This window comes from Eptesicus fuscus, chromosome 7 (assembly GCF_027574615.1).
Source record: "Eptesicus fuscus isolate TK198812 chromosome 7, DD_ASM_mEF_20220401, whole genome shotgun sequence".
Classification (NCBI taxonomy): Eukaryota; Metazoa; Chordata; class Mammalia; order Chiroptera; family Vespertilionidae; genus Eptesicus; species Eptesicus fuscus.
The window spans coordinates 77648936-77715788 of NC_072479.1; the positions used below are offsets into that span (position 1 = coordinate 77648936).

The 66853-nt window shown below is 36.6% G+C and overlaps 1 protein-coding gene across 1 annotated transcript; it reads right to left on the bottom strand.

Annotated features, from left to right (window-relative positions):
- Window positions 1–4602: 4602 nt before the first annotated feature.
- Window positions 4603–52550, bottom strand: LOC103285456 (solute carrier organic anion transporter family member 1B3-like). Its single transcript, XM_008140865.3, has 14 exons — window positions 52467–52550; window positions 46015–46156; window positions 42974–43106; window positions 39529–39647; window positions 38845–38991; window positions 38338–38436; window positions 35652–35894; window positions 22615–22779; window positions 21119–21314; window positions 17523–17688; window positions 13427–13611; window positions 9708–9772; window positions 7843–7960; window positions 4603–4816 (listed from the first exon to the last, which is right to left on the bottom strand). The coding sequence occupies exons 1-14, from the start codon at window positions 52548–52550 to the stop codon at window positions 4603–4605; spliced, it is 2076 nt and encodes a 691-aa protein (XP_008139087.2).
- Between the last annotated feature and the right edge of the window lie 14303 nt (window positions 52551–66853).

A 66853-nucleotide genomic window follows, 5' to 3' on the forward strand; every position in this document is an offset into this window, starting at 1 on the left:
TTCAGTATCAGAGTATCTTGAGTACCTTAACTTCTATTGATAAAGTGATAGACAGCTTTCTCTAAAGCTGAGTCATTACAGTTTGCCTAGTTGAACACCCTCAGGGGAGAATAGTAGGTCCAGAGAGACATTATTTTAGAATCCGGTACCACATGCTCACTCTTATCCCCTGTTAGGAAAGATGGCATTTTACTCTGTGAGCCCAGGGTTCTCTCTTAACCATTCTTGGTGGAAGAAATAAGATCAGCAAAAGTGAGTGTTGGAGTGCTTTGTAATCCCCCATGACCTCTGTTAGAATTCATGATGCCTTGGTAGGCCAGTTCTTATTTTGATCACTTGCACTACCACATACAAGGCAGAGGTAATGGAATGGCCGACAGAGTAGAAAAGAGAAACAGGAGAAAAACAGGTAATGGGAAATCTAGGGTCACCAATTTTCTTGTCTAATATTGTGAGAAATCTTGTTTAATGGAATTAGAAATAGTTTAATATATCATCTATAATTATAAATGTAACCAATATTTACAGAATCTTAAAAATTAATAACTTCAAAAACCCACATAAATTGGGAAAAGAAATATAAAGGAAAGGAGAGAGAGGTAATATGCATTCTTCATATGTTATAGCATAAAGTTAAAATATATTTTAAATTTGATAAATTAATATAAAATTGGTATACACATATATATTTTTAAATTGCTTAAAAGTGGTTGCCTCAAACATTTCTCTTAGCAATATTTTTTTATGACATATCTTTTTGGACAAGGAAAACAAAATAAAAAAATAAAAAAATGGGACTACATCAAACGAAAAAGTTTTTGCACAGCAAAGAAATTACCAACAAAATGAAAGACAGTCTATTGAATGGGAAAACATTTGCCAATGATACATCGGATAAGGGGTTGTATGAAATTTATGAAGAATTCATACAATTCAACACCAAAATAAACCAAACAATACTATTTAAAATGGGCAGAGGACTTGAATAGACACTTCTTCAAAGAGGACATATTGATGGCCAATAGACATATGAAAAGATGGTTAATGCCACTAATCATCAGAGAAATGCAAATTAAAACCACAAGGAGATGTTACCTTACAGCTGTCAGGCTATCATTGATAAGTCAATATGCAACAAGTGTTGTGAGGATGTGGTGAAAAGGGAAACCTTGTGCACTGTTGGTGGGAATGCAGATTGGTGTAGCCACTATGGAAAACAGTGTGGAACGTTCCTCAAAAAACTAAAAATGGAACTGCCTTATGACACAGCAATTCTGTTTCTGGGATTATATCCAAAGAAACCCAAAACACTATTTCAAAAGAATATATGCACCTACATGTTCATTACAACCTTATTTACAATAGTGAAGATGTGGAAGCAACCCAAGTGCCCATCAATAGACAAGTAGATAAAAAATATTGTGATACATTTACGCAATGGAATATTATTTGGCCATTAAAAACAACAATAAAATCTTACCATTTGTAATGGCATGGATGAACCTAGAGTATATTATGCTCAGTGAAATAAGTCAGACAGAGAAAGGTAAATACCATATGATTTCACTTACATGTGGAATCTAAAGAACAAATTAAACAAAAAATAAAATTGAAACAGACTTATAGATACAGAAAACAAACTATTGGTTACCATAGGGGAGGAGGATTTGCAGATTGAGTAAAAAAGGTGAAAAGATTGAGAAGTACAGATTGGTAGTCACAAAATAGTCATGGGGGTGTAAAGTACAGTACAGAAAATATAGTAAACTAGTAGCCCTGCACACGAATCTGTGCGCCAGTAGCTCGCCAGTAGCTCGCTGCCACTCTCCAGTAGCTCTCCGCCCACTGCCTGGTCCTCCTGTAGCTCCCCCCGACCCCCCTCCCCCTACCACCCCTTCATAGTTTGCTGCCCTGGCCCCTCCTGTAGCTCTTCACTGCCCACTTGTAGTTCTCTGTCCAACCCTCCTGCCGATCCGTGATCTGGTCGTTACATGGTCGGTTGTTACACTTCAGGGCGTAACAACCATTTGCATATTACATTTTTATTATATTGGATAATATTGTAATTACTATTTATGGTGCCAGTTGGGTATTGGAAATATCAGAGAGAACACTTTGTAAAGTATACGATTGCCTAACCACTATGCTGTACATCTAAAACTAATACAAAATAGTATTAAATGTAAACAGTAATTGAAGAAAAAGTACAATAGCAGGAAAAAAAGTGGTTGCTTCTGTGACATGATTATCATGAGAAGCAAAGAAAGGTACATTTATCTTTCATTTCAGTTTTTTGTACTCTTATTTTTTCCTGTCTATATAAAACATGATTTAAAATATTTCATTAATAATAACACATCAGCAAAAATAAGAAGAAGAAATAAGATAATGCATTTTACAGAAAGGGATGAAACCGAGTCCTCCAATTATAAGAGTTGTTGACGGTCTCCAACAGTGTTTGTTGAACAATTGTTTTCTCAATTCTGGACCTGGTTCTATAGGATATGTGTGTTGGTGTGTACTAGTATGTGTGAGGTAGGTGGTAACTAAGCTGTAGGCTGTAGAATTCAAGTAGAATTCAAGTTGGTGTCATTTTTATTAGGGTGAATAAATATACACCCTAATAGCCTCCTATCCTGCAGTTTGGTTTTCAGTTATCAAGAACTCTATATGGAGTTTTTGTTGTGTTTTGTTTTTAAAGAAGTCCAGGCTGTATCACAAAAAGGTGTGATATTTGAATAAGAATCTCTAGGGTGGGTGTAAGATAGGGTTATTTTTTTTTTTTAAGTTTCACAGGTGATTCTGGTAGCAAAAAATATTTCTTTTAACCTATTGGCATAAACACTATAATTTCTAGCATTCACTGTAATAATGCTGATGTCACAAGCAAATGCAATATTTAAATATTTGTTCTCTTTCAGTCTACTTCTTGTCCTATTTGTAGGGAGGTGAAAGAAGTCTCTTTGTGCACCAAAAACAAACAAATAAAGACACACACACAAAACTATGCAATTGATTATCTGGGGCAGCCTGGCTGATGTGGCTCAGTGGTTGAGCATCAACCCATGAACCAAGAAATCCCTGGTTCGATTCCCAGTCAGGGCACATGCCTGGGTTGCAAGCTTGATTTCCAGGGGGTGTGCAAGAGGGAGCCAATCGATGATATTTCTCTCTCATTGATTTTTTTATCTTTCTATTCCTCTCCTTTCCTCTCTTTCTAAAAATCAATAAGAATATATTTTTTTTTTTAATTTTTAAAAAATTATCTGGTGCAGACTCCACTTCTTCCAGAGAGCAGACAGGTGAAGAAGACACATCTGTTAAATGGGATCTACTTTTTCAACTTAACATCAGTTTTTCTTACCGTATTTTCTGGGGTATAAGACGACTGGGCGTATAGAAGATTTTCCTGGGTTAAAAAGTCATCTTATACGCCGGAAAATACGGTACTTCATTTCCCGGAGCTCAAAAGAAACAACACATTCTGTAATAAGTTGTCTGACAACCATAGCTTACAAATTTTTGTTTATTTCTTCAGCAGTATTTTAATGGGAGGTTGGAAGAAGATGTATTAGGGGTTGCTAGACAAATCCAATTAAGGTCTGTGAAAGATATGACTTAATACATGAGTGACAGATGGCATGATGGCCTAAATCCTCCATTATACTAGACTTTGGGCTTGAGTAACGTGATCCATTATCGCAGTCTTGGTCTTTCTCTGCTGCTGTTAGGATTCAAAATATCTGGAGAAGGGGCTGCTGTTAATTAATCAAGAGACTAGAAATATAACATAAATTTGTAATCCATGGAGTAGCCAGAGGATCTTGGCTGTAGGAACCAAGTTCTGTCTGTCTCAGGACCCCTTGCTCTTTATTAACGCAAATTGTCCTAAGGCAAAGCAGATATACACAACAAAGGCAAGGTTTAGTATATGGTAGGCATTGTTTTTGGGGGAACTGTCTTTGGCTGTTCAGGTGTTTGGCCAGCAGGAGGCAATAACATGTAGATTAAAATGCCCTCAGCTGCCTGGCAGCAAGCAATCATTTTCACATCCTTTTAGGTTTGGGGAAATGCCCTCAGCCATTCCAGATGATTCAGCCCTGCTGAATAAGCCCTAAGGTTCCATCAACCTTTTGTTGAAACTTCTTGCATTTATGACATGCTGGAATTAGCTTCTGGCAATCCACACTGCTTTGTTTTTTAAAAAAGGTTTAAGGCTTTTCTCCTTATTTAGGCTATGAATTTCTCTCCTCATTTTTTATTTTTTTACCTCCACCTATTTTCTAGTCACTTGCTTTATTGAGTTACACAAATACTTTTTCTTCTCTTACATACTACTCTCACTTTAAATTTGTATGGTTCATATATTATAATCTTAACCACAAATGCACAGTCATATAACAATGAGTACTCACATTCATTTTTATTTATAGTTTGTTTAATTATTATAAATTCATAGGTAATTCACGGTCTCATCATATGTAAAGAGTATGGGAATAGTTAGTAAAAGGACCAGAAAATACACAAAAAATAACATCCTATTAAATTAATACAATGTTGGTTGGAAACCCAGAAAAAAAATACTTTTTTTTTTTTCAACCCTTACTTATCCGTTTCACAGTTGGCTTTGGCAGAAGGTTCAAAATAAACATCATTATTTAAGAATTCTACATTTGCTTCATTCACAGATTTTCTTCTATATGCTGATGCCTTGGTATCTTTTCCTTGATATACTTTTTTCATAGCATAAATAAATACAATAAACAAAATAACTGTTGTGAATTTTAAACTCTCAATCAAGCCCAAGAAGGTCTTTCTGCGAAAAGAGAAAGAAAGTCAATTTTTATTTTAAAATGTGTGAAACACATTACAATGCTTCTCTCCAGTATTCAGAAGACCTTAAAGGAAGAAAACAAACAAATGATGTTTGAAATTATACATGAAAATATTAAGGCAGCAATTCTAGTTATTCTTTTTATTGGAGCACAAGGAATTTTTAATTATTTTAAATGGAATATTTAGCCACAGAATCTAAGGCTGATTAATGATCTACCCAGTACTTTCTATAAAATGAGGACTGGATAAAGAAGATGTTGTACATATACACAATGGAATACTACTCAGCTATAAGAAAGGATGAAATAGCGCCATTTGAAACAACATGAATGGATCTTGAGAACATTATGCTAGTGAAATAAGTCAGACAGAAAAAGCTAAGAACCATATGATTTTGCTCATATGTGGGATATAAAACTTTAAGTTACAAACACAAACAGCAGAGTAGTGGTTGCCAGAGGGAAGGGGTGGGGAAAGAAGGGGGTTCTAATATGAGGTGACAGGAAAAGATTTGACTTGGGTGGTGGGCACATGGTGCAACATACAGATCTTATAACATAGAAATCCACACACGAAACCAATATGTTCATGTTGACCAATGTCACCCCAATCAATTTAATAAAAAAAAAATTAAAGTGAGGTATATTTGGAATGCTTTAACTTTCTCAAAGACAGATTGGTTTTTGTGGAATGTAATAGATTATAAAGGAAATGAATTGACTGAGACAATAAAATTGAATCAATTTCAATTGAACCAGGAGCCACTGTTTAGTTTATAGGCTAAATACAGTCCAAAATGCCCTGCAGTGTGGCCTCCTGGAAGTATTTAACAGAACCACAGAGAATGATGTAGCACATATAGTTTATTCCTGGGATTCTCAACTGTGATTGCACATTAAAATAACCTGAAGAGATTTCAGAACTCCCATGTCTAGGCCACATTCCTTGACCAATTAAATAAAATATCTCTGAAGGTGTGACACAGAAATTCGTATATTTTTGAAGCTTCTCAGGTGATTGTAATGAGCAGGAAGGACTGATGACCACTGACCTAGTAGGTTAGGAAGCACTCACTGGCCTCATGACAGTGTTAATTAAATGTTGACAAGTTTTATGCAAAAAAAAATTTTTTTTGAACAATTATTAGTTTTGTTTGAAGATGAATGGCATTAATCATATAATTTTGACCCGTTTAAACTTAAGTTTATTAAAATTACTGTAAGGTCTTGTGGTGTACCAAATATGATGAAAGAAATATTTAAAATCTACAAAAATATTTGCTTCGTGCTGGGGTATGTCAAGTGGTAATATACTAGTGTTAAGCTTTTCAAAACTTCCACTGCCACCAAGAAAAATTAATATGGGTTTCTTATTATGTGATTGTTATTGAGAAAATTTGAATAAGTTGTGTTTAAATTTAGGATCGATATCAAAGTAGATTTTTATTCTTTGAATTAGCAATTGTTGATATTCTTTGTCTATGCTAGATAAAATCAATGAACAATTATATGGTTACCTCAAAATAATCCAAAAAATCACTAGGTGACAATTTAACTTTTTGTAGAGTATTCATTGATGAGCACACTGCTGTTTTAAAAAGTTGCACATTAAGCCATCTTTATGCAATTACTTTGCAATGTAGTATTGTAGGCAATGAACACAATTGACCAAAGAAAAAGTGATAAGGCCTGTGAGTGAGCTCCAAAGTGCATAGAATTATAAAGAGGGATACCTATTTCCAGCTGGCTGAAGAGGTGCAAATTTTGGGAAAGATCATGTAGTTTGAATCATAAAGTATGTAGCTTTTTCAGACTGCCTTCTTTCACTTAGCAATGTGCATTTAAGTTACTGCCTTTTCTTTTCCTTTAGCGTGATAGCTCACTTCTTTTTATTATTGAATAAAATTTTGTTGTATAAATGTACCACAGTTTGTTTACCTACTTACCTACTGAGGGACATATTGGTTGCTTCCATATTTTGGCAATTATGAATAAAGCTGCTATAAATATAAAAGTGTAGGCTTTTATGTGGATATATATTTCCAGCTCATTTGAGTAAGTAATTAGGAGCACAGTTACTTGATTATACAATAAACCTGTTTAGCTTTGTAAGAAACTGTCAGACTTTTTAAACTTTTTAAACCATTTTGCCTTCCCACCAGCAATAAGAGTTCCTGTTGTTCCACATCATTGCCAGCATATGGCATTGTTTATTCTCAATTTTTGTATGTTTAGGACATTTTTCTTATGTCTATGTTATGAGTTACAAATTCTTTTTCCAGTTTATCTATTGTCTTTGAACTTTGCTTAAGATAAGTTTTGTGATATAGTGTTTTAAAAATATTTTATCATTTTTTTCTACTATGGTTTTTAGGATTTGGATCACACTTAGAAACACATTCCTGCTTCCTAGATAATGAAAAGAACTTCTACCATAATTTCTTCTAATACTTGTATTTTTAAATTTATATGTTTGATTAATATGCAATTAATTTTTATTTGCATTTAATGTATTATTTCCACTATTTTTCTAGATGTCTACCTAGTTGTTTCCTTATGAATAGAATAGTATAGAAAGGATTCTTTCCTCTTTGTTTCCCATTGGCCTATGACTAGAGCCCCAGATGATTATTTTGTATCTTCAAAGAGAAGTCAGAGACCATTGAATATAGCTGTTGTTTATTATGAGGGGAATTTTTGGAAACAAAAGAGATTTGAGTAGAAATCCCAGATCTTTTTGTCATTAGTTGTGTGATATTTGAACATTATTTATTCCCTTTAAAATTTAGTTTCTTCACATTTAAAGAAAAGGAGAAAAATAATCATATTCTACAGTCTCTATGAGAATTAAAATGAGATATCAGATTGATGATACAACACTGGATATAGTTCATTAAATGATGGCTATAATTATTAATACTATTATTATACTGTCAATAATATATCATTCTTTAATTAATATAATCAAAGAAAAACAAATTAATAAAATATGTTAATGACAACTTACCCATAAAATGTGGAATTATAGATCCTACAAGAACCTTGCTTCCCAGAGCTACTGATGGACCACTTCATACATGATCTATCAATCAGAGCCCCAAAATATATAGGAGCTAGAATTCCTCCTGCAACATGAGGTGAAATGTCAATCCAAGGAACACCGTTCAAATGTAATGGTGTGATCCACATGGATACATTTGGGATTAAATAAAAAGTTAAAAACTTTGCAGAAATCTTCCATTGTTTTAGCCTAACTCTACTCAAGAATCAAGATTACTGGGAATCTCAAAGGGTAAAAGGGGTCAAATATATGGTTGACAGAATGATTTGACTTTGGGTGGTGGACACACAATGCAATATAGAGATCATATATCATAAATATGTATCCTTGAAACATATAATCTTATTAACCAATATCACCACAATAAATTAAATAAGAAAAAAATTTTAAAAATTTTCAAAAACTGGAACCATATATAATAGCACAGACATCTTTTATCACCCTCACCCCACCACCACACATAAGAACATTATATGCCCGTATACTCTGTTCTTTTTATAGTGCCAATTAGTTTAAGCCTGATTGGTGAAAAGAAGAACGTTGTTTGTAAAATATGAATGTTATATTGGTTCATATCCCCCCTTTTAAAAATTTTTTAAAAATTTTATTGATTTCAGAGAGAAGAGGGAGAGAGATAGAAACATCAATGATGAGAGAGAATCATTGATCGGCTGCCTCACCTGGGACTGGGGATTGAGTCCACAACCCAGGCATGTGCCCTTGATGGGAATCGAACCCGAGACCCATCAGTCTGCAGGCCAATGCTCTATCCACTGAGCCCAGTTGGCTAGTCCCTCCCCCACTTTTTTTGGCAAAGAGAGCCGGAAGAGTGGAAATAGACATAGCTTCACAGAGAAGTGAAAAAGCTCTCAGCTTAACTGCTGCCAAAGCAGGAGATTTTCAACTCTATTTTTTTAAAAATTAAAAGGTAAGAGCCAACACCAAGACTTCCTCCCCAATTGCTTTTGAATTGGTAGTCAGTAGGTATTTTTCCCATAGAAGCAGGTAGGTTCCATTGTGTCATATTTTGGACATATCGGAATAGGATGCTCACAAACTAGGATGACAAAATTCCTTTTTTTGTTCTATTTTATGTCACTAGAGGAACTTCATTTATTCTCAGTCTCATTTCAGCATATCTGGCTCCCCAAATTCTATGTTCATCTGCTAGCTTCTGTGCTCTAGATTATGGAGTAAGGCCTCTCCATTGGATCTGGAGACAGGAAACAACAAATCCTGAAATTTCCCTAGCTTTCATTCAAAACACTCCCTTATTCTAACATGCTCATTTCTTTTAGTTCTCATTTCCTCTTGCACTTTAAACTTTTGATAAAAACTTAGCTGCCCCAGCCTAGAGAACGAGGCAGTGGGAAGTGAAGTTCACTTCTGTTGTTTTGTAGTCTCAGTCTGACTGGATTCCCAGGCCCATCCTGAGCTGTTTGGGGTACTAACCCGCTTAGTGTAAAAGGAAGGCCCTCTACTCTGCCTATGGGAAGAAATATTATTAAGTCAGAAAGTAAAACAAAATAAAACAAACTTTGCAGACCCTCTGTTTTTGTGCTGGAAAAAGTGTAAAACAAATATGATTCCTTTTTCTATTTAAATATGGACTTGAACTAGAATTAACAATTTCTCTTTTAATTCACCCAGTTTTCCTCTGTTGCATATTATTTGTCACTTATCACAAAAATAGAAATAAAATTTATTCATACTTTGTTTTATACTTTCTTAAAATTTGAAACTAATTATACTCTGTCTTTGAGCTTTGATGTGAAAATTTATATCTTAAATTTATAATCTATTTATCATACCTAATGCTCGGATAGTGAGTGTATGGAAACCCATTGCAAGTGATTTCAGTTCAGGTTGAACATTTCTGAAATAAAATAAAGGCAAAAACTTCATTAAACATCTTTAAAATGCCAATCTGAGTTCAATATTAAAGCATTTCTGTGCCATTGTTCTTCATGGTTGAATAAAAACCCTTAAGTAAATAGCTGACTTTATTTAAAATGATATTTTCAGTTGTTTTAAAAGGAAAATGTCTGAATGATAGTAATAATTATTTTCCCTTATTTATTTAATGCAGTATGATTTCAGGACAACTTAACAAACATTTTCACATTGGCTCCTTATGAAATCCTATGAGATAGTGCTCAGAACAGACTTTATTATGTCTATGAAGAATTTATTGAGTCTGTGTGGTCTATTTAGTTGACACCGGCCATGAGCACTCACTTTAGGTCTAGGTCACAGCACAGCTCTTTCTATCATCTTATTTCCATCATTGCTGTTAACAGAAAAGTTGACTAATATGATTCAGGAACTACATAATACAACCATGGGGGTAGGGGTCAAAAATATCTGTAGTTTAGTGTCTAATTTTAATAATTTTTTATTTTAGAGTCTGCTTCCCAAAAGTTTTCTTTTGATAAAATCAAAGTCTGGTGAGAGATCAATGCCTATTTTTGAAAAATGGTAATGTTAATCTTAATCACTTGCTCAATATGATAAAACTAGAGGCCCGGTGCATGAAATTAATGCATGGGAGGAGGTGGTCACTCAGCCCAGCCTGCAACCTCTTGCAGTCTGGACTGCTGGCTCCTAACCACTCACCTACATGCCTGCCTCATTGTCCCTAACCCCTCTGCCTGCCTGCCTGATTGCCCCTAACCACCTCTGCTTCGGCCCCCGCCGTGACGATTTCATCCAGAAGGACACCCGGAAGGTCGTTCAGATGTCCAGTCTAATTAGCATATTACGATTCTATCAGCTACACTAATAAAAGAGAAACATGCAAATTGACCATACCTCTGCTATGCCCATAAGCCACGCCCACCAACCAATCAGGAGCGATTATGCAAATTAACCCAACCAAGATGGCTGTGGCCACAGAGTGAGCAGGAGGCTTGGGTTTCTCTGGCAATGGAGGAAGCCAAGCTTCCTTCCTGCTCTGGCCAGCCCTGGCCTCCGCTCAAGGCTACAAAGTTTCAATTATAGAATATAAATAAATCCCAACAAAAATGGCGGCAGCCGCAGAGCTGGAGAGAACAGGAGGCTTGGGTTGCCCCTGGTGATGGAGGAAGCCAAGCTTCCTGCAGCTCTGGCCTGCCTTGGCCTCCGCTCAAGGCTACAAAGTTTCAGTTATAGAAGATAAATATATCCCAGATATCAGGGCCTCCGCTTGGGTTGCCAGGGGGCGTGGCCAGCCTGCAAGCCACCACAGGCCCCTCACAAAGGCCGCCCCACACCCCAAGGGAACCCCCATCCTGACCCAGGACATCCTTCAGGGCAAACCAGCCAGGCCCCACCTGTGGACCAGGCCTCTATCCTATCTAATAAAAGAATAATATGCAAATTGAATGTCACTCCAATGCACAAGATGGCTGCCCCCATGTGCTCAAAGATGGCTGCCCCCTTGTGGACACAAGATGGCCACCACAAGATGGCCAGCAGGGGAGGGCAGTTGGGAGGGACCAGGCCTGCAAGGTAGGGCAGTTGGGGGTGATCAAACCTGCAGGGGAGGGCAGTTAGGGGTGACCAGATCAGCAGAGGAGGGAAGTTGGGGGCAACCGCGCCTGCAGGGAAGGGCAGTAGGGGGAGACCCAGGCCTACAGGGGAGGGCAGTTAGGGGTGACCAGGCTGGCAGGGGAGCAGTTAGGCATCAATCAGGGTGGCAGGGGAGTGGTTAGGGGGTGATTAGGCTAGCAGGCAGAAGCGATTAGGGGCAATCAGGAAGGCAGGCAGGTGAGCAATTGGGAGCCAACAGTCCTGGATTGTGAGAGGGATGTCCGACTGCCCGTTTGGAATTGGGCCTAAAAGGGCAGTCAGACATCCCTCGAGGGGTCCCAGATTGGAGAGGGTGCAGGGTGGGCTGAGGGACATACACTCCCATGCACGAATTTCATGCACCAGGCCTCTAGTTATAGATATAAATGTCATCAATGATGGAACAAAAATCTCTCAAACCCCAGTTTTTTTCATGAGAGATTTTAAATTAAGAAGCTAAGAATGCTTGAGATGCAAACTAATATGAAGTTCTGAGATGGTTTTCTGTAAGTTAAAATCTGTAATTTGGCAAATATGAAACACTTCTTCTTTTGAGTAGACAACATTTTATATTAAGGTGGAGTAGTATCTGTGAAATAAATTAGTATAAAAATTTCACAATAATTGGGGTCAGAGTAGAATTTAAACAAACGATGACTCAGTTTACAAGTCTATATTCATTTTACAAAAGTCAATACATTTGTTTGTTTGTTTTTCCCCTTCCATGTCACGCTGTTGGCTGACAGTTACTTGTGGTCAACTACCTAGGTCTTATAAGTATAATTAGATGCTTACCCAGGTCACCATATTTATACATATATGTTCTTAAGACCTACGTTCAAGTCTTTATGTTTTCAATTTTAGGCGATTGAAAAATTACTTTCTCCAATAGGGCTTGTCTTATCTGATACCTTCGCAACCCTGCAGTTTTATCTTGTGCCATTTCTCTCTCATTAACTATGTTTCAACCAACAGGCTTCTTTGAATTCCTCAAACACACCAGTTCTTTCCTGCCTTGAGCATTGGCACCTAGACCTGTGAAGTTTTTCATTTGGCTAACTTTAACTTATTCTCTCGACTTTTAGATTAAATGTCATTTTTTTTTAAAAAAGTGCTCTTTGAGTCTTCTTCCTTATAGCTCCTCACCTCAATCCTAAATTAGGTTTCCCTTTTAATTCTCTCAATAGAACTCTTTCTTTTTGAGTATTAATAATAATTTGTAATTATGTGTTTATTTTTAAGCTTATTTATCTTATGTCAATCTTCCCTGTCAGACTCTAAACTGTATAGGAATAGGTACTTTATCTGTTTTATTCACCATGGTGTGTGTGTGTGTGTGTGTATATATATATATATATATATATATATATATATATATATATACATATATATATATATATATGTATATATATATATATTTTTTATCAAGCACGGTTCTAAATATTGGTTTAATGAATGAAGAAAGGAATGAATTCTGTTCATATATTTTTCTTTTGTCTGTGAAGGTATTTGAGAGACTAGGTCAAAAACCATTCTATGAGTGGATTAAAAGCTTTGGAATATTATAGACCTTATATTATACAGTCTGGTTCCCAAATGTTTTCTTCAAATAAAATCAATAGGTAATTCATACTGACAGGTTCATTAGGATATAAGGTGTTTCAAAATTAAAACTTCATTTAGAATCGTAACAGGAATTTTTTAAGGATTGAAGCAATTATCAATCAGTCTGTATTTTAATATTCTTAGCAAGAGGAGCAAATATTGAATCTATATTTTTATAATGTAAGAATCAGAGCTAAATTATGATTAATTATGACATTGAAGTATCACAATAACCCTAAGAAAATGCATTATTAGAACATTAAAGTGTAACAAAATATGAATTTGGGTTCCAAATATATTATGGAAAAATATGTATATTATTATGTGTGTTTATATTCTAATATACATAAAAACGTTTTAGAAAAGTTATACTCACTTAAAAACCAGCATGATAGTTGAGACCGTTCCCAATGAAGAGGTAAAAGAATTCAGGATTTGCACTACTATATACATATAAAATTTTTTTATACACTGATCATCTCTTGGGCATGCACCCAAAATCACTGAGTTACTTTTGTTCTGGAAACCAGTTGCTTCTACACAACTACAGTTATGAAACACCTAAAAAATAGTTTTTGAAATATTACAGAATATATCTGCACAATATGATTGGTCTATAAATACAGTCCATTATAGTTAAGGAAGTCTCATTTATTCAAGCTAAAATAATTACAGATTTTAAATAAAATAGTCTAAAAATACAGTTGTTTCATAGTTGAAATGTAAAATAGTTTCCTGGATTCCCTTCTAGAAAATAAAAAAGTAAATCATCATTAACATTTAATTCATCTCTGATTTAAAAATTAGGAAAGAATAGAAGAAATTAATGTCTGAAACTCTGTATGTAATATTCTCATTAATATAAATTCTTTTACTATTTCTCTTCTACTAATGATTGCTTTGTATAACACACCTAATTACTCTCTTTAACAATTTCTACTAAGTATCTAGGACATTCCTTGAGGAGGGATTTCCCAAGGAATTTAGAAAATTTAGTAGTTTAGAAGGGGCCAAACCTGGAACTAGAGCTACCCATTGGAATAAGGCAGAGTCCAGGGGAAAAGTGGCCAGTCACGGGTGCTGGAATTCTACCTTGGCAGTAAACACTACATTCAAGAACATAATGACAGATTATAGAATAGATGATCTTGTTACCAGAGAGGTTAAATCCAACAGAATACCCTAATAGAATACAGAAGGAGAAAACTTAGGAACAAATGATTTTTGAGATTTAATTTGGCTTCTGTTCAGGAGCCAGAAGGGTGAGTGCTGGGCTGTGTGGCTACATTGTGGGGAGGCAAATCTAATCACTCTTGTGAGTTCAGCTAGCACTACCCCAGGAAGAGGAAGTGCTTACTCCCCTCCTACAAGCTAGTGGGCACCATTCCCAATGGGAGGCTATTCGGATTAGCCCTGCCAAGTCCCAGGTACCTTCACTGGGTGTAGTTCTGGGGAGTTGGGGGTTGGGGGTGGGGGGAGAAGAAAGAGTGGTTCAGAGCAGAAATATTCAAAGTGTGAGGCTATTGTCTGGGCCTGGGACCAAGTGCTTAGCTCCCCTCCCTCCTCCACCTCTTGTGGGCTGGACTGGCATTATCCCCAAATGAGAGACTTTTGATCTATCCTCCTGAGCCCAGGGTGGCTGAGTCTCTCGTTCAGGCTGACTGTACCAAACCTGAACCTGCAGTGAGCCCTCCTAGAGGGAACAAGAGTTGGAGACTATGGCAGAGACTGAGGGGTTTGGCTTTGAAGTAGGGGCCACTTTCCTCTCATTGAGTGCCTGACTGCATGATCCCCAAGTAGGGGTCTCACTAGCTCTATCCTCCTGACCCCAGTTGCCCCACCCTACTGAGCTTACAACCAGGAGAAGAGGCTAGCCTGGGCTCACACTATAGTCTTTCTTTGGAGGGCTCTGGAGGAAGATGAAGTAATCTTAGGGGAGGCAGCATAGCCAGCAGATGGAGGCAGACCTCAGGGAGCCTCAGTCTTTTTACAGATCTGTGCCCTCCTCCCCAGCTCTAACCTGGAGGAAGCCGACACTTTTACACAGATTTGCCCCTCCCATGCACACCGAGGTCCAGCAGACACAGACACAAATGTGAACAGCATGGTAGCTATAGATAGGCAGCCCAAGGTTGGTTACTCACAATATTGATAGTGACCTGTACCTGAAACTCACTGAAGTAGACTCAGAACCAACACAACCTGTGGTGAGCTTCACACCACACCAGAGACTGATCCAACTAGCCACCCAAGTGACACACCCAGAGTGGGATTCCAGCAGGCAACAGACCCTGCTGGGAACAACTCCACCTCATGGAGCAGGGGGAGAGTGTAGCTCCTACACAGCATCTCATACATGGTGAATGAAGTTTACCATTATAGTCACCAAGCCTGAAGGGTCAACTCCACACACAAAAGGGCAAACAGCTTTCAACATTCAAGACTCAACTACAGCAGAGTGTGCACATAACCCATACACACACAAAACAACAACAACAACATTTCTGGAGCACAGAGCTCAGGTGATTTGGAAGATTGTGCCACTGAGCCCAACAAGACATCTCCATCATAAAGCCATTATAACAATTTAGGAATCATAGCAAATCTACCTAATACACAGAGAAAAAATGGGGAGACAAAGACAAATTCCCCAAACAAAAGAATAAGAGAAATACCCAGAAAAAGAATTAAATAAAATGGATGAAATGGAAGCAACCAAAATACCAGATGCAGAGTTTAAAATAATGGTTATAAGGATGCTCAAAGACCTTAGGGGAAGAATGAATAATCTCAGTGAGAACTTAAGCAAAGAGATTAAGCATTAAAAAGAACACAGAGACCATAAAAAGAAACCAGTCAGAAGTGAAGAATACTATATCTGAAATGAAGAAAACATTAGAAGGAATCAACAGCAGGTTAGATGAAGCAGAGGATTGAAGCTGTGAACCAGAGGACAAGATAACAGTAAGCACCCAAGCAGAGCAACAGAAAGAAAAGGGAATTAAAAGAAGTGAAGAAAGTCTAGAAAACCTCTGGGACTACAGCAAATGTAACAACATCCACATAATAAGGGTACCAGAAGAAGAAGAGGAGAGAGCAAGGGATAGAGAACCTGTTTAAAGAAATAATGGCAGAAAATGTCCCTAACCTGGTGAAGGGAAAAGGCACACAGATTCAGGAAGCACAGAGAATTCCAATCAGGATGAACCCAAAAAGACCTATACCAAGACACATCATAATTAAAATGGCAAAGATTAAAGATAAAGAGAGAATCTTAAAGGTAGCAAGAGAAGAGAGACAGTTACTTACCTACAAGGGAGTTATCATAAGGTTGTCAGCTAGTTTCTCAATAGAAACACTTCAGGCCAGAGGGACTGGAATGAAGTATTCAAAGTGATGAAAACAAGGATCTGCAAACAAGACTGCTTGATCCAGCAAGGTATCATTTAAAATTAAAGGGGAAAAAGAGCTTCCCAGACAAAAAAAAAAAAAAAAAAAAAAAGCTAAAGGAGTTTATTACCACCAAACAAGTATTGGAATAAATGTTAAAGGGGCTATTTTAATAAGAAATAGAGAGGAACATAGATATAGAGAAAAATGACAACATCACTAATCACCAGAGAGATGCAAATTAAAACCATAATAAGATATCAGCTTACACCTGTCAGAATGGCTATCATCAATAAATCAACAAATGAAAAGTGCTGGCGAGGATGTGGAGAAAGGGAATCCTAGTGCACTGTTGGTGGAAATACAGACTGGTGCAGCCACTGTGGGAAACAGTATGGAGGATCATAAGAAAATTAAAAGTACAACTGCCTTTTGACCCAGTGATCCTTTTTCTGGAAGATTCCTGAAACACCAACTATAAAAAAATATATGCACTCCTATGTTCATAGCAGTGTTATTTATAATAGCCAAGATCAGGAAATATCCCAAGTGCCCATCAGTAAATGAATAGACAAAATACTATGGTACATTTACACCATGACATACTGCATAGCCATAAAAAAAAAAAAATTCTTACCTTTTGCGACAGCATGAATGGACCTGGATATTATTATGCTAAGTGAAATAAGCCAGTCAAGAAAGACAAAATACCATATGATCTCACTTATCTGTGGAATCTAATGAATAAAATAGACTGATGAACAAAATAGAAACAGAGGCAGGGATACATGAAATAGATTGACAGTTGTCAGTGGGGAGGGGGAACTGGATGAAAGAAGTTGAAATGATTAGCCAAAGACAATACTTGCAAAACCTGTAGACACAGACAACAGTGTGGTGGTGGCCAGATGAAGGGTGGTTGGCTGCTGGGTGGAGGGTGGCAAAGGGAGGGAAAATGGGACATATGTAATAGTGTTAACAATCAAAGTAAAGTAGAAAAAGAAATCTGACAAATAATTTTTAAATAAAATCTGTGATTCTGATTAGGGGAGAAGAGAAAAAAAAAAAACCCTAATACTCACCATAGATTTTTTATTGCCACTTGAAGATTTACATCCTGCTAGACAAGGTGATATATAAGTTATTCCATTGTCCCCACAGACTGGTTCCCATTCACTTTCATCACAGTTGCAGTCTGAGTTGCAATAAGAAAGTGGTACATTTATGTGAGATGACACTGGATTATTTCTGGAAAGATATGATAGACATATATCAAAAACAGACAAGGAGGAGAAAAAGGAGAAGAAGAGGAGAAAGAGGAGGAGCCGAAGGAGGAGGAGGAGAAGGAGGAGGAGGAGGAGGAGGAGGAGAGTAGGGAGAAAAAGGAAGTAAAAAGAAGAAAAAGGAAGGGAAAGGAAGGAGAGAGGAGGAGAATAGAAAGGGGAGAGGAGAGAGGAGAAAGGAAGAAAGCGGAAATAAGGGAAAGCATTGTCCTTTAATTCAATAGAGAAATTTGATGAGCAATGAAGCCAAAATAGCAAAGTTTTATAGGACTTATTAACTTTTACCCTCCATCTTTACATAGACATAATTTATGATAAAGATAAGGTAAAACAATAAAAAGAAAGCAAAGAGTTTAGGTGAGACATAGACAAGAGATTTTGTGACTCTATCAAGAAATTACTCATTAAATGAATCACTTCATTTTTCTGTTACTCAGTTTCTCTTCAGCAAGGTAATGGCATTAGATGAAGGTTCCTCCCAGCTCATTGTAAAGTCCCCAAAATCTGTGAATGTTATTTAACTAATTTGAATTTTAAATGTTATATTTTCACTACATAGGAAAATAATTTAACATGGTTAAAGCAGAATCCCTAAGGATCAATTTTTTAAAAATCAAGAAAAAAACAATCTGTTGAGAAAGACTAGAAACACTCCATATAATTTTTAAATGAAACTACAACATACTTTATATTGACTAACTGTAAAACATGGTTATATTTATAAAATATAATCTTAAAACATTGCTGAAATGACAAAATAGAACTCTGTATAATTATTTTTCTACTTACAGATTTTTAAAACTAAATTTTGACTTTTGGTAAAAATCTTGATAATAATTGAGGATTGATAAACTATCTTTGAATGAAAATATAATTTATTTAAAAAAGAAAAAAGTAGATTCTGAAATTCCAAAATTCTATTATCAATAATTTTACTGAAAAGCATCTTATATCCAATTCTGCTTGGGGATATAAAACTGGAAGTGGTTAAATTTAATGATTAATGACCTAGTCCAGACATTGCAATCAGAAACTCCTGTGTTCACATTAGTTCTGCCATGTTAGAAATGTAACTATTCTTTCTAAAATCAATTTTGTCATTTGTAAGTCATATATAATAGCATCAATCCCAGGGATTATTTTTTTTGGAAAAATATTAATTTGGCAGTTCGCAAACATTTTGTTCTTAGTAGCTCTTCACACTAAAAGGTTTTGGGGCTCTCAAAGTTTTTTGTTCAAGTGGGTATATCTGTTGATATATATACTCTATTAGAAATCAATGCTAAGAAAACTTTAATGTATGAGAATACACAAGCACACATATCATTAGCCATCAGACTGGTGTTATCATTGCATGTCTTGTGGGCTTAGAAAATATCACTATACATTCATGAGAACATGAAAATGAAAAAGACAAATACTGTCTTGGTATCATTTAAAAAATACTTTAAAATTTGTTGGCACTCTAATAAGCTTTTAGAGACCCCTATAGATCCTCAGACCACATTCTGAGAACCTCTGCACTAATTCATACATTTAAAACTTTCCCCAGTGACTAGCATTTCATAAATGCTGAATACATTGATTCGGTTGTTTAATATCATTAGACTATGAATTCCATGAGGGTATCTTCTTGACCTTTAAGGAAGCACTCAGCAAAATTTATTGACTGAAAAAAATCCCAGAGGACTGTAGCTGCCTTCTTTTGAATTATGGCAGTTACTGTACTTGTTTTCAGGGAACTGGCTAAAAGCAAAAGCCTACCCTGGCAACCAGGGAGCCCTTGAAACAATGATGTGATGTGGTGCCGGTCTGGAGGCCTTGTAGGGCTGCAGACAAGTTGTAGTTTATCCGAGTCTCAACTAATAAAAAAAAAAAAGAGGTTATAAGAGGCTGCATGATCACTATGACTCTTTTACTGCTAAAGTTCAATGTTCTAGCTGCTCTGTAGTTTGACTTACTAGAGTGGGTGATGCTGTATAGCAATAATCAACAGTCAGGATTAGGAGGAAGCGAGGAGATAATGCAAGGCTAGGTTGTCAAGCCTCCAAAAATAGGATGATGCTTAGGTAAGGAAATGTGGGAATATTTGACAAGTTAAAATTGATGCTTCATAGGATCCAGAGTGTAAAAGCTTTGAGCCAACAATAAGGGTCACTAAGGAGCATGGTTACTAAACTATGATCCAGGGATCCTTGCTTGTTGCTTGAATGTGAACCTTCCTAAGCTTGAATGTAAACTTTCTTAAACTCAAGTTGTCATCTGTATTTAGGAGATGATAAGAAATCTGCACAGGAATCTTGCCCTTGATTTGAGGTAGAGACCATAGTACTAGGAATACTTAACAATATCCTATATAATAAAAGCCTAATATGTTAAGTGTCCGGTCATCCAGTTGGCTATTCAACCAATCAAAGCATAATATGCTAATGATATGCTAAGGCAGCTCAACAGCTAGCTATGACATGCACTGATCACCAGGGGGTAGACGCTCCGACTGGTAGGTTAGCTTGCTGCTGGGGTCCGGCCGATCAGGACTGAGCAAGATGGGCCAAACATGCCCTGGAGCCCTCCCATGGTCCCTCCCCCACTGGTCAACCTCCTGTGTCCCTCCCTGGCCCCATCCTGCACCAGTGGGGTCCCTTAGCCTGGTCTGTGCCCTCTTGCAATCAGGGACCCCTTAGGGGATGTCAGAGAACCAGTTTCAGCCTGATCCTGCACCTAGGCCGAGTGACCCCGCTGGTGCAAGAATTTGTGCACGGGCCTCTAGTTTGATAATAATAATAAAAATGAAAAGTTTTCTAGGATGTTATATGCAATTATATATAGGATGCTTATCAATTCTGTCAAAGTAGACATTACAAGAAGAAGCAATATTAGTTTGCAGAAATGGAGAACTCAATAGTACAATGTTTTCTTATAAAAGTAGTTGTTAAACATAAAAATTAACTGCAGATACAGATAGTTCAGTTGCTTTTAGAAAATGTCATTTGTATTCATCTCATGATCCATCCAAGATTATAATGGTTAAGATTAAGAATTTTGGAGTAAAAAACCCTAAATTTAAGACAAATCTTAACATTGCTAGTCATATTATCTGTGTATCCTCTAAACCTTGCTTTTCCTCACTATAAAATGGAAATAAAAGTGTCCATCACTCATTGTAAGCACCCCATACATAGTAACTATTGTTACAAACTATGTCACTTTTTTAAAGCAAAGAATAAAAAAGATTTTTTAATCTTAAAAAAAAATGTACTTTTTAGGAATTTGTAAGTCAGAAATTTCTCTCAAAAGAAAGTTTAGTTAAAATTGTCATCTACCCTTGTTTCTTTAAAGTCTTTTACATTGAGTAGTTTATACATTGTACAAATGATATATTGATATATACAAACCCATCATAGGTCAAGGTTAGGCCGGCAACCGATTTGTTTTCACAGATCAGTGCAAAATTTAATAGGTATAGTAGGAGGGTCAATATGTTGATACAAAGTAAATATTTGGCAATTCCAAGCAAGGTAAATTTGAATTTTTTAATGATATATCCTCCTGTAAACATTCCAGAGGCAATAGTTGGTATGGTTATGAATCCTAAAGATAAAAGAAAAAATAGTAATTATATACATACAGTTATTCTGGAATGTCTTTACATATGAAACACCATGTATATCAACCAAGTTCATTATAATCTTATTATTTCTTAAGATTGGCAGGCCTGGATGGAGGTAGGGTACCAGTATACCATATGGGAGGGATAAAAATGATTTCTTCTTGACAATGCTGAGGGTTTTGTTTCCCCAATAGCACAAGTCAGTGACTGAGAATATTTGTATGTTTCAACAGATAGTTTCTATGAGATGCTTTCCCCCTGGAAAACAACAAAACATCATTTTCCTGCCTATGAGACTTTCATCCTACCATCTAAAATCCTTCACATCTCCTCAAGTTGAAGAGTTCCAGTTCTTAAAAATGCATTCCAAATTTGCTCAGTACTTTAGAATTGAATACTTGAATTACTATCTCTTTTTTATTCATTCAAACACACATATACTCTGAAATGATAAAAAGGCCTGTTTTCAGTATTAAACATGGTTGGTCCCTCTTATAAGTTTTCCCTTTCATTGTCCTGCAAGAGTTATTAAATATGAAGACCACTCTAACAAAAAAATTCAGGCTGGGAACATTACTGGGAATAAAATTAACTCTTACAGTTCAGACTCTTAAGTTCAATTTGAGCATCATACATAATTAATATTTTATTATTTATTTATGACCTGCTCACATGCCACTTGATAAGTTCAATTTAATTTATCAAATATTTATTAAGTTTCTACTCTACCAGGTATAAATGAAGAATGATCTAAGAAAGCCATTCCTTCACAAGCAAGTTTCACTATGTCATAAGATATAGATATTGTAGCAAAAGACCCTCTCTGCTATATGGTATTTGTTTTGAATTATGTAGACATCAATGGTTTGTTTAAATTGTTTTTCTTTGGGAAACATCAATGCTATATTTTTTGTAAGTAGCTGGATCCTGATTCAAAGTTCATGAATTATGAAAATATAATGATTACATTACAAAAGGATTTGTCTCTGAATTTCAGCACTACATTTTAAAATCCAGTTATGCAGATACCATGTCTAAATGTTCCATTTACATGAATTTTTTCTTCAGGAATTTATCTATTCAAAAATAATATGAGATGTCACTTCAAATACAGAACAAAGATGACATCACAAAATGGAAAAATTTGATAATATTTGCAAAAGAATAAATTGAAATTATATTTACTAAAATATGAAGTTGCCATCACAACAAAATGTCACTTAGAACTCAATTACTCTGTAGTATATTGCTTATCAAGCAAACAGAAACAATGTGTCTTACCAAGCACTATGTTGGTTGCAGATGCTGACTGACCATATTGCTGTTCTATGTATTTGAAGATAAAAGTAATAATACCAATATAGGCACTGGATTGTATCAATGTCAAAACCAAAAATAAAACATATAAGGGATTGGTAAGGATGCTTTTTAAGGACTGGAAAAAACCTGTAAAAACAGAAGTATAAAGAAAATACAATAATTAACTTAAATATATATCAATATCTTAATTTTATAAATATGTTATATAACATTTAATTATCATAAAAAAAGGCTAATATGCAAATGGTCATCACACAGTGATGCCATAACAACTGATCAGCAGGGACCTGAAACTGTGTGGTGCTGGGCTGGGGCAGGGGACCTGCGGTCGAACTCTCCACCTGGCGGGGCTTGATGGGGGTAGGGCTGGCCAGGTCTGGGTCTCACCCAATGGGGGTGGGGCTGGCCAGGTCTTGGTCTGGCATGATTTCGAGGTGTGCATGGGTGGGTGGGGACTTGACTCTGGGTCCCATGGCATGCCCCAGACTCTGACAGAAGGGAGATTTTCATATACAGTTTACTAATTTTCTTTCATCTCTGACACTTCTATTATAGAGAAAAGGCAAATAGCAAAATTAAAATATTTCCTCTAATTAATTTTCTTTTAATGTGCACGAATTTTGTGCACTGGGCCACTAGTATTATATAATTAGATAACACAGAAAGACAGAATACCTGCTAATCCTATCAACAGTTTATTATAGAGACAAACCAAGATGGCCGCATAAGGTAAACACCTAATTGTTGCCTACCACAACAATTTTAAAACTATAACTGGAAAACAGAGCAGACATCACCCAGTACCACCAGAAAGCTGGCTGAGTGGAAGTTCTACAACTAGAAAAAAAGAGAAAAGGACGCTGAGCCTCAGGAGCTGTGGAGGTGTGGAGATCCGTGCACACAGAAAGGGCGGGCGGCTGTATATGTGGCTGGCTTACTCACAGTGCGCAGAGAGGGTGGATAGCAAATGCACGGCTAGCTTTCTCATTCAGGAGGAAAACAAAGCCTCCCGACTACACTGATATCCAGCTCCAGTCGGGGAGAAACTGGACTGTCTGGCAGCAGGCGAAGCTCGAGAGCAGCCTTCTCTCAGAGGTGCACAGCCATTGTTGTGGGACACGGAGAACAGGGCCCTCTTAGGGCGGGGCTGACGGGAAATCAAAGCTTGTCTGCTTCACCCTGAGACTCCACCCTGAGACTCTGCCCCATCCAAGCTGAGCACAAAAGCGCTCCCAGCGAGACACTGCTGATTCTCACAGCCAATTGGCTTGGAGATCACTTCCCCCCAGTGATACCAACACCAATCAAGGCTTAACTACAACAAGACTGTGCACACAGCCCTCAAAGGGGTGCACCAAGAGGGTCCACCACAGGGAACTGGGGAGGCTGAGCTACTGGGCCCTGCTAGGACACCTAACACACAAAGCAACCCCATCAACTCAGGGAAGCAGCTAAAATGCAGAGACAAAGAGGCAGGCCACAATTGAAGGAAATGGAGGAAAGCAAAAGACTGGATATAGAGTTCAAAACCACAGTTATAAGGTTTTTCAAGAATTTCCTAGAAAAGGCCGATAAATTAAATGAGACCCTCGAAGATATGAAAAGGGGTCAACTAGAAATTAAGCATACACTGACTGAAATAAAAAATATTATACAGAGACCTAAAAGCAGACTAGAGGATCGCAAAAATCAAGTCAAAGATTTGGAATACCAAGAAGCAAAAAACACTCCTCTGGAAAAGCAAAAAGCAAAAAGAATACAAAAAGTTGAAGATTGTGTAAGAAGCCTCTAGGACAACTTCAAGCATACCAACATAAGAATTATGGGGGTCCCAGAAGAAGAGAGAGAGCAAGATACTGAAAACCTATTTGAAGAAATAGTGACAGAAAACTTCCCTCACCTGGTGAAAGAAATAGACTTATAAGTCCAGGAAACACACAAAACCCCAAACAAAAGGAATCCAAAGAGGACCACACCAAGACACATCATAATTAAAATTCCAAGAGCAAAAGACAAAGAGAGAATATTAAAAGCAGCAAGAGAAAAACAGTTAGTTACCTATAAGGGAGCACCCATATGATTGTCAGCTGATTTCTCAACAGAAACTATGCAGGCCAGACAGGAATGGCAAGAAATATTCAAAGTGATGAATAGCAAGAACCTACAACCAAGATTACTCTACCCAGCAAAACTATCATTCAGAATTGAAGGCCAGATAAAAAGCTTCACAGACAAGAAAAAGCTAAAGGAGTTTATCACTGCCAAACCAGAATTATATGAAATGCTGAAAGGTATTCTTTAAGAAGAGGAAGAAGAAGATAAAGATAAAAATTATGAACAACAAATACGTAACTATCAACAAGTGAATCTAAAAACCAAGGGAATAAAAAAATCTGATGAACAGTATTAACTGGTGAATATAATAGAATCAGGGGCATAGAAAGGGCGTGGACTGACAATTCTCAGGGGAAAAGGGGAGTGGGGGGTGCAGGAAGAGACTGAACAAAAATTGTACACCTATGGATGAGGACAGAGGGGAGAAGGGGGAAGGGCAGAGGGTGGGGTAGGAACCTGGTGGAGAAGAGCTATGGGGGGAAAAAGAGGGACAATTGTAATAATCTGAAAAATAAAGATTTATTAAATTAAAAAAAACCAGTTTATTATATATTCTTTCCATTTTTTCCATATATGCATTTATATTTATTTAGTTCATTTTACCTAGATGGGATCATATATGCATGTTGTTGGCAACTTGCTTTGTTCACTTTGCATTTGGTTAGTTTTGTCACTCGACCATACAACTACATACATGATTAATTAATTTATTCATTCATTCAACAAATATTTGGCTTTTAACTGGGTCAGGCAATGTGCTAGGTGCTCAAGAAACAAAAGTGAAGAAGACTTGCAATGTCTCTTATTTATTAGCACTTAATAATATAATTACTTTCTATATAATAAAAGCCTAAGCGACCATTATGGCGGAATGACCAGAATGATGGGTTGCTTTGATGCAAACTGACCACCAGGGGGCAGATGCTCAATGTAGGAACTGCCCCCTGGTCAGTGCGCTCCCACAGAGTGAGTGATGTTCAGCCAGAAGCTGGGCTCAAGGCTGGCAAGCGCAGTGGAGGTGGTAGGAGCCTCTCCTGCCTCTGTGGCAATACTAAGGAGTAGTGAGCCGAGTGGTAAGGAGCCTGCTGCTAAGGAGCAGTGAGCTGAGCAGTAAGGAGCAAGCAGACGAACAGTAAGGAGTGAGAGACCCCAGATTGCGAGAGGGATGTCCGCCTGCTGGGCCTAATCTGGGGGGGACCGAGACTAAGTTGGCAGGTGGACATACCCCGAGGGGTCCCAGACTGCAAGAGGGTGCAGGCCAGGCTGAGGGACCCACCCATCCCAGTGCACAGATTTTTTGCACCAAGCCTCTAGTATTAACAATATAATTGTTAAGTAGAAATTTACCTTAAAAATAGTATAATCACAGAAATAAGAAGACTAAGGTTCAAAAATAATAAAGATCAATTTAGTACCAGGACACAGGTCTCTTGTTTCCTGGTATAAAGTTTTTCCATGATAAAATACTGCTTCAGTAAAGCTGGCATTATTATAATTATTATGTATTACCTTTATGAAGGTGCAAGGAAAGGCAAAGAGTAATGATGTGTCTCAGGTGACATTTATGACAATAACAGTACAGCCACCTGTGCCTACAAATAGATGCATAACAAATTCATAACTTCTCTCCATGGCAAGAATTATGTGACCTGGATCTGTGATTAATAAGCCAATCAGCTATATTGGGAGTTAAAGTAAAAGGAGCTACTTAGAAAAATAGAAAAAGGTATCAGAGTCTAAAAAGTCAGAACCAGATATGGCCATTGAGAGATTGACGACATGGGCTTTGAAAGGTCTGTAGATCACTAAAGGTTTTCATTAGATATGGTCTAAAAAATAGTTTCATCTGTTTATAAGAAGAAGAAAGGAGGGTTAGGGCAAAAGGTGTAGAAGAGGAAAAAAGAAAAGATAAGGAGATTTATAGCAGGAATAAATTATATTTAAAATTGTTAGGCCAAACTTTTCTCCATGTGACTCCAAAATGACGTGGGCGCCTGACCTGTGAGGCATTCTAAATGAGTTGTGACATTGATAGGACTTCCAAAGATGGCAGCCAAATGGACGGCCTCCACTTGGGTCACCGGGAGGCATGGCCAGCCTGCAAACCACCACAGGCCCCTTGCCTAGGCCACCCCACGCCCCAAGGGAAACCCCACCCTGATCTGGGACACCCTTCAGGGCAAACCAGCTGGCCCCCACCCATGCACCAGGCCTCTATCCTATCTAATAAAAGAGTAATATACAAATTGACCATCACTCCAACACAAAGATGGCTGCCCCCATGTGTTCAAAGATGGCTGCCCCCATGTGGACACAAGATGGCCACCACAAGATAGCCAGCAGAGGAGGGAAGTTGGGGGTGACCGGGCCTGCAGGGAAGGGCAGTTGGAGGGGACCCAGGCCTGCAGGGGAGAGCAGTTGGGGCAACCAGGCCTGCAGAGGAGGGCAGTTAAGGGGTAACCAGGCCTGCAGGGGAGGGCAGTTAGGGGCAAACAGGCTGGCAGGGGAGCAGTTAGGCATCATTCAGGCTGGCAGGGAAGTGGTTAGCGGGTGATCAGGCTGGCAGGCAGAAGCAGTTAGGGGCAATCAGGAAGGCAGGCAGGTGAGCAGTTGGGAGCCAGCAGTCCTGGATTGTTGGGGACTGGCGGACCAAGCTCCATTGGCCAAGCAGCCTCTACTACTGCTGAAATCTGTCCTGGAGCAGCTGGCTCTGCCACTGAGACTGTGCCATCTTGAAGGGGAGAGCGGCTGTGATCAGAGGCCCAGCCTTAACTTCAACTGGGGAGACCTCAGATACCTCCTGAGACACTACAAACACAATGCTCAGAGACTGGCTGCCTCAGCTGCGAACCCATGAGTGTGAGATTCCAGTTTCCTGGGCTGCGGGTGCCTAAGAGGTTTGTCCAGGGGGAGACAAAGAAGCACTGAGTATGCGGATAGGTCCTGTGCCTTCTCACAGAGCAATTAGAAGGAACAGCTGAATCGAATAAAACCCACACAAAATTGGTGAATTAAACACAGCTGGTGAGGCAATCCTTGGACAGAAATGTCAGAGATCTCCTGGAGAGAGCTCTGCCTCCTCAGATTTAGCTGGATGTTTGTTGTTTGGGTGTTTGTTGTTTGCATTTTTTGGATTAGTTGTTTGTTGTTTGCATTCATCTCAGGATGTTTGTTGTTGCATTTTTTGGATTAGTTGTGAGTGTTTTGGAGTTTTCTCCCCATATACATATATTTTTCCCCCTTCTTTTTTCTTCTCTTTCTTTTCTCTCTTACATTTTTTCCTTTTCTCAATATCATTTTTGAATTTTTTTCTCTCACCTAATTCTCTTTTCTCTGGTGGTCTCCTTTGTTTGGGGTTATTGGTATTGTGAATACATTTGTGTTTGGTTCCCTGTGCATTGCATCTTGTCGTGTTGTATTTTGTGCCTTTAAGTTAAGCAAACATGGGGAGACAAAGAAAAAACCCACATACGAAAGAAATGAAGGAATCACCGGAAAAGGAAGTAAATGAAATGGAGGTAAGCAATATGTCACAGAAAGAATTCAGAGCAATGGTCATAAGGACACTGAAAAGGATGGAAGACAAATTCAACAATATGTGTAAGAACAAGGAAGAAATTAAGAAGAACCAAGAAGAAATGAAAAATGACATTGCTGCAATAAAGAACACAATAGAAAGCATCAACAGTAGACTAGAAGAAATGGAGGACCACATCAGGGAGCTAGAAGACAAGGTAAAAAAAAATACCCAACCAGAGCAACAACTGGAAAAAAAACCTTAAAAAACAGGAGGAGAGCCTAAGGGAACTTTGGGACAACACAAAATGAAACAACATCCACATAATAGGGGTCCAAGAAGGAGAGGAAACTGAGCAAGGAATAGAAAACCTGTTTGAAGAAATAATGACAGAAAACTTCCCTGATATTGAGAAGAAGAAAAAACTCACACAAGTCCAAGAAGTACACAGAGTCCCAAACAAAATGAACCCAGAAAGACTGACACCAAGACACATTATAATTAAATTGGCAAACACCAATGACAAAGTAAGAACCTTAAAGGCTGCCAGAGAGAGACAGAAAGTTACCTACAAGGGATGTCCCATCAGACTATCGACTGATTTCTCAATAGAAACACATCAGGCCAGAAGTGAATGGAATGAAATATATAAAGTCATGCAAAACAAGGGTCTGAATCTAAGAATACTAAACCCAGCAAGGCTATCAATCAAAGTTGAGGGTGAAATCAGGAGTTTCACAGACAAAAAAGGACTAAGGGAGTTTATTACCATCAAACCAGCAATGCAAGAAATGCTAATGGGACTGCTATAAAAAGAAGAAATAGGAAGCTAAGAAAGAACACAGGCATAAAGAATAAAAATGGCAACAAACAACTACCTATCAATAATAACTTAAATGTAAATGGATTAAATGCCCCAATCAAAAGACATAGGGTAGCTGAGTGGATAAGAAAACATGACCCATATATCTGCTGTCTACAGGAGACCCACCTGAGAACAAAGGACTCACACAGACTAATGGTGAAGGGATGGAAAAAGGTTTTTCAAGTGAATGGAAATTAAACAAAAAAAATCTGGGGAAGCAATTCTTATATCTGACAAATTAGACCTCAAAGTGAAGGCCATAACAAGAGATAAGAAGGCCACTTCATAATACTAAAGGGAGCAATTCAACAAGAAGACATAACTCTGGTAAACATGTACACACCCAATACAGGAGCACCCAAATACATAAAAAAACTTCTGGATGATACCAAGGGAGAGATTGACAGCAATACAGTCATAGTAGGGGTCTTTTATACCCCACTAACACCACTGGATAAATCCTCTAAACAAAAAACAGCAATCCTAAATGACTCACTAGATGAGATGGAATTAATTGACATCTTCAGAACATTTTACCCCAAAGCCATAGAATATACATTCTTCTCAAGTGCACATGGGTCATTTACAAAGATAGACCACATATTGGGACACAGGCAAGGTCTCTTCAAATTTAAGAAGATAGAACTCATATCAATTATCTTCTCAGGTCACAATGGCATACAATTAGAAATCAACTACAATAAAAACAATGAAAAAAATCAAACACCTGGAAGCTAAATAGCATGCTATTAAACAATGATTGTGTTACCAAAGAGATCAAAGAAGAAATAAAAAGCATAATGGCAACAAATGACAATGAAAACACAACAATCCAAAATCTATGGGATACAGCGAAAGCAGTCTTGAGAGGGAAGTTCATACTCTACAGACCTACCTCAAAAAAAAAAATGGTAATAAATTACCTAACCTTGCAACTCAAAGAGTTAGAAAGAGAGCAATAAGAGGAGCTCAGTGTAAGCAGAAGGAAGGAAATAATGAAGATCAGAGGAGAAATAAACAACATAGAGACAAAAACAAAACAAAACAAAAAAACCAATACAAAAGATCAACAAAACCAAGAGCTGATTCTTTAAAGGATAAACAAGATTGATGAACCTCTATCCAGGCTCACCAAAAGCAAAGAAAGAGGACCCAAATAAACAAAATCAGAAGTGAAAGAGGTGAAGTAACAACTGATCCCACAGAAATACAAAGGATTGTTAAAAAATACTATGAACAACTCTATTCCAACAAAATGAACAACCTCAATGAAATGGACATATTCTTAGAAAAATACAGGCTTCCAAAACGCAATCAGGAAGAATCAAGAAACCTGAATAGGCTGATAACTACCAAAGAAATTGAAACAGTGACCAAAAATCTTCCAGCAAATAAAAGTCCTGGTCTGGACAGCTTTATAGGGGGAGGTCTACCAAGCACTCGAAGAAGAACTAAAACCTATCCTCCTAAGACTATACCAAAACATTCAAGAGGAAGGCACACTTCTATGCTCTTTCTATGAAGACAGCTTTACCCTAATGTGAAAATCAGATAAAGACACCACACACACACACACACACACACACACACACACACACACACACACAAAATGAGAGAGCTAAAGGCCAATATCCTTGATGAACATAGATGCTAAAATCCTCAACAAAATTCTAGCAAATCGGATTCAGCATTACATTAGAAAGATCATACACCATGACCAAGTGGGATTTATTCCAGATATGCAAGGATAGTACAGTATTTGCAAATCAATAAATGTGATACATCACATAAACAAATTGAGAGACAAAAATCACATAATCATATCAATCAATGCAGAAAAAGCATTTGACAAAATCCAACATGTTTTCTTGATAAAAACTCTCAGCAAAGTGGGAATAGAGGGATCATACCTCAACATAATAAAAGCCTTATATGACAAACCTACAGCCAACATCATACTCAATGGGCAAAAACTAAACTCATTTCCTCTGAGAATGGGAATAAGACAGGGATGCCCACTTTCACCACTCCTATTCGACATATTACTGGAAGTGCTAGCCAGAGCGATCAGACAAGAAGAAGAAATAAAAGGCATCCAAATTGGAAAAGTAAAAGTAAAACTGTCCTTATTCGCAGATGACATGATACTACACAAAGAAAACCCCAAAGACTCCATCAAAAACTACTAGACCTAATAAATGAATTTGGCAATGTAGCAGGATACAAAATTAACACCCAGAAATCTATGGTCTTTGTATACACCAATAATGAACTCACAGAAAGAGAAACGAAAAAAAACAATCCCATTTACCATTGCACCAAAATAAAATTAAGATACCTAGGAATAAACTTAACTAAGGAGGTAAAAGACCTGTACTTGGAAATCTACAGGACATTGAAAAAAGAGATAGAGGAAAACATAAACAAATGGAAGAACATACCATGTTCATGGATTGGTAGAATCAACATCATTAAAATGTCCATACTACCCAAAGCAATCTACAGATTCAATGCAATCCCCATTAAAATACCAAAAGCATACTTCAAAGATCTAGAACAAACTCTCCAAAAATTCATCTGGAATAAAAAAGGACCCCGAATAGCCACAGCTATCCTGAGAAAGAAGAACAAAGTTGAAGGGATCACAATACCAGATATCAAGCTAACGTACCAAGCCACAATACTCAAAACAGCCTGGTACTGGCACAAGAACAGACATATAGACCGATGGAACAGTATAGAGGACCCAGAAATTGACCCAAGCCATTATACTCTATTAATATTTGACAAAGGAGGCAAGAGCATACAATGGAGTCAAAACAGTTTCTTTAATAAATGGTGCTGGGAAATTTGGTCAGATACATGCCAAAAAAAAAAAAAAGAAGAAGGAAAGAAACTAGGTCACCAACTTACACCATACACAAAAGCAAACTCAAAATGGCTAAAGGACTTAAATGTAAGACAGGAAACCATAAAAATCCTACAAGACTCCATAGGCAGCAAAAATAGCAGACATATGTCGTAGCAATATCTTTTCAGACACAGCTCCTAGGGCAATGGAAACTAAAGAGAAAATAAACAAATGGGACTACATAAAATAAAAAGCTTCTGCACAGCAAAAGAAACCATCAACAAAACAAGAAAGCCCAATACATGGGAGAACATATTTGCCAACAATATTTACAACTTAACAAAAGGAAGATAAATGATCCAATCAAAAAATGGGCAAAGGACCTAAATAGATACTTTTCGAAAGAGGACTTACTAGTACAGAAGGCTGAGAGACATATGAAAACATGCTCAAACTCACTAATCATCTGAGAGATGCACATCAAAACAACAATGAGGTACCATAACACACCTGACAGAATGGCTATCATCAACAAATCAACAAAGGACAAGTACTGGTGAGGATGTGGAGAAAAAGGAACCCTCCTTCACTGCTGGTGGGAATGCAGACTGGTGCAGCCACTGTAGAAGACAGTATGGAGTTTCCTCAAAAAGTTAAAAATGGAACTCCCATTTAACCCAGTAATTCCACTTCTAGGACTATATATATCCCAAGAAACCAGAAACACCAACCAGAAAGGATATATGCACCCCTATGTTCATAGTAACAAAATTTATAATAGCCAAGATTTGGAAACAACCTAAATGCACATCAGCAGATGAGTGGATTAAAAAACTGTGATACATCTATACAATGGAATACTATGCTGCTATAAAAAAGAACTTTTACCATTTGCAACAGCATGGATGGAATTGGAGAGCATTATGCTAAGTGAAATAAGCCAGTCGGAGAAAGAGAAATATCATATGATCTTATTCATATATATAGGATATAATGATCAACATAATTTGATGAACAAGAATAGATCCAGAAACAAATGAAAGGGGATGGGGGTTTGGGGAGGTTAGAGATCAACCAAAGGACTTGTATGCATGCATATTAGCGTAAACCAATGGACACAGACACCTGGGCAGTGGGGGCTTGCAGGTGGGGGAGGGGCGGGTCTAGCGGGGGGGGGGGGGGAAGGAGACATATGTAAAACTTTAGACAAATAAATAAATTAAATGAGTTGTGACATTGGGTCAAAATAATTGAAGCAGATGAGTTCACCAAATCATTGAATTTTTGAGGTGGGTAGGAACTTGGGTGTTGTCTAATCTGAACTTCCACACAATCATGATTCACTATATATCTTCAATAGTTAGATCAATACAAGTGACATTAAGCTAACAACCTTAGAAAGAAATTTGCTCCATTTTTGGCTAATTCTTATTGTTTATGATTATTTTTGTTACAATTGTTTTTGTAATTAACTGAAATATTTCTTTCTAAATAACTAATCTTTCTTAACAACATATTTAACAAAGCCTATATTGTTTTTTCTAAGTGTTCTTAGTTATTTCATCTATTCCTAGCAGCACATAATTAAGGACCTCTTTACTTTTCTGATCACTATCTTATAAACACAATTGATAATATAGACTATAATATAATATAGAATATAATATAGAATAGATGTTTACAACTATTATAATATAGAATAGATGTTTACAACTATAATATAATATAGAATATAATATAGATGATGTTTACAACCATTCTATTTTTGCATATCCATCATCCTCTCCATTTTGTTTTGGCTCACAGTCAACCAAGTTCCTTATAGGTTTAGCCAATCCACTTCTTTTCATGGCTTTGATTTGATACAGTGGAAACAGCCTAGACCAAGTGAAGTTTTCTTGGTATTCTATTTTTAGTGTGTATGTTACATTTCAGAAACTTCTAACTCAGTGATGTGCTGGTAAATGTTTAGCAACTGAGACTTGGGAAAACAAGGCCTGATTTGCAGTATTTCCAAATTTCCAAAGTAATAAATGGTAAATTCTCCCACAATATCCAATTTCAAGCTTCCAGTGTAGCTGAAAAATGAACAGTCCTCTCTCACAAGCCAGTTCAAACTGGCTCCATCATACCATTGCTGTTGGGTTAGAATGATGGCGAGGATAAAATAACAATCAAGTGAGTGAGTGTAAGAACTGGTGAGAGGGAGTGCTTGGGTACACCTGAGAATATTTAATTCACTTCAACTTTAACTTGAAAAGGTTGCCAAGGGTTTAGGCATTGCCCTTGCTTTGGTTTTTATGTTCCACCATTTCTGTGCAATGTGAAAACTGCACTAGCACCTCCTGGTGTCAACCACCTTGCTCTGAATGCTGTTGGTCATTGTCCAGACTATTGCTCCCAACTTGTTTTCCATTAGCCCTCAGGGCTTACGTTTGAAAGGACCAGCACTATCACATGGTGGAGGATCATTATTCACTCGACTGACTTGGATAATCTTAACTACTACTATTGCTTCTGCTCCATTTTAAAATATATATATTTTATTGATTTTTTTTAGAGAGAGGAAGAGAGAGGGCCAGAGAGTCAGAAACATCCATGAGAGAGAAACATCGATCAGCTGCCTCCTGCACACCTCCTACTGGGGATGTGCCTGCAACCAAGGTACATGCCCTTGACCTGGAATCGAACCTGGGACCTTTCAGTCCATAGGCTAACACTCTATCCACTGAGCCAAACCGGTTAGGGCTCTGCTCCATTTTTTAAATATTTACATAAGCAAACTTCTTCTATATGATCACCAAGAAAAAAAGTCTTACTCTAATTATCTAGAGGGAAACCTCTGTCTTCCTTCTCCTTACTCCATCTCTCCATGTAACAATAGTAAACTTGCACAATTTATAGGCACTCATAATTTCTTTTTAAAAATAATATATTTTTATTTATTTCAGAGAAGAAGAGAGAGGGAGAGAGATAGAAACATTAATGAAGAAAGAGAATCATTGATCAGCCACCTCTTGCACACTCCCTACTGCGGATTGAGCCTGAAACCTGGGCATGTGTCCTGACTGAGAATCAAACCATGACCTCCTGGTTAAAAGGCTGATGCTCAACCACTGAGCCACACTGGCCGGGTTTATAATTTCTCACATTATCTTTACCATAGTACTTAAAGATTGTATTGCAAGTGTCTATATGCTTCTTGGTACAATCCACTAGATTGTAAATTCTTGGAAAACCTAGGCAATATTCTACCTTCAAGGCATAGTTCGGTGCCTGGTACCATTTGTGAATAAGTGAATGAATGAATGACATATAACATTCCTTTTAACACTCATAGTTTACAGCATATTATTTTGAAATGAATATATACTCTCTAGTTTTAGAAGCAACAGATACTTTTAGTCTTTGGTTGGTTTCTCCCTGCTAAACACCACAAACCTAATTCTTTTCTCTTCAGAGAGTAGTATATCAGTATTCAGAAAACATTTACTAACCTTAGTAGGGTCTTAGAACAATAATTCAGTTCAATTTAGTGCAGAACAAAGCCAACTCTAGATGATTTGAGTATGATCTACTATTTTGGAATACTCACTCCTCATTTCACTGGGATTAACAATTCCCAATGACAATGCATATGAAATACTTACCAGTTATGTTTTCAGTCACCTTTTGTCCAGGGTCTATTGGAATAGTCATTTGACTCCTTTCCTCATTTGTTTTGGACACATGCAAAGATACTGAAACTTTCCTTTCTTTCTGTGGTTTTTCCAGATTTTTGGGCAGGAAAAAAAATGGTATGGAAGACATAATGGATAACATTCCAGCAAAAAGGAAACTAAGCCACCAAGCACCAACCCAACGAGAGTCCTTAGGAGTGATTCTGATATTTCCTATAATAAAGAATTAGAATAGGACAATAAAATTATTTATAAATACAGTAAATTCTGGGCAATCGTGGTAATGATTGCTCTCCTCCTTTGATAAACAAATAAACTACATTTTATCAGTTCTGAGACTCTATATTATTTTTTCATACTTTGTCATCCCTTAAATTAGGATAAGCCCCCAGTTTAATGGCATCATATGATTGCTGTTGTCTAGGAATCAGTCATGTCATTGCCTGAGCTGGTGTGAACTTGGTAGCTTTTCTGGTGACATGACTGGACAATTGCCATCATTGAACTTTTAAGCCTGCAAACCGTTGAAGTATCAGTTATGAAAGGCATATAAATCCTTGTTATTGTCTGAAAACCATTGGCACCATCTGCTGAGGTTAAGAAAGCACCAGCAATGATATTTACAGAACTTTGCAAGAATTTCTCAGAGCCAATCATGGCGTTTCCTCCCTCCTCTCTCCTCCTCCAGAAACCTGCATTTCCAACTCTTTGACAGCACAGCATTCATGAATAATATGTACCACTATATCTAAACAAATATAAATGAGCTATTTCAGCAAGCATAAAGTAAACATTCTAAGTAGTAAGAAAGCACAACACATACCCAGACACATGCACACACACAACATAGAAGTTTGAAGCACAATAATATTAGCACTACACTTGGATCTATTAGAAAACTTAGTGACATGAGAAAATATTGACTTGATTTAAAACTGTATAGAAATAAATTATCCATTCTATTTCATGAAGTACCTTTCAAATGTGCACAGATCTGGGTTTAGAATTTATTTTCATGATAATATTGTTTCATAATCAGCAACTCAGACAGATTTTAGGGAAAAATTGGTAAAAGCAGTGACTCCATCTATATGCTAATTATTCATCTGACAAAAATGTCATTTTGATAGCATTTTTTTTTGTTCTATCACTGGTCTACATACAGGAACAAGAAGTCATAATATAACTAAACATGGCCTAATAAAGTATTTTCCTTAGCTCACACACTGTCTTAAAAATTAAAAAATTCTACAGAAAAATCTGGATTTTTTAAAAACTAATCAGAATATCTTGTTAAGGCTGGAGCCAAATTTCTGCATGCAAAGAATAGCTTGAGGCTGACTATCTACTTTATCATATATTTACATCATAGTCATAGCTGAATAAGAGAAGATGTAATAAGATCTAAGCATTCATCGGTAGAAATGGAATCACCAGGAATTCTAAAATATTGTGAGTAGTGATTCCTGATTATAGAAAAGAGGTTACAAAATGATTATCCTAAAGACTTTAACAATTTATTTCTGTATTCCTAGTGATAAAAACAATGATGTACGTGGAGGTATATGAGTAGAAATCTACAGAATGTGAACCTAAACTCTAATTACATTTCCAAAATAAATGTACAACATTTCAACAGATACTAGCTTTAGCTTTATATTATAAAACACTTTCAAGTTTGTGGTTATTGTTGGCCTACTGTGATGTCTACTGCATTATGGAAATAAATCCTTTGATCACCTTGGAGATCTGTTCAAGTCCTGGTGAGATAGAAAATAAGATTTGTTTATTCACACACACTAATTACCTATTATATGTGAAGTCAGAGACCATCCTGATATGTTCTAAAAGAGATGACAGGTAAAGTGCACTAATGTTTGTGGCTAATTGTATAAAGGCTACAATCAAGGCATGCTCTTGGTGACTACTAGGGGCACTGAACTTGGGGCCATATGGTTTCTCTGAAGAGGGTGTAGTAAGTTTTCTCTGAACAGGAGCCACATTTTGGAAAAGATTTTAAGAACTATGCAAACAGACAATGGAGAGAAGGTTTTCCAAGGATAAATGCAGGGAAGTGATATTTAAGGGCATATTTGAGAAATCTGCAAATGCAATGATTTTGGATGAACTAATCTTAAGCAAGTGTGTTAAAAACAATTTTTATTATATACTTAATGGTAAAAGCCGGGTGTAGACAGGAGATGAATTTTATTTTTATTCTGGTTATTTTTTTTTTTTAAGGAATGGGTATTTTATTTTTATTTTTGTTTATCCTCACCCAAGGATATTTTTCCATTGATTTTTAGAGAGAATGGAAGAGAGAGGAAAAGGCAGAGAGAAATAGGGATGTGAGAGAAACACATTGATTGGTTGCCCCCTGAATGAGCTCTAACCAGGGCCTAGGCCGGGGAGGAGCCTGCAACTGAGGTATGTGCCTTTGACTGGAATCGAACCCGGGACCCTTTGGTCTGCAGGCCAGCGTTCTATCCACTGAGCCAAACCAGCTAGGGCTATTCTGGTTATTAGTACATTTATTTCCTATCTGTAACTTTTGATTGTCAGCAAAGGACTATTGAAAGAATTAATTAAATTATTTGGGAATGATATCCTGTACTTGGAAAGCATTATCATGTTACCTTGCTCTGATTATACTTACTCAGATCTACATATCCGATATCCACATACATTTTAGAAAACAGAGATCCCACTGTAAAGCCAAGGATTGGACCAATCATTGCTATTGCAAGCAAAATACCTGAAAATATTACAAAACTATTTTATCAGATGCCAGAAATACATGGTTCTGATTCAATATGTTTTTAAAAGTAATATTATACAATACATTTTTCTAAATAAAACTTTTAATAAATAAAAGAATGGTTGATGGTGATTGCCAGGGGATGGGGGTTAGGAGAGGTGGAGGAGAGTTTGAGGGGATAAATGGTGATAGAAGGAGACTTGACTTGGGGTGATGAGCACACAATACAACATACAGACGATGCATTATATAATTGTGCACCTGAAACCTGTATAATTTTGTTAAGCACTGTCACCCCAATAAATTTAATAAAAAGTGAAAAAAGAATAAATTAAGAAACCCTATTATTTCAATGGCAGACCCAGGGAAAGTAATCATAAAATTTAATATTGTTCTGTACATTACCCATATAAAAAGAAGTATCTCCTTCTTTAGCAAAATCATCCAGGTAAGAAATCCCCAAGGGTTGTATGGGGCTTTCCCCAATTCCACGAAGCAAATTACCCATTAGGACATATACCCATGTATATGAGTCAGATTCCTTTTCCCAACCTATGTAGGCAAGAGAGTGTTCTATTTTAATCAGGTATTCATATTTTTGTTCTTTACTATATTGAAAATTAACCTCCAAAGAGTTATACATTCCCAGTAAAACATAAATGTATCTTTTCCTCTACCTCATTTATTTTTATTTTTAATCTTTTCATATTAGGTAGAAAAACCTTTAATGGGTGTTATAATTTGTAATTATATATTATGATTTGTGTTTTAATAGGTAAAAAAATCTTGGTGTAATAATTTCCCATTTGTTTCACAAAAAGTAAAGTTACATTTTAATATATGTATTCACTTCCCTCTTTATTTTAAATGCACATATTTTTTCCTATTTCCTACCAAAATATTACTCTTTTTTATTTTTCTAAAAGCTCTTTATATATTATATATTAAGACTATTGTAAAATGCAAGTGTTTTTTCCTATTTGTTTTAAATCAATTTTGCTAATCATTTTTACAGATATAATTAAGTTGATAAATTTTAGAATATTTATTAGTGATGCTAATATTCACTAGTGTCAATTAAATTCTTACCTTTTCCCTCTTTCTCAGGTGATGTTTTGAGTAACACATTTTGATTAATTGAACAGGTTGCTAAGCTTGATGTTGAGTTCTCTTGTGGATTAATATAGGCTTCTTTAGAATACCTGTAACTGTTAGAACATCACTAGATTTAACTTTTAAAAATGTTTATTGATTTTAGAGAGAGAGGAAGGCACACACACAGAGAGACAGAGAGAGAGAGAGAGAGAGAGAGAGAGAGAGAGAGAGAGAGAGAGAGAGAGAGAGATAGAGAGAGAGAGAGAGAGAGAGAGAGAGAGAGAGAGAGAGAAACATCAATTCACTATTGCAGCCACCTATGCATCTATGCATTTATTGATTGACTCTTATATATGCCCTGACTAGGGATTGAAACTGAAACATTGACATATCAGGACAAAGCTCCAACGAATTGAGCTACCAAGGCAGGGCCTAGATTAAAATTTTGTTTAGCTACTGAATATTTTTACTTTCCCCAGAAATACAGAGAAAATTTCCTCTTACATCCCATTTGAATCATCTTCAAAGAGAGTAACAATTTAAACTATCTGATAAACTTTATAACATTTAATAAACTTTGGAACAGTTCTTTTCCAAATTTATCTGTAACACATACTAACTCACCTACATTTTCTATCAATAATTTGTTATATTTTCTTTCATGAACACACACACACACACACACACACACACACACACACACACACACAATCATAATCCTGACTCTTCAATCTTAGTTTAAAAAGTTCGAATTGATTTTCATTTGACGTGGAAGAACTTAAGAATAACAGTTGATAGAGCTAGAATGGGGACACATGCTGATATCCAAAAACAGTGAGGCACCTCATGAGCTCCAAGGACAGCCTACTATATGCCAGGTATTAATACTCAGCTCCAAAAAGCAAAGAAACAAACAAACAAAAAACCTAGAGATAAATCATAGTTTTTATACTTAGGGAATTTGACACTCTCTAATATGAGCATATATGATACAAATGATAAATTTAATACACTAGATCCTGAGCTGTCACAAGATAAAAGGGATGATACACTTTACTTGAGGTCAAGGGGATTGGATTAGAGAAGATTTCTCAGTGAGGATGACATGTGAGATGAATCTTGAAGATAGATAGGAGTTTCATAGCTAGATAAAGTATTCACGATAGTAAGAAACACCAGGTGCAGAGGTATGACTTATTAGGGCTTATTCGGGAAACTGCAGGCCTGGGGTGTGATACTGGATCATGGAGAACAGTGTAAAATGAAGTTAGGAAGATAGATAAGGACTAAATCAATGAACAACCTGTATATGTAAATGAGTATAGATATTAATCCACAGGGAAGCAGTATTCAATATTTTTGACTGTGACCAACAGTAAGAAATGCATTTTGTATCACGATCACAATACGTACATATGCACACACATTACACACTAACAACCAAAAGTTTCAATCAACAATATTTGTTTCTATTCACATTGTATATTCTTCTATTTTATTCAATTCGATCCTATCCCATTGTTGGTTTCAATAATTAATCGGATCAATTTTTTGGTCCACTAGTAGTTCAGAATCTGAAGTTTAAAAAACACTTCTGTAGAAATTGGGAGTTTTAAGCAGGGATAAAATAATTAAATTTACATTTTAAAATAAATACTCTAATATAGAATATGAGTTAGAATGGAGGATAGACTGGCAGCAAAAAGTCCAGGCCAGAAAGGAGGGAAGCCTCAAGCAGGTTTGGGACAATGGGATGAAAGGATAGTACAACTTTGACAGATAGACAGAATAAGCAAGATTTCGTGACCACTGGTCATTTGTGTTGAAATAAAGAAAAAGTCTAGGATGAATGAAGCCCTTGACTTTGGTTTGAGTTTCTTTGTGGGTAAATATGAATCATGGAAAGAGTGAATGTGAAAAATCCGAGCTGATTTTGGTACAGGGATGAATTCAGTTTTTAATATATGGATGGGAAATGCTTGTAGGATGTTAAATTGGAGATGCTCATGAGGTGGTTGATTATTTAGATCTTGAGTGTAAGGAAAAGTCACCATGCATAGGTGATAGCTGCATTTAATGCGCACAATCCATATGAATCATCTAGAATGAAAAGTGAAGGAGATTGAAGAGGGAATTTAGGGGATAACTGATAGTTTGGTGTCAGCAGCTGAAGAAAAGGGTGAGCATGATGAAGAAACCACAAAGATAGGAAATAAATCAAGAGAAAATAATACAGTGAAAATCAGAAGGAGAAGTACCAGGAAGAAGAAGGTGCTTATGAAAGTCAAATATGGGGGTGGTGGAGGAATTAATATGGAACCAGAGGCATGATTGTTGGCTTTGGCAATGAGTAGGTAATTAATGTTTTTAGCAGAAACTGCTCGTTGTCTCTCAATATCCATTCTTCTCTCTTTCCATTGTAATAGAGGGTGGGATTTTTAGCTAGTAGTATGCCAACTTGGAATAAAGTCTATTTTTTCTAATGTCTTCATATCTGGATGTGAAACGTAAATAAGTTTTGGCCAATGTGAAGTCAGTGGAAGTGCTGTGCTTCCGAAAATATTCCCTAACCCCCAGGCTGTGTACACTCTGTTTCTTCTCCTTGTTCTTCCCCTTCCCCTGTGCTGTTGCCTGGCCACAATTTGGACCATTGCAGAGCAATCTGATAAAAAGAGGCATGGAGTTACCATCCCTGAAACAGCTACATTAACTTTGTGTGTGAAAAATAAACTTCTATCTTATTTAAACCACCCCTGTTTTAGGTTTGCTGCCATTAGTATCTGACTCTAGGTTTTTATTGTTTGTTTATTTATTTATTTATTTATTTATTTGTTTATTTATTTATTTCAGAGAGGGAGAGAGAGATAAAAACATCAATGATGAAAGAGAATCATTGGCCAGCTGCTTCTGCATGCCCCCTATTGAGGATTGAGCCCACAACCCAGGCATGTGCCCTGACTGTGAATTGAACCGTGACCTCCTGGTTCATAGGTTGATGCTCAACCACTGAGCCACGCTGGCCAGGCCTGACTCTAATCTTAACTACACAGTCATCTTAGGAAGAACATTCTCAATGGCTATGGTACTGGAGAAACCCATATTGCAGTAGGTTGAGTGGTGAAATTTATTGAATATATAAAATCTTGTAGGCAAAGGCGTGAACATACATATATGTTATACTAAAAAGTCATAGAGTTCTTACTTATTTCTGATAAAACTGTATACTTTATTCAATGCTATTTACATTTCAAATTCAGTGAAAGCCAGGGTATCTAATGCAATGAGTTAACTATTACATACAAAATAAACTCCATTTCTACACATATTTACTGGGTATTGCTCTCAAAAGGTGACTGCTTATCTAAAAGGAAAATAATTAATTCTACCATTAATTTACAAGTAAATGGTACTTAATGACACAGAGCTGTTTAACACTTACTATCCCATGAAGAAATGTGGTAAAGCAGTCAAAATACTTCCAATGCCCATAATGAAGCAACCAATTCCAATTATTTTTGGTCTGTGTAGTTTCGATCCAAAGTAACTCACAAATACAATCACAAACAAATTTCCTAGAAAGAGGACAACATTATTTTTATATGTTCACTATAGCAAAAACCGAGTCTAATTTTGTGCTCAGTAGAATGGAAGGCTCCAGAATGAACACACATAGAGCATAGAACATGGTATCATCCCTCAAAGACCATGCAATTGAATTGAGAAGATGAAATGCACTTATAATAAACCACTCACTGTAAAGTTTTATGGTATCAATTATAAGTAGAATAGGTTTCAGATACAAAAAAAAGCTCTTGACTTACTTGCAATATTAGTGAAGCAATATTTTATTGCAGAATTTGGAGTTAACTGGATTGCACTGGAATGGAGAAAATGGAGAAAAACTTTCTGACCTGAGGGAAAGGTATTCATTCATGCATTTATTTGTTCACTCTAGCATTCTTTAAAATCCAATTAAATACTTGCCATGGTTGGGATCCAGAAATACATAAAAATGAACCATGATATCTGTCTGTCCTCAAGATGCTTACATACCAGTGTTGAAAACATACAAATAGACAGATGTGCTGTTAGATCACAGAAAGGGGAAGCTTAAATTAATTAAGCGTTTCAGAAAAGTTTCCTGGAGGAGGGGTCAGGAGATTGAATACTGAGTATAAATTATTTACATTAAAAAGGGGAAAAAGAGCATTCCAAGTGGAGGGAGTCACAACCAATTCTGATCCATCTGAGCTACAAGTATAATAACAAACAGACAACAACCAAGAATTATTGAACATTTGATGAAAAAAAAAAATAGCAGGAAATAAGAGCCACCAAAATGAACTGGCAGATAAAGTAACCTGTGAGGAAATAGTTAAATAAAAAAACTAAAAAGAGGAGAAACTGAAAGAAATATATTTAGTATTTTAGAGTTACGTGGATATCCATAAAAGAACTGAAAGGCTAAAATTAATAAGAGAATAATAAAGTATTATAAATGTAAAATATCATTAAAATGCACTTGTTGAGGCCTGATAGGATAAGATGAGAGACAGCATCAAATAATATTGTTGGAACATAAAAATAAAAAGGTAGAATTTTAGAAAGAAAAACGTAAAGAAAAACTAGCCAGAAAATTTAATATTCATCATATATATGCTTCAGAAGAAAATGGAGGGGAAGAAATGTAAAATTGTAAAACAAATTCAGTGAAGTAAACAAAGTCTCAAGGCTTCAGATGAAAATTTCTCCACCATAAGTAATGTAAAAGCCATAATCCTGGGTGTATGCTGGTAAAATTTCTGAAATTCAGGAATAAAGAGGAGGTACCTGTCGGTGCATGACAACGATACTGGTAATGATTTATCATACAACATTAGGTACATAAAACAGTAGATAAATGTTTTTAAATGTTCTGAGGAAAAATAGATTTTGAACTTTTATTTATATACTCAGACAAATTATCGCTTGACTATGATAGTAAAATAAATACATTTTACAACAAGCAAGGGGTCAGAAAACGTCATGTTTTCAAGTATTTCTGGAAAAAATAACTGCATTAAAATAATCTTCAGAAAAAAAATAAACATGAGATTTGAAGTCATAAGAGTCAAGAAACAGTGGTAAGCAAAGAAACCAGTAAAACTCATATCCAAGTCAAAATAAGTGCTGTTAAACAGCTATAAGGTTTAACAAAAATATTAAGAATCAGTTTTGCAATAAAAAGAGACATACAGTAAATTAGAATTTAAAGAGACATATAATAAATTAGATTATTTAATTAAATAGATTAACAGACTAATACTAACATCCTAGATGGTATCACTAAACCAGGGAGGTAAAAGAGTGAAGGATATTTATTTAGGGTGTAATATCCTTTGGATCATGAAAAGTCAGAATTCATAAAAAAATAGATGTGTCTTTCTTCATACAATTATTTTTTACTCAGTATCTAAATACTAGGGGCCCGATGCATGAAATTTGTTCAAGGGGCTCGGCCCTCGCCACCGCAGTGGCTGTCTCGGCCCCCACCTGCTGCCACGGTGGCCGCCTCTACCTCAGCCCTTGTCCGCAGCAGCGGCTGGTGTGTGTGTGTGTGTGTGTGTGTGTGTGTGTGTGTGTGGTGGGCTCTGCCTCAGTCCCCGCCACTGAGGCAGCCACCATGGCCCTTGCAGCTCTGGCTTCATCCTGAAGGTCGTCCGGAAAGATGTCCAGAAGGACATCCGGTCTAATTAGCATATTATGCTTTTATTATTATTATAGACATTTTAAAGTTAAAAGATAAACAACAAATTGTAGAAAATATTTGTAATCTATACAACAGACATAATTTTAAAGTCCTTTTAAGTTATTAAACAGTGAGAAAAAAAGGAAAAAGGGGCAGAGGCAATGAGCTCTAATTTATAAAATAAGATAAAATAATGTTCAATAATCATATAAAACCCTCATTACTATGAGAAAAATCTAAATCAAAATGAAAACAACAAAGCAAGGGACTAAAAAAAAGACTTTTAACCCCAAATTTACACCCAGTTAAACAGTAGAAACTTAACAGAGGTTCTTCTAAAGCTATTCTTCCCTCCTCAAATAATCAAAATAATAATTCTCTCTCCAATTAGAAAAAAACTTTTTTTTTTTTTTCATTAGGGAATCTTGAGAGAAGGAAGGTAAAGCCTGAAGAGTATTTGTTTGTAAGTAATGAGATTGTATAAATCAGGGTTTTTCAACCTCTGTACTATTGACATTCTGGGATGGATGTCAATGTTGGGGCTGCTCTGTGCTCTGTAGGATGTTCAGTACATTCCTGACTTTTACTACAAGATGCCATTAGCAACCCCTCCCCCCTCAGTTATGACAACACAGAATGTCTTCAGATGTTGCCAAATGGAGGCAAATTTATCCATTATTGAGAACCAGTGGTGAAGAGCATATATGCAAATCTGGTTATTAAGTGATAATCAAAAGAGAAATAAAACTTACCAATTTCAAAGCTTCCATCAATTAAGCCAGCAACAGAAGATGTTAAGTCAAATCTCCTTTCTATTTGGGTGATGGAACTTTTCATAATGGCTCCACTTAGTGCCCTAGAAATAAAGGTGAATGAGAGGGCTGCCAAGAACATCTAAGAAAAAGCAGAAGGGAAAGGAAAAATGCTTACTCAGAGAACTACATGTTTATATGTTAATTAAAATAGCCTTTCCTCTTTACTTAAAAACATTATTTTATCATAAAAAACATAGCTTTCCTCTGTACTAACTGGTACTTCTTAGACCTTTTTCAGTATAATGTTAGCATCACTATACTAATAAAGCATCATTTTCTAACATGATTACAACATCAGATTTTTAAATTAATGTCATGAACTAATTGATAAGAAACTAGATAATTGTCTGAGGTGGCTATGATGATAAGCTATTATTCCCAAAATGAATAGTATAGGCTAACTTTGAGGATAAAGGCTACATGTTCTCAAACATAGCACTACCAGGAAAGCCAGGTGAAACAATGGAAAGTTTTCATTTATTAAACACCACTACTATTGGAGAAATCCAAATTAAAATGAAGAAAACAAAGCAGTACATTTAATGTTCTAAAAAGTATTTTTAATCTCAGAGGTTGTAGATGTTTTATTTTCAATTTCATGTTAACAAAAATTTATTGATTCATCCTTCTTACAGTCCATATTCATACTCATAAGTTCCTTTTGCTTCTAGTATGAAAATCTAATCTTGTTATGGATTTAAATGTTTCTATACCCCACTCAGTTCATATGTTGAAACCATAATCTCTTTATCATGTGGAACCCTCATGATAAGATTATTGTCCTTATTAGAGTTTGCTTCTCTCTTTCCTTGCCATGCAAAGACCGCCCCCCAAAAGATAACCATCTGAAAATCAGAAAGTGGGTTCTCACCAGAACCCAGCCATGTTGGGTTCCAATCCCTAGAACTGTGAGAAGTCAATTTAAGTTGTTTAAGCCACTGAGTCTACAGTATTCTGTTAGAGCAGGTCACGCTGACTTAGACAAGCCCTTCTCATTACCTCCTACACTACCAGTGGTGTAGCTACCACCCTGTCTAGCATGGATTATTGCATTAGCCTCCTAATAGATCTTTCTGCATCTGTTCTTATCTGCAGTCTTTTCTCAACACAGTATCTAGAAAAAGTCTTCCTAACTGAATACTAGATCATGCCAACATTTCCTTTCCTCCCATCCCAGTCACAGTAATTTCTAATCTTTCCAATGGCCTATAGCACCCTAAATAACCTGGCCTCTCCCACTGGATATCCCTTCCTCACGAATACTCCTTTTTACCTTTCTAATCTTATGCTCTGTTTCTCTCTTTTTCCCTTCCTCTCTCTCTAAAATTAATAAAAACATATCCTCAGGTGAGAATAAGAGAGAGAGAGAGAGAGAGAGAGAGAGAGAGAGAGAGAGAGAGAGAAGATGCAGAAAGCTTTCATGCCTTTTTTTCCAACATATAAAGACACAATGAGAAGACACCTATCTATGAATCAAGGAGTGGACCATTGTGTAAATGTACCATCTACACAATGGAATACTATGCTGCTGTAAAAAAGAAGGAATTCTTACCATTTGCAACAGCATGGATGGAACTAGAGAGCATTATGCTAAGTGAAATAAGCCAGTCAGAGAAAGATAAATATCACATGATCTCACTCATTTGTGGAATATAATGAACAACATAAACTGATGAACAAAAACAGATCCAGAGACAGAGAAGCATCGACCAGACCGTCAAACCTCAGAGGGAAGGTAGGGGAGGGAGGGGGTAAGGGGGAGAGATCAACCAAAGGACTTGTATGCATGCATATAAGCCTAACCAATGGACACAGACAACAGGGGGGTGAGGGCATGAGTGGGGGTTGGGGGGCAATGGGGGGATAAGGACACATATGTAATACCTTAATCAATAAAGAAAAAAAGTGGATGATTGCCAACACATTGATCATATATTTCTCAGCCTCCAGAACTATAAGAAATCAGTGTTTGTTGCTTGAGCCACTGTATTTTTGTTAGAGCTGCCTGAACATGTGGGAAAATATATTTCATGTAAGTAAGAACCTAAAGAGAACAGGGGTAGCAGTAGTTATATCAAACAAAATATATTTTAAGACAAAGATCATCACAAGAGAAAAAGAAGAACATTATATAATGATAAAGGGTCAATTTATTAGGAAGTTATAACAATTATAAATATACATACACCTAACATCAGAACACCCAAATGTATGAAGCAAACATTGACAGAGCTGAAGGTAGAAATGGAAACACAATAAGAATAAGAGATTCATACCCCGCTTTCAATATGAACAACCAGACAAAAAATCATAAGGAAACATTGGACTTGAACAACACCATAAGCCATTGGACCTAATTGGTCTTAGATATGTACAGAACACTCCACCAAGAAGCACCAGAATATACATTTTTCTCAAGTGCAAATGAAACATTCTCTATGAGAGACCACGTATTAGATCACAAAACATCTTAAAAATTTAATAGGGTTGAAATAATATAATGTATCTTTTCTGATCACAATGGAATAAAACTAGAAATCAATAGCAGGAGGAAGTTGGGAAAATCCACAAATATGTGGAAATTAACAACATTCTCTTAAACAACCTGTGGATCAAAGAATACATCACAAAGGAATTTAGGAAATACTTGAAAAACAAATGAAAATACAACATATTAAACCATCTGGGATATAGTAAAAGCAGGACTAAGGGGAAAGTTTAAAGTGATAAATGATTACATTAAAAGTAAATATCTCAAATCAACAACCTAACCTTACACCTCAAAAAGAAGAATAAAATAAATCCAAAGTTATCAAAAGGAAGGAAATAATAAAGATTAGAGGTAAATAAAAAATGGAATATAAAGCAATTAATGAAAGTAAGACTTAGATTTTTTAAGAGATCAGCAAAATTGACAAACCCTAAGCAAGATTAAGAAAAAAAGAGAAGATTCAAATAGCTAACATTACAAATGAAAGAGGAAACATTACAAATGATGTCACAGAAATAAAATAAATTATGAAATTACTATGAGCAATTACATGCTAACAAATTGGCTAATCTTAAGAAATGAATAAGTTACTAGAAATATACAACTTACCAAGATTGAATCATCTATAATAATAAAAGCATAATATGCTAATTAGACCAGACAGCGGAACGACCTTTCGGACGTCCTTCTGGACGAAGCTGGGGCTGCAAGGGCAGAGGCAAGCCATCAAGGCTGCGAGGGTCAAGCCCCTTGCATGAATTTCATGCGTTGGGCCTCTAGGGAAGAAACAAAAAGCCTAAATATATCTAAATCTAGTGAGGAGATTGAAGCAGTAATAAAAAGGAAACTTCCAACTAAGAAAGCCCATGACTAGATGGCTTTACTGGAGATTCTATCAAACATGTAAAGGGAAATTAATGCTAATCCTTCTCAGACTCTTCCAAAGAATCAAAGAGGAGGGAACACTTCCAAATTCATTCCATCATGTCACATCAAAACCAGACAAAGACATCAACAGATCAAAAAGAAACCTATAGATCAATATCCCAGATGAATATTGATGCAAAAATCTTCAACAAAATACTAGCAAACAGAATCCAATAATACATTAAGAAGATCCTACACTTTGACCAAGTGGAATTTATACCTGGAATGCACATTTGGTTCAACATATGAAAATCAATCAGTGTATCACATTAACAAAATGAAAGACAAAACCATGTGATTATATTAACAGATGCAGAAAAGCAATGGACAGAATTCAACACCCTTTTGTGATAAAAACATTCAACAAATTAAGAACAGAAGAAAGTACCTTCACATAATATAAACCATATATGAAAAGCACATAGTTAACATCATACTCAATGGTAAAACACTGAAAAGGCAGGTATGACAATTCTGTCCTCTTCTATTCAACAGGGTTAATGCTGGAAGTTCTACCCAGAGTAATATTGGCAAGAAAAATAAATAAAATGTAGACAGTTCATAAGCGAAGAAGTAAAATTGTCTCTGTTTGCTATATGTAGAAAACTCTAAAGACTCCACAAACAAGAACTAATAAATTAATTCAGTAAAGATGTAGAATACAAAATCAACACTGAAAAAGTTGCATTTCTATACAAACCAGTTGCATTTCTATGCACTAATAACAAAATTATCTGAAAAGAAATTAGGAAAATAATCATTTACATGGCAAAATATCAAGAAGTCTAATGATGCCAAGTGCTGGAGAGAACATGTATCCTGATTTTCTCTCATACATTCCTTATGATCATGTAAATTAGTGTGACCACTTAAATAGCAATTTAGCATTATCTTGTAAAATTGAATATTTACATTTTCTATATTCTAGCAATTTCAGTCAAAGGTAATGGCAAGAAAAACTATGGGTATACCAGGAGATGTGCATGAGAATATTCATATGTACATTATTTATAATATAAAATCCCTGAAAATAATCTAAATGCCCATAGAGAAATAAATTATGATATATTCATATAGTAACATTATATATAGCATTAAAATATACAGATCACTTCTATGTGACTAAATAACTTAATAAGCAAATTATATATATATTTCATCTGTAATAGGGAGATAATAGCATCTGGCTGACAGAATTGGGGTAAGAAATTATGGTAGAAATCCAAGAAGTAAATAGAAGTAAATAAATTTAAGTAAAACACTAGAATAGTGCCTGGCATATAGTAAGTGTCCCATAAATTTTAGCTATTATTGTTACTATTGCTTCTCTGATCTTCATTATTGGCCTGCAATTAACTTTATACACACTGCTAACTTGCTAGCTTTTTTTTTAAAAAAAATCCTCACCTGAGGATACCTTTCTGTTGATTTTTCGAGAGAGTGGAAGGAAGAGGGATAGACACACAGAGAAAGAAACATTGATGTGAGAGAGACACATCAATTGATTGCCTTCCACATGCACCCCGAACAGGGCCAGAAGCCTTCATCCAAGGCACATCCAAGGGACTGGTATTGAACCCGGGACCCTTCAGTCAGCAGGCCAATGTTCTATCCACTGCGCAAACCGACCTAGAGCTAACTTGCTAACTTTTCTCCAAATACTACAAGGGACCACTCTGTTTATTTGCTTCAGCCAGTTTGTTGTTGCCTTTCTATGCATGTGCAAATAAAATCACTGTAACCCTCAATATTTAAAAACAGAAATAATCTAGCATAGCATATTACCCCCAGACAGAAGAATGTAATACAATTGCATTAACCAATACTTCTTCCTTGTGACTGCCATTCTGCTTAAATATTATTCAAATATTTCATCAGAACAGACTTTACCAGCAATCTCTAAAAACAAACAAAAGTCATGTTCCCTGGACAAAGTTAAAATAGACCTTATATAACATTACTGGAATTGAGAATGATCTCTGTGGTCTTTTTAAAAAATTGAATTTATTGGGGTGATCTTGGTCTACAAAACCATATAGGTCTCAAGTGTACACTCAACAAAACATCTTTACACTGCATTGTGTGCCCATCACCCCAAGCAACATCTCTTTTCTTCCCCATTTCCCCCAGCCTTCCTTTGCCCACCTCCATCTCAGCTTGATAAGACAACAAATTTGACTGAGAAAAACTAAACTAGGAGTAAAACGTCAGCTGTGATTTTTTATTTCCTCACAACTTCCCTAATGGGGTTTAAAGGCTTTCACTTGGGTTCAAGGGTTTTCAATTTACTAGTTAGATGACATGAGGCAAATATTCAATGTCTCTGAGTCTTGGTACCTTCAAGGAGTACATTTTCATGTCTATGAAAACCCCTAATATGGTCTATATTATTTAGTGTCTCACAGTTTTGTGGCAAAAGCAAGATTATTACTTTTACTAACTTGCACATGGACACATTCAATGGCTTTCTTAAGTCAGCAATAAGGCCAGGTCTTTTGATTGTTATTGCAGATCTCTTTTCCATCAGACAATATTTAAGTTATTAAAATAAAATATGCTGGCCTCTAAAAGGTCAAGACTACAAAGTAATTCACAAGACTGAGTAATCTTCTCTGGTTATAGGTCAATTGTAACACTATTTTTACATACCCATTATCCAACAATTTTATTGTAATCACATTTACAAATATCTTCTGGCCCATCAAGAACCAAAGAAAACATAACAAATTATATTTAAATATTTAACATTAATAAACTCTTAGCCATCAGAAATATTACCAAAAATATATTTTTCAGATTTAAAACTGATTTAAATCAAGATATGGATTACTCTTTTAATATTTCAATGTATGCTTCAGTTGAAAACTAATTTGTAGTATAATGCTCTTTTTTAAAGACTGGTAGCCTTTTATTTAAAGAAAAAAATCTCCCTTTCACTTATTTTAGTTTGAAAACATGAAACTCATTCCACCTTGAATCCATTGCAGCATTTATTTTTTTCTTTCCTTGATGGTTGTGCCTCTGCTGTCTTATTTAAATCTTGATTTGGGTCCATCGTTGAACTGCAGGTATTATGTGACTATTTTCAATTGTCCCCGATGTTTTGTTCAAAACAATGACCTATTCGGGAAGAAAGAGTGTAACTTATTTGACTTTAACAATATACAATTCAGAAATCAGAAAAGCTACAAGGTCACCATCCATCAATCAATCAATCCATAACTACTGATTCATTCAGGGCCTATTATGTCTGAGCACTGGGCTAGGTAAATGTTGGCACACACATACAAAACACAGAGTCCTAGCTTTAGGGAAATTATAATTTAGTTGAAAGATAAATTTATGGAAATAAATTAAAACAAGGAACATATAAGATAATATAGAATTACATACTAGATTAGATGAACAAACATTTTAAAACACATGAAGCTTATGTAACATACATACATCAGGCACATCAGAGCCTTCTTGCATTTGGAACACTAAACAGCAAACTTCAGTATTATGCTTGGGAGCTGTTCTAACAGCAGAATCACCAACAGAAAGTGGAGAAATATGGCACTAATAGACTATGGAAAGGATACCTGATTACAGTATGAGAGCTGAAACAAGAAGGAAGAACCATATGTTTTTTTTCCCCTCCACTGGGGACACGTGTGTTGAACAACTCAATTTTTTTGTTACTCTGTGCAGTATTGATTTGGGGGTTACAAATAAATTTTAGTAAGTAGGCCAATTTGCAAACCCAGAATCTACAAATAATGAGGATCACCTATATATTTTATTAATTTATTCAACAAGGATTTATTGATTCCCTACATTATAAATATATAAACATCATGAGTATATATGTATATTTATTGAATAATGTATAAATATAGAAATGATCACTATCTGAAAATATTACCACTTAAAAATATATATACTTGATTTTAGAGAGAAAGGGAGAGATAGAAACATCAATGATGAGAATCATTGATCAGTTGCCTTCTGCACGCCCCCTACTGGGGATCAAACCAACAACCCAAGCATGTGCCCTGACTGGGAATTGAACAGTAACCTCCTGTTTCATAAGTGGATGGATGCTCACACACTGAGACACACTGGCAGGGTGAAAATATTTTCACTTTTGTATATGTGAATAACACAGGCATGACTGCAGAAACTCACACCTCTGTACATCTATGTTAATCTGTTATTATTCCACTTTTTCCATGTGCTCCTGTGCAATTACTGAGTGGAGTGGAATGAGGATAAAATCAATAGTTGGGTGGCCCCAAAGTCATAAGCAGCCTTTTGATAAATTTCATGTCTTTTTTTCATCAACACCTCTTCCTGTATCTTCTTTCAGGATATAAATATTAGAAAATAAAGTTTCATTGCTTAATTCTATCATTGCAAATCTCTATGAATGATTTAAAAAATGGGTAGTCACCCTTTAGCTTTAGGTTTCTATGTTGATTTTTGGTTACTGAACCAATATTCTAGTAAACTATTATCTCACCACTTTCAGCCTTGCTTTTTGCAATTGATTAAATTATGATTATCCTGTCTCTTGGCCTTTTTAATACCCTATGCATGTCATATGTGTCATCAAAATCTTTCAGAGGATCCTTGCACCATACAAGATAAAATTCATGCTTTCTATTTGAGATACTTCACAAACTAAACCCAGTCCTTACTTTTAGTCTTATTTTCCAAATACTCCACCATAAGCATCTTCAGCCACATGAAACCACTGTCCCTAGAACAAAAACTCTCAGCCCTCTATATGTTTCCTCTGAACCTGTAAGGTTCAGGGTTCCTCATCTCTTGATTGTAATTCTGGCCCAAGTTTCCTCTCTTAGATATGTTCCTACTTCCTCCCCATTGAAATAACTTCTCCCATACTGTTGCTCCCTGGAGCATATACCCTGTAAAGCAGTCATTACTCTTCCTGCATTTCAGTCCATACGTCTCTCCTAGATATTGGGGAAAATATCCAGAAAAAGAGTTGGAAATTCAGGCAACTTTACCCTCATTTCTTAGACTGATTAAATTGTAATAAGTAACTACAAAGCAATTAGAAATTTGGCCAATCAATATGGGCTTGGCTTTAAGCCTGAAAATGTAGTTTTTTGTGGACATATATTTTCCCCCTTGAGAGTTGCAAACAAATGATATATAAATGAATTTTATGTTTAAAAGATAGGAGCACAGGCATTCAGAGATAGCATTGCAACTCTTTCCTCCCTGAGCGGGACAGCCCAGTTCTGCCTACTTTGATTGGGGTGGAGCAGAGGGCAGACTCTCACCAGCCTCTGCTTATCTCTGTAAAGCTTTTACTACCTGAGGGATCATAGAAAATCTGTGCAAGCAAGTGGCCCAACTTCTACATTGTACCTGTGAAAGTAAGGAGAAAAAAAAGGAAACAGCACGGACGAACTTCTCAGCCCTTTTACGAGGTACTTTCCCCATCCTCCACCTTGCTTTGACAATAACAATCATTTTATTAGGTATCCACCTTCCTGAATCAGAGAAGGAACTAACATTTATTGAGTCCTTAGTTTGTATCAGGGACTGTGCTGACCATTTTTTCCCCTTTTAATAAGAGATAGAATTATCTGGAAAACCTTTCTTTTTCCTTCACCTTGAGTTAAACTTGAGTAGAAAAGAGGGAACAAGAGGTCGATATGTGACTTTGGGAACACTTTCCATTTCTTGATGTTTGTCAACTCACTCTCCACCCTACATTATATACAGTTAAGATTGAATCAAAGAAATAGGGGTTAGGCCTAATAATTGCATAGAGTTAGTCAGAATAATTAACTTGTATCATATTTTGAGAAGGCAACCTGAGTCCCATTTTCACACTTGAAATTCCAGTTCTCTAGAAAGTAATGGGAACAGAGTTTCAAACTTTATATTTAAATTATGAATATCTGATTTTCTGTATTTTATTTTTAAGAGTATAAGAACCAGAGGCTCATCTATTTCCAGAAGGGATATTTAATAGGTTTTAAAGGTTTTGAACATAAGTGTGTAGCAGTCACAGGAATAAAGTATGTAATATTTATCATGTCCATCAAAATATAGGATGTCCTCCCCAAAATGTATACATACTTTAACAGCTGATAGCTCAATTTTGAAAATGAAATGTATTTTAATAAACACTTCCTTTATAATTTGAAGTGTGTGTATACGTTTTTTGGGACACCCTATATTTTGTCCTTGAAATTTGTGGAATTTTCTCACATAGTAAAACATCTTGAAATTAGAGAAACTCAAAGGCTCTTACCTGAACTTAGAATCCTACAGCAGCAGCAAGAAGTCCATCCCTTTAACTGTTGTTAAAGTCTGTTTTTAAATAGTTAGTTGGCTTTTCTTTTTTATCAGTGCAATGATGATTAACCATCAGGTCATTGTCCTAGGCAGATAGAAGAAAATTAACTAGCTATTCTAAGAATCTGTTCCAGACTCCTGTATTTTAAAAATTAGATTTGTCAGACTTTATAAATTCTGTAAATGTTCATTTATTATGGTTTATTTCTGAGAATAACTTTGTTTAGTTAATTAAACTGGTTTCTTTTTGTAAAAAAATTTTTCTTTATTGATTAAGGTATCACATATTTGTCCTCATCCCCCCATTCCATCCCAAACCCCTCCCCACGCATGTCCCCACCCTCCTGTTGTCCGTGACCACTGGTTAGGCAGATTTTTTCTTTAAATATACAAATGTAAGAGATTATAAAACCCTTCCAAATAGAAAACAGTTCAAGGCCTTTAAAAAAAGTCAACAGGTTACTTTAGCATTCAAAAGATAAAACACACCTTTTTTTTGGAAGGGAGAGAGAGAGAGAGAGAAACATCAATCTATTGCCTCACACATGTGCCCTGATTGAAGATCAAACCCACAACCTATGTATGTGCCTTGTCTGGGAATCAAACCAGCTCCAACCAATTCAGCCACTGGCCAGGGTTAGAATAAACTCTTTTTGCTTGATATTTGTGGGGAACTTCTAATATGATGTGGATGGAAACTGGATGTCTCATATGAAATAGTAAATAACCAATTTATTAAAAGCCTACTGGCCTGGTACATGAAATTCATGCACAGGGTGTGTGTGGAAGGGTGTCCCTCAGCCCAACCTGCACCCTTTCCAATCTGGGACCCCTCAGGGGATATCCAACTGCTGGTTTAGGCCCGATCCCACAAGTATCGGGCCTAAACCGGCAGTCGGACATCCCTCTCTCAATCTGGGACCGCTGGCTCCTAACCATCACCTGCCTGCCTGCCTGATTGCCCCTAACTACTCCGCCTGCCAGCCTGCTAGCCCCCAATTGCCCCCCCTGCCGGCCTGCTCGCCCCCAACTGCCCCCTCTGTAGGCCTTCTCGCCCCCAACTGCCTGCCCGCCCCCAGGCCAGCCTGATCACCTTTAACTGCCCTCCCCTCCTGGCTTGATTGCCCCTAACCACCTCTGCCTTGGCCCTGCCACCATGGCTTTGTCCAGAAGGTCTCCCGGTCTAATTAGCATATTACACTTTTATTAGTATAGATAGGTTTTCCAAGTGACAAAATTTTAAAAAATGATAAAAGTCAAAACTTCACTTCATGATAGATTACATCAAAGCCTGAAGAAAGAAAGGTTACGTAGATTTCTTCTATTGATTTGGCTTTAGAGAAGAGGGGAGCTTGAACCAATTAAAAATTTTATTTTGGAGGGGTTAAGTTTCATCCCTCATTCATTTAATCACTAAGTCAGACAATTTTTTTTCTTCTTTCATTTTTATTGAGGTATTATATGTGTACATATCTTACCATTACCCCCCCCACCCCACACCCATACATGCCCTCACCCCCCAGAGTTTTGCGGCCATTGTTTATGCTTATATGCATGCATACAAGTCCTTCGTTTGATTTCATAACTCCCCCTCCTCTCCCTAACTTTCCCCCTGTAATTTGAAAGTCTGTTTGATGCTTTACTGTCTCTGTATCTATCTTTTTGTTCATCACTTTATAATGTTCTTTACTATCCATAAATGAGTGAGATCATGTGGTATTTTTCTTTCATTGACTGGCTTATTTCACTTAGCATAATGTTCTCCAATTCCATCCAGGTTGCTGCAAATGATGAGAATTCCTTCTTTTTTATGGCAGCATAGTATTCCATTGTGTAGATGTACCAAAGTTTTCTGATCCAGTCATCTGCTGATGGGCACCTAGGCTGTTTCCAAATCTTAGCTATTGTAAATTGTGCTGCTATGAACATAGTGGTGCATATATCTTTTCTGATTGGTGTTTCTAGTTTCTTTGGATATATTCCCAGGAGTGGGATTACTGGGTCAAATGGGAGTTCCATTTTCAGTTTTTTGAGGAAACTCCATACTGTTCTCCACAGTGGCTGCACCAGTCTGCATTTCCACCAGCAGTGCACGAGGGTTCCTTTTTCTCCGCATCCTCGCCAACACTTGTTTGTTGATTTGTTGATGATAGCCATTCTGACAGGTGTGAGATGGTACCTCATTGTTGTTTTGATTTGCATCTCTCAGATAATAAGTGACTTTGAACATGTTTTCATGTGTCTCTTGTCCTTCCTTCTGTCTTCTTTTGAAAATATTCTGTTTAGGTCTGTTGCCCATTTTTTTATTGGATCATTTATCTTCCTTTTATTAAGTTGCATAAGCTGCCTGTAGATGTTGGAGATTAAACCTTTATCAGTGATAGCATTTGCAAATATGTTCTCCCATGCAGTGGGCTTTCTTGTTGTTTTGTTGATTGTTTCTTTTGCTGTAAAAAAGCTTTTTATTTTGATGTAGTCCCATTTGTTAATTTTCTCTTTAGCTTCCATTGCCCTAGGGGCAGTGTCAGTGAAGAAGTTCTTTTGGCATATGTCTGAGATTTTGTTGCCTGTGGATTCCTCTAGTATTTTTATGGTTTCCCATCTTATGAATAAGTCCTGTATCCATTTTGAGTTTATTTTTGTGTATGGTGTAAGTTGGTGATCTAGTTTCATTTTTTTGCATGTATCTGTCCAATTTTCCCAACACCATTTATTGAAGAGACTGTCTTGACTCCATTGTATGTTCATGCCTCCTTTGTCAAATATTAATTGAGCATAGTGGTTTGGGTCGATATCTGGGTTCTCTATTCTGTTCCATTGATCAATATGTCTGTTCTTGTGCCAGTACCAGGCTGTTTTGAGAACAGTGGCTTTGTAATACAGCTTGAAATCTGGTATTGAGATCCCACCTACTTTATTCTTCTTTCTCAGGATTGCTGGGGCTATTCGGGGTCTTTTTTTATTCCAGATGAATTTTTGGAGAGTTCTTTCTAGGTCTGTGACTAAGTCAGACAATTTTGACTCCCTATGATACCTCAGACATTGGGTTATGTTCTGGAGATATACTGATTTAAATCTCACATGAAAAAATATGTATATTTGTTATATTATATGCATAACTATTACATAGAGCTGTTATATAGAGAATACATTAATAGCTATTAATTATATGACTATTATAAAGAACAATACACACACATATACACAGACATAAATATGTAGCAATGTGAGGATGTATATATATGAAAACATTGTTATCCCTTATCACTTCTGAAGGACAATTTTTGAAACAACTGCAGCAATATACGTATAAGTTATATATCGGTTATTTGATAGATTAGTGGTATCCTGGTTTATTCTTGAAAGTTTGGAATCATGTGAAGAATCAGGGAGTGTGGAGAGGGAGAGGGGTTTTGGAAATTATTATTTTTAATTAAATATATTTTTATTGATTTTAGAGAGGAAAGGAGAGGGAGTGAGATACAGAAACATCAATGATGAGAGAGAATCATTGATCGGCTGCCTCCTGCATGCCCTACCCTGGGGATTGAGCCCACAACCTGGGCATGTGCCCTTGATTGGGAATCGAACTGTGACCTCCTGGTTCATAGGTTGATGCTCAACCACTGAGCAACACCGGCTAGGCAGTTTGGGAAATTCTTAATTTCTCAATTAAGGGAAACTGGGAGATTAGGTCCCAGCTCCCAATAGTCCTCTGCTGAATCAGAATCTATATGGCAGTCCAAGCTCACACCCAGGGCATTCTGATTCAGTTGAGCAAAGATTATGCTTTTTATTCATTTTTTAAAAAATAAGACTTCAGTTAATTTTTATGCAAGGCCAAATTTTAAGAAGCAGAGATAGAGAATATTTTCAGTTGTTCTTGTGGTTTTTCCTTTCATTCAGAGTAGGAGTACAGATTAGGTGTTCCCATGCTAATGCTTTTCTCTGCAAATTTTTATTCCTCAAGGTACATCCCATAAGGTAAATAGGACAAATTAATAGAGAACCTTTATACTCCCTAAGCTAAAGCTATCTGGTGAAATTCTGGAGTGTTTCCAGAGGTCAAAGAGCACTTTTTGTGACCTTTTCTCTGCTGTGACTGTGTAAGTGTTGAGACTGTGCTGTGCGACTTGTGAAAGAATATAGTTGGTTGGAGAAAAGGAGTTGCAACAGTTCTTTCAAGGTCAATATTATGCCAACATCCCTGGGTCAGGAGAATTGCAAAGTTTGCTTTAAAAATCCAGTAATATTTACTTCAGAGATAATCATTACAGTTCTGATGACATGCTATGTTCTTTGAAATCTGATAAATTTTGATGCCAATTTGTCTCTGATACATGCTAACTATATGGACTTATGTAGGTTACTTAAGTTTTCTGCTCATCAATATTCTCATCTAGGAAGACAATGCTTGGGGTAGAATTAAATAATGTGTGTACAGACATAGATTCAATTCCTAATATTTAATGAGTGTCATTCTATGAAATTTGTGTACAGTGCTATGAATATTTAAAGTGATTAATTTATATCAAACCAAAATAAAAATCTAAGACATGTGCCCAGTGTTTTTTCAACAGTTTTCACTCCGGGTTCTCAGGTGGGTGCCCTCAGGTTCAAGCAAATCTGTCACTGCCTGCCCACCTTACCTCCCTGGGCATGGTCAAGAAGAAGCCCCAGGAGACTATACTTCTAGAAGGGACCCACATATCCCTACTCATTGACACTAGGCCCTGCCATCATCATAATTCATCTTATTCTGACCATCTCCTTATGCTAGTCACCACCAAAGAAGTTAGGGATTCCATGATCTCTCTCATCAGTTCCTGTCTAACCCCATATCGCTCCGCACATCTGTGTTTCTGCCCATCCCCTCTTGTCTCTATCAATCCTAAACTGACTGAGATCCTTCTCTTGATCTTTGTGGAAGTCATGTTTAATCACCAGTAGAATTACCTTTACCTTCAGCCTGTTCTCTGAATTTATTTTGCTTTACTTGTTGCTCTAATTTAAACCTGGCCCTTCCCTGGAGTCACTGCCTCTCCTGCTACCATGATCAATGGGGATGCACCATTCTCCATGCTGTGTCATTGCTCCACACTGGTTGGACTGGTTTCCAATTTGTATTTCCACTTTCACACCCTCTTCCCTCAGAACCCATCATTCATTGCTGGGAGCCAGTTCCAGCATGTCATAATTACAAGAGTTTCATCATAAGGTTGATGAAGCTTGGGGGCTCAACAAGGGCTGAGCCACATATGTAATCATTTGTTGGAATGGCTAAAAAACATCTCCCCCAAACCTAAATAAGATAATCGTTTGCTGCCAGACAGCTCAGGGCATCTTAATCTACATGTTATTGCCTCCTGTTGGCCAAACACCTGAACAGCTATAGGCTATTCCCCAATCTGACAATGCTTCTGTAAACCCTACCCTTTGAAACCCTACCCTTTGAAGTGTATTATCTCCACCTTGCCTTAGGACAAATTGTGTTAATAAAAAGCACGGAGTCCTGAGACAAGGAGAGTCTTTAGCTCCTTTAGCTGAAGCTCCTCTGACCACCAATGCCTTTCAAAACTATCTTTTGTCTTTGGACTCCTTATTGAATCTATGCACAGCCTTTCTCCAGATTGCTGAACCCTTCGTAATGCTGGGACAAGAACCCTGGCAATTCATATCAACAGACTATCACTTATCCTTCTGTTGGAATTATCTACCAATCCTTAAGTCACTTATTCTATGACAGTTTTAGTTCTTGGCTCAAAGCCAGTCTCTCAAAGTAGTACTGCTATGATAATTGTTGGTGATTTCAACCACCATGAAGAGAATTCTTATCACTCTGGGGCTTCTTAGTTTTTCAACCTTTTCTTTTCCAAAGATATTGCTTCTGCTCACTCCAATGGACATATCCTAGACCTGTCACCCCCAAAAGTATAAATTCTCCATAACAGCAGTTTCATGGATTGGATTATCACTGTCTTCCAGCTCAAACTCTTTAGTACCACAGATGCAACAATGCTTCCACTGACCAGGATCTATAATCCACTGATAGATTATTCCAGGGATTTCACTGTTCTTTATTTTATGTTCTCATTTTCCTCCACACCTGGATTAAATTTAATTGTCATGGTAATCACTTTCTTTGATCACATTTTTCAAATCATTTGTGACCCTTGAATTATTATAATTGTTTGATAAAGCCACAGCCTTGATTACATCCAATTCTTAGACACTTCTGTCTATCCATGCTGATGAACCTTATAGAAGAAAAACCTTCTACCATCTCGACTTTAAACTTATGATCATGAAGCTGAAATGGCCCTTTGTTTTGCCAGCTAGAAATCATGTTCCATTTTCCTTATCATAGTTATCTTGCTTTCTGAGTAACTATTTTCTTTGCTTCATCTCTTTCCTCAAAACTCTAAGTCATCCTTCCTATCCCCACCTTCAGCTATGACTATTTCACTGATGAAAACAAAGAATAAAATTTCCAAGAGCTCCTTTCACCTACATCTATCTATTTAGTGAATCAGTACCACATGTGCATGACCTGTCCATGCTCTGGCCAAGGCCAACCTCCACTTGTACACCATATTGCCTCCTCTCCTTGTGCTCCCAAGGATACCCATTTTCATTTTCTAAAGAAATGTTTCCATTAGCGCAGAAACATGCTATCACTTTCCTGTTTTCAAAAATCTTTCTTTTGATTTAATTCCCCTTGTAGGTATTGCGCTATTTCTTGTGTTATTTTTACAGAAGAAACAAAACCTTCTCAAAAAGCTTATATATTGTCATTGTTTTCCATTACTTTCTTCACATTCTTTCCAGAGTACACTTCAATCAAGTTTTTGCCCCCAATCTCCACTCAAACTACTCTTGCCTGCATCATGTTACCTAAATGCTACATATAATGGTCATCATCTGACTTGAACTACTCACAGTATTTTTCAGAGCTGATTATTCCTTCCTTGAGAGGAAATACATTCTAGGAAACCACCCTTAACTCATTTCATATTTTTATACTATTGTAAATTATATTATTTTAATTTCTGCTTAATGCTGGCATGTAGAAATAAAACAAAATTTTCTTTATTGAATTTGTATCTTGCAACCTTACTAAGTTCACTTAGTAGTTTTAGTGGATTTTAAAAAATACATTTCTTAGGATTTTTAGTGCTTTAATGTAAGGTAATGTGTATAATACCATTTTGTATGCAAATAAAGACAGTTGCCCTTCTTCCTTTGCAATTTGAATGTTTTTTCCCTCGCCCATGCCTTGTTGCACTAGAACCAATAGTGTCCTTTCTAGACTATCATATCCCAAAATAGAAGTGGTGAAAGCAGGCATCCATCCCTTCCTTGTTCTCAATTATAGAGGAGAAAGTGTTCAGTCTTTCACAGTTATGTATGATGCTAGCTGTAGGTTTTTTGTAGGTGTCAGTTAAAGAAGTTCCCTCCTACTACTAGTTTTCTGTGAGTATTTCTTATCATTAATGAATGACTTAAGATTCAAAAGTCAATGAAGTAATTCACCCCATCAGTAGCATAAAAAAGAAAAAAAAATCTTAAACTTATATAATCATTTCAAAAGATGCAGACAAGGCACTTGATAAATTTCTTCATTTACTTATCATTAAATCACTTAGCAAACTATGACTAGAAATTCCTTAAGATAATAAAGAGTATCTGCCAGAACACCTACATAATCCTTACACTTTATTTTTATTGGAAATCAATATATTAATGAATAGGGAGAAAATAAAGGGGCCAATAAATCAAAAATTCAATGAGTTAGGAGGAAGGGGATACTGGGAGTAAGGAGATGAAGAAAAAAAGTGTAAAGATAAACTTATTATTATGAAGTTGTTCTAGGTAATGACAAATACAAAAAAAAAAGGTGACTAAAGAATGGAGTGACTAAAATAGAAAGGATGAGAACATTTTTCCTGCTGCTTAACAAGGCATAGAAATTCTACTCAAGGCTGTCTCTGTTGCATCTTCAGGTAATGTGCAAATGTTCTATAAGTGCATTCTCAAATGTGGTAGCAACTAATTACATGGGGCTATTGAGTACTTCAAATGTGGCTAAGATTACCACAGAATTAAATTTTTTATTTAATTTAATTTATTGTTAAGTAGCCACATGTAGCTAGTGTCTACCTTATTAGACAGCATTACTTCAGGATATAAGTATGTACCATGGTTGAGATGGAGTAGAAGAAGAACGGTTTTTTTCCAAGAGTGTCACAAAATTTCATTTAAACCATTCATAAGCTTTTACCTTTAATCTCTTTCCAAGGCCTGAAATACCAACTCATTAGGCTGTTAGGAAACAGAGGGGATAGGCAATGCTGCATTGCTTCTATTTTCTTATTTCTTTTTCCCCTTTTTCTCTCTTCTCTCTCCTTCATTTTCTGCTATCTTTCAAGGTAAAGGATCAAGCACGATGTCAGAAACATTACAATCACTCATGACATGTTAGCTGTCATAATATACTTTTTCTAATCATAAACAACACTGCAATGAACATCTTTTTAATACAAATGTTTGAGAACATCTATGATTATTACTGTAGAGCCAAAATTACTGATTCAAAGAGTGTCAGCTTTTCAAAACCCACTTTTAATTTGTGTTCCAGAAAGATTCTATCAATAACAGTCCTTCAATATATGCATAGCACCTCTCAATTTATATTCATCAGCCACATATTTTTTTCTTGGACAATTAGTTGCAAAATGGAAAGTCACTATTGTTTCATTTATTTGATTATAGACCATATTCATGCTAATTCAATAGAGTTACGACAGAGTTCTCTAATATATTTCTTATTATATACTAGAGGCCCAGTGCACACATTTGTGCACAGGTGGGGTCCGGCTGGGGGGAGGGGCCGTGGGTGGTTGGCTGGCCAGCTCCGCCCCCTGGTCAAACTCCCACTTGAACTCCCAGTCGAACTCCTGGTTGACTAGGTATTATTTTCCTCACAATTTCTAGTTCTTTTTGGCTCAAACTCAGAATAATATCTTTTCATCCATAAAAGGGAAAATGTGTGTCCTCTTGAATAGCACCACATTTGGCTTTCTGTAATATAAATCCTAATTAGCTCTATTTTCTGATACATTCTTAACACTACAGACCACAAAATAATTTTTTTTTCTGGAAATTCCAATTTTCCTAGAGAATTTTCAAGTTGTTTGTTCCCCTACAACATAGCAAAGATCAGTCACAACCCCCAAAATTGTCTTGGGAGCCACAGAATTCTCCTGTCCTCAACTACTGCTAATCAAGTGTCTGCTGAAATTTCCCTTACCTCCTTGGATCATCTACCCATTTTCCGCAGGCCTCTCTAAATGTATTAAACACGACTCCTTCAGGCATTCAGATGTCCTCTTGGATGTCTGTGGCTGCCGAACAATGCTTATAACACCACACGCTGGCTAGCTTAACCAATCACTCCAGAAGCTAAGACGAGAGAGAGTGGTGGGTTTTGAAGTAAAGAAGGCCTAGGTGAACAGGAGCTGACATTACGGTTATAAATCAGAAACAAATGCAAAAATCCAAGTAGAAATTACCTGTGTAGTGCTGATGATTCTGAAGTTCTCCAGCCAGTAGGTGGAAGCAGATTACTGTCTGTGAAGATGAATACTGCTAGTACGAACAGTTCACAGCTGAGTGGCTATTTAGTACTTTGCAGCAAAAGCAGCTTTCACTCTTCAGGAACCAGCGATTTCTGGCACACTATTTATGCGGTTACTAATCCCTAATCAAAGGAGATTAGGGGCCTTCACAAATTTAACCCATGCCTAGGACATGACAATATTTTTCCATGCAACTTCAGCTTAGGTGAAGTAAACATAATAACTAAAGAATAATACCTCCTCTGAGTAGGTTTTTTCATTGCTAATAAGTTAATCATGTTACATGGTAAAAATGAATTCTGTTCTTGCCCCATTCTCCCAGAAAGACAGTGCTACTTGTCTTAGGGCCAGGAGGACAGGACTAGATTTGGAAGGGCAAATCCACAGGGAAAAGAGCAGGGTGTGTGTGTGTGTGTGTATGTGTGATGCATTATTTAGTAATGGGATAATGTCCACTGAATTTCATGAGAGCAGAGATATATTTACAATATTTGCTTCAAAGGTCAATACAGTTGTGCTGGTGTAGTGGGTACCCCTTGAATATTTGTTGAATAAAATGGTGAATGATTAAATAGAAGTTGGAATTGTATCTCTTCTCAGGATTTGAGATTTCAGCAGCGTCCCTTGTCAAATTAGGTAATATATAAAAGGAAGTTGAAGGGCAGTGGAGAATGATGATGTGGGAGGTGAATAATGGTCCCAAAGATATCCATGTTCTAATTCCTGGAACCTGTGAATGTTACATTACTAGTATATGGCATCAGGGATCTTGTAAATGTGATTAAGAACTTAAAATGGGGAAAGTATCCTGGACAATCTGGATGGGTCCTAAATGTAGTCAGAAGTATCCTTTAAGAAGGAGGTAGAAGCAGATACGACTACAGTCAGAAGAGGAGGCGATGTGATGATAGGAACAGAGATTGGAGCTGTATATTTTGGACAAGGAAGAAGTGGCCCCTAGCCAAGGAATATAAGAGGCCACTAGAAGCTGAAAAAGGTAAGAAAAGAGATTCTCCTCTCAGGGCTTCCAGAGAAGGAACCAGCCTTGCTGACCTGTTGACATTAGTCTAGTGAAACTGATTTCAGACTGTGAACTCCAGAGCTGTAAGATAATTAATTACATTTGTGTTGTGTTAAGCTGCCAAGTTTGTGATACTGTGTATAACAGCAACTGGAAAATAAGACAAGTAGGAACTGCCTTCTCCATCACTTATCTCTCTTCTTGAGCCTAGAAGTTGGAGGAAGGGAGGTATGGAAACATCAGGTAGAAGGAAGAATGCAAGATAGGGGGGCACAGTAGCAGCAACTGTTACCCCAGGCTGTATGGGACATTTCTAGAGACTGTAGAATGTTTTGATGAAGGCAGAGAATCAAGGAGCCCCTGCCATGAGAGTGACTG

Coding starts and splice junctions, on each gene's coding strand:
- LOC103285456 (XM_008140865.3), bottom strand. CDS start 52,550: ATGGACCCAAATCAAGATTTAAATAAGACAGCAGAGGCACAACCATCA. Junction 38,992..39,528: donor ACCTGAGAAAGAGGGAAAAG/GTAAGAATTTAA, acceptor TTGCCTACATAG/GTTGGGAAAAGGAATCTGAC. Junction 9,773..13,426: donor ACTATCATGCTGGTTTTTAA/GTGAGTATAACT, acceptor ATTTTATTTCAG/AAATGTTCAACCTGAACTGA.